Raw genomic sequence first — 72,089 nt, forward strand, 5'->3', positions numbered from 1 at the left:
TCAACAACACTAATAATCACAGTATTACTAGGCGGGTTTTTGTGGAAATGTTCCTAAAAACGTAATGCAGTGACAAGCTTGGCCCACCCGCACGTCCAATTCCCGTATGAGCGAAAATAATCTCTACTATAAAAACTTTCTCTACCGTTGTTAGCACCATGTTAGCAAAAACCTCAAATAAGAAAGGAGTAATGAACACGAAGCCGTGGCAACTATCGAAAATTGAATCAGCTGATCGAGAAGGCAACTACAGCTTATTCAGTTTCAGTACTGTTTATTATGGCTAATACTAAATAAATAAAAGTGTAACAAATTTCTTTTCCTCTAAATTTTGGAATTAATACTTCAGTGTAGGTCTAAACTTATGAATGGGTTTGATAGGAAAAAACCTAGTAATTGAGACAGTAAGGAGTTCTTGTATTTTTAATAAATGAAACGTTTTAAAAATTCTGGAAGTGAATGGAAAGACCAATCTTTTTAGATCGGGAGCAACCGACGAACACCTGCAACCCTCATAAATTATGAAGGATATCTCTACTGTTGACAACAATAAGACCATAAAACCCTCCAGATGGCCTTCCGTTGTCCAGCGGCACGTCGCTTCGGCCGTCTTGGACCTTGGCTGGATTTGGCCTTGCAATATTCACACAGTTGTGTTGAATTGTGTGGATACCGATATATTACATACCTTCTTATTGGGAAGAGTATAGAGCAAGTTCTATGTTACTTATTATATTTTACTAGGGTCGATAAGACACGAAAGTAGATTTTCCATGACATAAAACATTGATGTCGGGTGCAAGTGTCTACCTGTTCCCCGGTTTAATACATAGTACTTTATTAAAAAACTATTGAGGTACAAAATAATTTATTAGTATTACAAAAAGGTACAAAAATAGTACAAAAATATGATATAACTTTAAAATAAAAATATTAATGTCGGGTGCAAGTGTCTACCTGTTCCCCGGTTTATACATAATACTTTATTAAAAAACTATTGAGGTACAAAATAATTTATTGGTATTACAAAAAGGTACAAAAATAGTACAACAATATGATGTAACTTTAACATAAAAATATTAATGTCGGGTGCAAGTGTCCACCTGTTCCCCGGTTTATACATAGTACTTTATTAATAAACTATTGTGGTACAAAATTATTTATTGGTATTACAAAAAGGTACAAAAATGGTACAAAAATATGATATAACTTTAACATAAAAATATTAATGTCGGGGAACAGGTGGACACACCTCTCATCCAGGTCGCTTTCTTTATCTGTACCCTCGTTATTAGTTCTTCAATCTTACAATCTAGTTAGGTGTGACTATTTGTATACCTAATGCCCATGCTTTCCAATGTCTGTTCGTTATATCATCCTATTTTCTTGCTTCAGTCTAGGAACATTTTTATATACCCAATCAGTATAGAATGTATCTTCAGAGCAAAACAGATCCACCTCCCACTTAATGGTTTTCTGCCATAAAGTTTGCACTTTGTTTCTGGTGCATTGCTTGGTGATTTCATTTGCAATGTTCACGAGATTACTCGCTCGTTTGTTTCCTCAAATTGTAGTCACAGAATGAATGGTTTGTTGAATTACATTAATGCCAGGTCCTTCATTTTTTGTCTCTTTAGCTACTGTAAAAATGCTGTCCCACAATACCAAATGAAACTAATTTCAAGTTGCCAAAATAAAGTAAATGGTTTGAATTCACTACTGGTGTTATTTAAATCAGGCTTTACTACTGTCATTACTATATGTAGAACAATGCACAAAGATTTATTTTGTTCATTCAATTAATAATTACGGAATAAGTACTTTACATTGAATAGTATTTAAGGATAAAATATGTCTATGTATTATTATAATGTTTTAAACCATGCTAAAATTTCTTCTAAATCTGTCCACAAGAATTTTGAGTGATTGAGTACCAAACACCCGATCACGTAAACATACAAATATATAAACATAATTGTTCACAAACCTTTCGAATTGATAATAATAACATGATCTCCTCAAATATTTACCTGTAGCATGTTGAATTAATATAGGTATTTATTAATCAGTTTTGAATATGTTGAATTATTGTTGATAATTGGTATTGATGTACATTACGGTTTATCTGTACAGTTTACAAATGGATCTGGTTCAAATGTAGTGTATTGTGTTATTGCTGACTAATTGCAAACGTAGCACGTTGTTAGTTTAATTCTATTAATGAGTCATTTTGGTTCGTATTGATGTGAACTTCCTGTACATTGGCGTTGTCGTTAATAAATAAATGTAGAGGAAAACTTTTTGTTTATTACAGTCCATTTTCCCTCTATATGTAGTTTTGAGCCATATTTTCTAACACATGATGTATACTAAACATATATTATTTAGAATAATTAATATATTGATATTTTTTATTTTTTATTTATAAATATTGTCAGTTTTTGCCTTTTAAGTTTCTTTTCCCCCTGCTTTTTCCGTAATTGTTTCTCGTCTTTTATATTAGTAATCCATCACCTTTTTATTATCTACTAGTATTTTCTATTATTATTGTATGCATGTAGACTATACTGTTATTAAGTTCCATTATCAACTTTACCATTTGTTAGCTAGTATTGATACGAATACCTATTATTATTGTTATCTGTGTTTAGTTACAATTTGTATTACCAATCAATACATAGTATAAATAAAAGTCGCTTTTTTGTTGGTCTGTTTATGCATTGATATTTTTTAAACTACTCAACGGATTTTGGTACGGTTTTCACTGTTGTTATGAACTAGGGCAGGTTCGATACATCAATATTTTAATCATTGAAAACAGAGAAAGGTTTGCATTATGCAAAAATTGATATTTTGAGCGCTTTCTTTGTTAATACTGACTAAGCATTACGACTTATAACAAAATAATTTACTACGGAATTGGACATTTCAAAAAGGCCTACAGAAAGTTCACGGTGGCATATATCTGTCTCCAAAGAATAACCCAGAATAACCCAAAGAATAACCATGAACGGTTGGTCGGGGCGGATCCGTCCTAGGGGTCTGTGGGTGTGGTGCTGGCATTGTGTGTGAGGAGTGTGAGTAAGGCAAACCGCATATATATTATTTATTTCAAAAATATTCTTATTATATATTTATAAATTATTGTTATTAGGTATTAATTATAGTTTTTGGTTATTATTAAAGATGGAAGTTGTAGTATTATTTTGTGTCATGATTGTATACTTATATTTTTATTTATTTTTATTTAGAAGTATCATATTTATAATTTTTTTAGTGTTTAGATTAATGTTTGATTTAATGTATTTAGTAAGGTATATTAGTGTCAATATTAATTTGGTTAATATTTGTCATGTTGTTTATTGTTCTGCTTATTTATCAGACAGGTTAAGTGTAAGAAAGGGCCATGAGGCCCTAACTTTGCCTGTTTAAATAAACAAATTTTCATTTCAAATTTTCATTTCATTTTCAGAATGACCATATCTCTCTTTTAAAGTATACATTTCTATTAACATTCTTTCTTGATCGACGTAAAAATCAATATTACTAATAGCACCAGAAAAATAGCAGACCGCAAATAAACGCTTTAAAATTTAAGTTGAATTCCAAAACCCACATATGTGTTTATTTTCTTGGATAGTGCACCAACGTAAACTCAAATGTGGAACCGTAAATAAATTAGAGCGGAATTGTATTTAATCCTCTCTTTTGGACCGCAGAAACGTTTCGATCGTTTTTTTTATTTATCGGGATAAAAAAGCAAACTATTACTATAACTCTTGAAAAAGTTTAGACATACAGTAAATTCAAAGAGTCAAAGTTTTTGGTGGTACACATTTAATTTTGGGCCCAAGGCAAACTCAAATATGGCACTTGAAAAACTTTAGATAGAACATTAATCTAAACAGACATTAGTTGACATGTTTTGGTAAAATTAGGCTTTCGATACTTGTGTTGTGTATTCGTACAACAAAACCTAAAATAGAACCAGTCAAAATTTTATTTACGTTTTGAATCTCTCAACGATGGGTGCTGAAATAATATGTACCTGATATGTCTAATTATGTTTAAAACAATTGTAGGGCTCCATTATATTACATCACGAATGCTTTTACTAAGAAAGCTACGGCCTTCGATTTTCAAACTTGCGTGTGAAGCCGCGTGTATGTAGTATGCTGATGACGACTGTGTATTCGTCTTGATGTTATATGAATGTTGTAAGCAGGGCCGTGCGCAGAATTTTATTTAGGGGGGGGGTTCTATACTTATTTTTATGAAATAAAAAAGAAGAAACTTAAATAAGTAATAGATTAAAAATTAATACGTATGGAAAATGAGTTTATTATAAAATTGTAAAACTACATACTTTTAATTCATTTGTAACTCATTCTCTAAACAAAGTAAAAACTTTTTCAAATAAAAACGTATGTGATCTACTCTTTCAATAAGTTGATGCGTCGAGGTACAGAAAAAATTCATCTAATACTGAGTTCACATCTACTTCAATGTCTCGATGAAGGCGGAAAGCGCGCGCAATCAAACGATTGGAAATATTTGCGCGCGCATGCGCGTAAACTGACGGCGCAATAGAGCACAATTAAACTGATATATGGAAACAATATGATATATCCCAATCTTCAAGGGGGGGGGTTTGAACCCCCAAAAACCCCCCCCCATGCGCACGGGCCTGGTTGTAAGTGTTTTAAAAAAATGGGCGTTGGAAATAAATAAATAAAAGAAACCACGAGAACGCTCTGACTTCTATCCGAGTTTTTGGGTTTGCTGTGTTTGTCATCCCCAAACTGAAAAAACCTGCTTGTGCACTTCGCTCAGTTCGCTGTGCTGGTCAGTGGAACCTGGAAACTGGACAAATGATTGACCTTGAGCAGTCTGCCTAGTCCTGTTCCTCCGTTCCTCGTAGTATGGCGGTAACAGTGATCGGAACTGGTGCCACGAAGATGGCAAAGATTGCGCTCCTGATTAGGCGGAAACGCGACGGATTTCCCCGTAATTAATCCCCGCCGCGGCGGTAAGTATACCTAGCTACGAGTAGTTGAAGAACGGCTCGCGGGAAGGCCAGTCGGTCCTTGGGAGGTGTTACTCACACGAGTCAGGAGTTTTGTGTTTTAAGTCAACTTATTTCATAGCTATGATTGTATTTTTCTGCGTTATTTTTGTTGCCGGTGCTTTAGGCCACGGTCATCAGTTTATAGGTTAGTATTACTTTGTATAGAAATTTAATTTTAAAACGCTAACTAATAAGATAGAAAGTAAGCTAAACATGTTGTATATACAATTCCAAACACCACAAAGGATTTTATAATCAAAAAATTTAAAGAAGATAGTTTCGTAATGAACAAATTTAAATATTAATCCAGAAGAGATTCTTTAATTATGTCGAAAAATAACTTCTTTATACGTATGCCTAATAAAATTAATTATGGAATTTATATCATTGATGCTGTGCTGTATAGTTTATTTCATTTTGAGTAAGAAAATATTCAATATAAAAATAATACATTTATGTTAAATTGTATTAGCAAAACGCGTATTACCAAACTCTTATATATGCACCCGATTTTCATAATTTATGCGCATAACTGCTTTTTTGTTTTATAGGTTCATTATGATGGTTTCATATATGTGTATAAAGTTTGTTTTTCTGAAAACTAAATAAAGTGTTATACAATCTCACATTTACATTTTTTCAGAACTACTTATTTTGATGAGAAGAGTCCCCCCCAAAATAAAATTGTGTAAAAACATTTGCATTTTATTAAAAAAATCGCTTTAATGCAATTTTGCATGTCCTACTTTAAATGTAAATCTTACATTTACATTTTTTCACAACAACTTAATTTGATAATGGTCCCCCCACAAAATAAAATTTGAATTTCATTAAAAAAGCGTTTTAATACAACTTTTATGCCCTAATTTAAATGCAAATAACTTTCAACAAAAAAGTATGCACATGTATATATATTTCTCTTAATTTACATTTTTAGTAAAACCTTGCGTGAAGCTCTAAAACAGCCAGACACTATAGGATGAAATGGCCCGAAACCGTCAGTTGTAGGGTTAAGACCAGGGGCGGATTTAGCATACGGTACTTACCATACGTACGGTTCAGGTCCCTTCTCTGAAAATTGTTTTACGAATTATGGATTTTTAAATTTACTCGTCTATGAACCAAAACAGATATAGGCCTAGGTACGTAGAAATATATTTGGAAATAAGCCATTATCCCTGTAACCTCACTTGAATCCATCACGGTTTAATGTATACATTTTGGTCATTCATTTTATTAATACTAAAACGAGTATGTTTCATTTGTATCAATTGACTTTGACACAGCGTTTCTACTAAAACAAGTGCCTCATTAAATAGTAATGCGTGTCGAAAAAAAAACAACAACATTGTTTTCATTGCTTTGTCTATGAATAAAACTATAACAATATACTACATTAAGTAAATAATACAATAGTACAATACATCAATACCTAAACTCGTCGGTGTAAGGAGGACTCCTAATCTCGCCAATTGAATTTTTTTTCTTTGTGTTCAATAAAGACATTTCCCATTTCATGTTCATTTCATCTCATCAATATGTGTTTAACCATAGGGGCAGGCATGAATGAAATTACAAGTTAGTGGTATGGTTGAAGTTAAGTACAATGAAGAAATCACATGATATAATCACATAATATATATTATAAACAAGTCAAAACTGGAACAACTGTTCACAGCGCAATCCATCGGTCAGGCCTAGTACTATCATTTACACACATAGCTCATCACTAGCGAACTCTGTTGTTTGGTTCTCATTACTAACCATAGGGACGTCTGGGATTAGGTTGTGATCGAATATGGGACTGAAAATAAGTTCTTAGGTTTTTATTAAGTACACATCAGTGCAAACAGAACCACCTGCGTGAATAATACGTTATATAAAGTGTAAACTTGAATTTTATATAGTTATACTCTTCATTGTGGCGTATTTACAAGGAATCAAATCATACTTAACAATAGTGTTAATTACAACATTTAAAAGTGCAAGTATAAACTTACAGATAAAATAATTATTTATGTGTGTAATATTTTATTTTAAGTAATAAAAAATAATGACACAACTTGCAACTACACATTAAAACACATTAAGAAAACTTGAAGAATATCGTTCAAAGATAAAAGAAATATAACACTTTGCACTGTACACTACACCGAAACCAGCCGCCCCAATTACAGGGTCAAAAACCCTATTACATGGGCAGCTATTTACTAAATTTACAAAAATGTTATCAAAAAATGTACATGCCAACTCATCCAGTTACATAGAAATATGAGGGTCGAATATTATGCTCAGCTTTCTAAAACTATAAAAACGAAATATGCGATAATACTAATGGAGAAATAAAGAGAACATAAAAACTTACAATACACATTTTTACGTGCATCTTTTTCTATTACTATAATAAAACTGTATGTACTTAATATTGAATGTATGTAATCAAAATAATTTAATTTTCCAAATTATATTGTGAAGATATACAAGATGACTGTAGTACTGGCTATAAACAATTATTCAATTGCTGATTAAATAAAAGGGGGGGGGGGGGACAGGGGTCCGGTGACCCCTAACTGACAATCATCAAAATTTGCATTATTAAGTTAGTATCATTAAGAGCAGCGACGCAATGCTTCCTAATCTCAGATAGGCTCCATGTCAGTCTCATCTGGCACTGACTTATATAGAGGATATATAGTGTGGAATTTAGGTTTTACTCAATTTAAAAAATAGAATATTATTTGGGTGCTATTGCAACATTGAGTGCTTTGCTAGTTTGACAAAACTGTTTTTGTAATGCTATGAAGCAAAGACAATTAAAATCTGTTCGTTCCACTGAGGTTAGTTACATACTATGAGCAGAAAACAGAATCAGCGCTACGTCCAACCGCTGATAGTACTAGGTCTGGCCATCGGATAGTGCTGTGAACAGTCGTTCCGGTGGAACTTCCGTTTGTAATATTTTTTCTGTCCCGTGAATGTACAAGGCACATGTATACAATTAATATGCTCCGACTATACCGGGTGGGACATGTGTGGCGGTAACAGCTTTATAACAGTAAACCTGTTTCTGACATATACAAATCACTGGGGCAAGGAAACCTTCAACTCTGACATATTTGTAAGTGCTGTTATACTGCGCATTTTAAGGTTAAGATTTGTTAGTTTGTATCATAATGCGTGGAATGAATGAACATGGACCTTGAGTTTTGGATTTGAGTTCAATTTATGGCACTTTCATTTAGGCTTTGCCAACATAAAGGAGGTTTTATTTCTAGCACTAGACATATAAGAAATTTTACGCTCTATCTACTTATACAGATTCACAATTTTAAAATTTTACGTGTAGATTATTTAAGTCATTAAATTAGGTCAAGTGAATTAAAGAAATCTACGAAGAGAACATGTATATTTAACCTAAAAATTATCTTAACGTATTTAAATAATTAAACCTATTTTATATATATATATATTTATATATAATTTTTGTATATAATTAATATATATATATATATTATGTATATAATTTTATATATACACAGTAAACATAACGAATAAAAACGTATCCAATTAAACGAACAATTGATTGTAATTCAAATAATATAATATATCAGCTAAATTGTAATTTTTGTAATAAACAAGATATTGGCCAAACCTCTAACCCTCTTCGTATCAGAATGACAGGTCACCGTTACAGTATTGGTTCATGGAGATGACAAGCCCCTCGCTGTACATTCCAGAGAACATAATCAGGACAAAATTGAAAAATGTTACAAATTAAAAGGCATCAATAATGTTCCATTGCATGCCAACGAAAATGTAAATAGGTTTAATTTGAGAAGGAGCGAAACTCCTCATCAACTTGTTTTAAGGTCAAAAATTTCCTTTCGGTTTGAACATTCGTTAATTTCTTAAAAATTTTTTTTTTACTCTTTTGGTATTTGTGATGAAACATCAGCTGTGAGGTATTTTTCGCCTGTTTATTATTCTATTTCAGTTCATTTTCTTGTTTGTATTTAGTTAGTTTCATTATTTAATTTTGTAAATATTTATACACTGTTATCTGAAGAAGTATGCTGACATACGAAAATTTATAAAAAGAGTTTACCAATATTTGGTTTTTTATTTCTACATGAAGAGAATACATATTGATATATATATATATATATATATATATATATATATATATATATGTGTATGTATGTATACAAATACATACAATTAACCTAAATATGATAGATTAATAATGTTTACAAAGTAAATAATGAAGTTATAGAATTATAATTTGAGACAGCGGTATTTGTAGCGTTGGTGTCTAATTTAGTAACTAACGAAACAAAAGTAATCTCTGAACAAAACATAACTCCAAAAAAAGGTCGGTTCATTATTTTTAGGATTAGGTTACGCGTAAAAATGTTTCAATAAAAACAATATTTACAGTTATTTCTCCATTTTAAGTTATTTTTATGCGATCTTAAATGAGAAACCTAACCTTTCGCATCTGACTGAAGATACTGTTTTGGCACTTCCTTAAGTTTACTCGAATGTTACTTGTCATGAAATGTGAAATAAACACTATAAGTTAGAGGCACGTTATAAAAAAATTATCAACCCGTATTTTAATTAAAAGCCGATAATTTTTTAAACGATCAGATTTAGCATTTTGCGTTCATGATTGCATTATAGAGTCTTCATTACGTCACTGGAAAAAGTCCCCTATAATTTTAAAACTAATGGCGGCCATTTAACATTTTTTGATTATGGATTTTCAAAACCAGCTTATAGCACATTATTTCGGTGTTTTGTTAGTCGAATAAAGAATTACCTAATTAGTGATTTAAAATATCAAATTGTATAACACATACATTTCTTTACCTGTACTTGTGAAAAACTACGAGATAATCATTATAATAATTTATTGTTGTTGGAATCTTAGAATATAACCCATTTTTCTTCTATTTAGAATTCACTTTTTATATTTATTTTTCTTATATGCCTGTTATTGAGGAAATCTGATGAATATTATTTTTATTTTATTTTCAAAGGTAAGACCCAATAAGACAAATAGGCCACAAATATAAAAATACATTGCTTAAGGTAGATCGATTACGACTTAACGGTTTCAAACTGAAACTAGGCAACGGACATCACTGGGCACAAGACTTCCGTGTCAGGAAGTTGCTGGACAAAGTTCGACTGCATATTTAGATGATGTACTATTTATGGAGTCATCAGGGGTCCTGTTTTTGTTTGTACAATAACAGTGTCACCTGAACGAGTAATGTGGATTACCACGCTAAAATTCAGCAAGCAAAATCAGGAGAAATACTTCTTGTACATCTCCGTCACGCATCATGTTGTACTTGCTTTTTCATCTGTTTTCCGAGTATTACAGGAAATTAAAAAAAGTCGAGGACGCTTGTTTTGTCACTGTTGGATCTAAATCTTTCAACATCGAAGTTAATCCAAGGTTTACTACTTGAGTATGACAAAGCTACATTAATAACACCAGAGTATTCAACGGCACATGATAGCATCAATTATTTGAAAATAAAGATATTTAATACAAAATAAAATACAATATTACATATTATTATATTTAAAGATATATAATAGTACAAATTATTTATTTTTAACCAAATTCAGGCTTTTAATGATGTTAAATCTTAGGATTTCAACGGCTGGTGTAATGACCTAACACCTAAGTTTTTCGATTTACACAGAAACGAATCATTGTTAATAAAATTAAAATGTTGGAAATCTCATTTCGGCCTCGATGAAAAAAGCCATCTTCTTCATTAACCAAATATGAGCCAAACCACGAAGGACCAGTAACGTCATTTCGCATTTTAACGAAGTTCGCGGAGCTTCTTCGTGATTGGTTGATATCTTGGCCTATAACAAACTTTCGCAGTAAATGAAGGGGGCTTCGTCGTGATTGGTTGATATCTTGGAAGCAATAACCGATCAACCTGACCAATCAGATATATAAGATTTTTTAATGCCATTGCGTATAGACCTAAATTGGAAGTAAACCTAAACAGAGAAGGCCTATAACAAACTTTCGCAGTAAATGAAGGGGGCTTCGTCGTGATTGGTTGATATGGTGAACCAATAACTCATCAATTTGACAAATCAGAGATTCACTATGTTCTTTATGCTCAATTATGTTCTTTATTACATGTTCCAATGTTTTCCATAATACAATGTTAACTCCTTTGTTTGAAACTAGAAGGTAGGTTTGTACGATGTTGTAGTTTAATAGAAGTTTCTCTCAAGGAATTCTTTAGTAATATAAATTTTTCACGCTATGAAATTAATTAATACATTTAGTACTTTGAAGAAACCCATGATTAGTTCCAATGAAATTCACTGTGTACTAATTTTAGAATAAAAATAAATCTGAAAATGTTGTTTTTCAACAAGATTTTGTTGACTAGGTTTCACTTAGTAAATACAGATCTTTTCTGTAGGACCCAGCTCAGCAGTTAAAGGTGCTTGGGGACAATCTTCCCCACGCGGTGGTTCTTGGTCCGCTCCTTTGAGTTCCACCATTCCAGGGGCGTACTCTGCAGCTACCAAGGGTGCCTGGGGAGCAAACTCTGGAAATACTGGGACCTTATCCGCCACCCTGGAATACAGCTTACAATAAACCTCCACCTCGCCAAGGATCTTGGGGTTCTGCCTCTTTAAATGCTCCAAAGGGAACCTTACCTTACCAGTCCTCTAAGGGCCCTCCTCCTCGCTTTACTCCTGCCTCCCGCAACCCTGGTATAGTTTCCGCTCCTTACCCGCCTCCTGCCAGCTTCCAGACGGACTTGAACAGATTTGGAGGGAACCAAGCGGATCTTCGGTCTCAGAAGCGGAATAAAGGTTTGGTTATAATATATTTATTTATTCTTCCAACGGAATTACACCATTAGTGCACTAATAATATTTACTTATATAATTAAATAACAAACAGTGGTAAAAATAAATAATCAACAAAAAGGAAAAAAAGACAAAGACAATAATAGATAGTTTAATAAAAAAACGAGCAACAGTAATAAATTTGTGATGTGCGATAAGAAATAAACAACAACAAAGTGATAACAAATTAAAAAAATAACCATATGCAAAAATAACAATATTTAACCAGCAACATGCAAGAAAATGTAAATAATCAGATACACGTGTAAACATAAACAATAATCAACAACAATACACTTTTCTTCTGAATGATGCGTTATCACTTCCAGTTCTGAGAAGTCAAATGTTTTAAATCTAGTACAAGTATTTACACTAGTCTATAAATATCTATTATGTCAACTTGACAACATAAAACTGAAAAGAACAACATACCATAAAACACATTTATCTTTGCTAGTTTTGTACGGAAAATTCTGAACACAGAAGTAATTATAGAAAGTATTTTATAGTAAAACCTTTCACAAAAAAGGTGTAGTACCATGTTAATTTACAGTTATTTTTTATAAATGGTCACCAATACCAAATACATTTTACAATAAGGTGGACATAGATAGATTAGACGCAACCTCATCTCATTACCTTAAATAAGTAACATAAAAATAACTTTTCCTTTTGTTATAATGCCGCCTGCAGCTATTTTTACTGGGCCTCTAGGCTTTCTGTAGCGAACATTCCGTCTTCTTTGAAACTTTTATCGGCGTTTTGTTTTGATAATGGTTTTGACAGATACATTAGTTTTTATTGTTATGCTTGACTTAAACGAATTTATTCTTGTTTGTCATTTTGTAAACTTTTATGCACGTATAATCTTTTATTTCAGAGATTAAAAAACCCAAAGGAGAGTGGATATATAAGGTCGTATAATATTTTTTTATTTTTTAAAACCTAGCTTTTGTAAAATCACCTAACATTTATATACAGATCTCAACTGCTCAAACAGTTGCAGGATGAAGTCCATGTTTAATATTGCTAGTATTATCGTAATCCCATCCTTCCAGTTTAGAACATTAAAAAATAGCATTTAAGCACGAATTTCCATTTGAGTATAGATATTTCTACCGTAATTCTCCTATTATTCCAGTCTAAAAAAAGCTTTTAAGGATTAATTCTGTAATTTAATATGGCTAATCATTCCGTAATCTTACCATCCTTCCTGTGTCTAATACGAGTATTAAAGAAAAGAAACAGTTCAGCAGTAAGATTCCAAAATGTATTTTTTTATGTGAAACCTAACTTTGGTTTACAAATTCCAACAGTTATTAACTAAGTCAATGTTTAGTATTGCTAGTCTTATCGTTAAACTTATCCTTCCAATTTCTTAAACTAAAAAAAATCTTTTTAAGGATGAATCTTCAGTTTAATATGGCTAGTCCTGCTGTAATCCTATCATCCTTTTAGGTTCTACTATTTTATACAACTATCGAGAATGAACCTCTAGTTGAACAATGACCAGCCTTAACGTATTTAACTGATTTTTTCTAGTTTCTAGAGCAGTTGAAAGTTTCTTGAAGACTGCCTGTAACGGATGTTTCTGTGTTGCAGTTCAGTCGAATAAGTGCCGCGCGGGGGAAAGCAAAGTGTACAAAGTGGGAGAGAAGTGGACTCCGGAAGGAAGCTGTGGACGCCATTCCTGCGTCGACGGTGGGAAGATATATCTGTTCTGGGGTAGGTTATAACATGGTTGAAACTGTTATACCTTGAGCAACGTGTTAAAATACAAACAAATACTCGAAACAGTTTAAATTAGAAACATATCAGATCACAATCCAAGCCAACTAAAATCATATCCGTACAGTATTAATTAAAACTTGATGGCATGGTTCTATAATAGGTAGATTCATTTTCTTGGTGATCGGATTTTGGCATATTTTTGTTCATGGTTTTTATTATACAACATAGATACTGCAGGTATATAAATTACCTTTGTCATTACAGTAGTTTTGAAAACTAGATAGCAGTATATCTATTAATTTCGATTTCAATACCATACTAATATGGCCAATACAAAAAAAAAAAAAAATGTGATCGGGTTCTACAAAAAATCTGTTTGTTACTGGCACTTTTCTATTAACTAGACATACGCCTGAGTACACCAAAAACCCAAAGTTTTCCTTTTGGGAAACCCCATGGAGGAGAGGCACAGAAATGGCTATCACCAAACACAAATGTCAAGATAATGGGGTAAAAGGGTTGACTGATACGCCTAGTTTTGTTGCGGAGAATGATTAATGAAGAGGCTCTCTCAACGTTAAAGGTTTTTACAAGTCTAAACATGAAGGAGTGCCATACTCCGCCTGCTTTTGACTGGAAGAGGTTGAACAGAGCTAGCCTTCCCTACTTCCAAACCGGATGTGACATGAAATATCGACAGGAGACGGTCCTTTCTTCCAAATTTACTTGTCCTAATATCCTGTTACTTTGAAAGCATCACAAAGATCTTAAAGACTAATGTGAAATTTCCTCAGCTTCATATTCTAAGTGAACAGAATCAGATCTAAAAACACTCTTGGCAGGATACTGACTAACCCATCTGACACCTATAAAGTTATATCTTAATCGTGCATGCTATTTACTACCAAGTTTACGTATTTCAGATATTAGGATTAGATTTCTGAAGTTGAGTACATAATATTTTATAGTTTCACGGATGTTATTCAAGATATAAATAAAATGCAATACACGTAGGCCACAACAATATTGGATAGATTCAGCTAAACTGTTCTTTATATAACTTAGTCCCTACTTCGGGATTTATTTGTTAGAGGTGCCCTAACCTGAAGCAACCCATATCTTCAGGGGACCGAAAAGAATCCAAGTTTAAACATCGAGATCAATATTTTTACAGATAAAATAACCTGGAAGGCTCCCCCAAACTGTATCCTAAGTGAGGAGATGCTCTAACTTGTTGCAGATGCTCTAACCTGGACGGCTACAGCAAGGACTCTCGTGCTGTCCTTAGTTCCTGTGTTCTCCACGAGCCATTTCTTTCAGGGGACCGAAAATAACCTTAGTTACAACTTTGAGATATATATTGTTACAGATGCCCTAATCTAGAAGGCACCACAGACTGTTTCCTGAGTGCAGAGGACCCTCACCAGCCCTGGCCGTCGTGTTGTCCTCAGCTGCAGTATTTTCGAGAGTAACTTTCTTCAAGGAAACCGAAAATAATCTTAGTTACAACTTTAATATCTATATTGTTACAGATGCCCTAACCTAAAAGGCACCACAGACTGTTTCCTGAGTGCAGAGGACCCTCGCCAGCCCTGGCCGTCGTGTTGTCCTCAGCTGCAGTATTTTCGATAGTAAATTTCTTCAAGGAAACCGAAAATAATCTTAGTTACAACTTTAATATCTATATTGTTACAGATGCCCTAATCTGGAAGGTACCACAGGACTGTTTCCTGAGTGCAGAGGACCCTCGCCAGCCCTGGCCGTCGTGTTGTCCTCAGCTGCAGTATTTTCGATAGTAAATTTTCTTCAAGGAAACCGAAAATAATCTTAGTTACAACTTTAATATCTATATTGTTACAGATGCCCTAATCTGGAAGGTACCCACAGACTGTTTCCTGAGTGCAGAGGACCCTCGCCAGCCCTGGCCGTCGTGTTGTCCTCAGCTGCAGTATTTTCGATAGTAAATTTCTTCAAGGAAACCGAAAATAATCTTAGTTACAACTTTAATATCTATATTGTTACAGATGCCCTAATCTGGAAGGTACCACAGACTGTTTCCTGAGTGCAGAGGACCCTCATCAACCCTGGCCGTCGTGTTGTCCTCAGCTGCAGTATTTTCCATAGTAAATTTATTTCTTCAAGGAAACCGAAAATAATCTTAGTTACAACTTTAATATCTATATTGTTACAGATGCTTAATCTGGGAAGGTACCACAGACTGTTTCCTGAGTGCAGAGGACCCTCATCAACCCTGGCCGTCGTGTTGTCCTCAGCTGCAGTATTTTCGATAGTAAATTTCTTCAAGGAAACCGAAAATAATCTTAGTTACAACTTTAATATCTATATTGTTACAGATGCCCTAATCTGGAAGGTACCACAGACTGTTTCCTGAGTGCAGAGGATCCTCGCCAGCCCTGGCCGTCGTGTTGTCCTCAGCTGCAGTGTTTTCGATGATACATTTCTTCTAGGAAATCGGAAATATAAGTTACATTTTAAAGAATTTGATGTTTCTTTATCATACCAGAAAAAGACTGATTAAAATATTAAGAAATGATTATCAATTTAGAAATGTGAACATTGACTGAGGTTCTCTTATAAAATAGTTTTCCCCTCCATTTACCAAGAAATAAAACTTATGAAGTAGTTGTTATTTATATACATTACATAGTTAATTTGATAAATACGAAGTAAATTTACTAATATACATTTCACTATTATGACCAAATGTTCTCTATTGTTCAAGATTTTTTATAGTTTAGTGCCGTATCACATAAACAGATAATGTTATTGGCTGAGGGTTAGCGAAGTCTGTCACTTGAGAGGGTGGAATACTTTAATTCTGTCTGCCTGTCTGTCCACACGTTTCTAAAAAAATAACTGACCTATAAGTTTGAAATGTTCATGAAGCTTCATTTCTACATAGGCAGCACTGAGTTAGGTGGTAGTGCATATCACTCCATGCGATTTGACAGAGCGTTAGTGAAAATCTTTACATTGGTATTTTGATTAACCAGTTGGCAAGTAGAACACAGTAGAATAATCCATTTTTTTTAAGAAACTGAGTAAAATTAATAAGAGACTTTAACACGTTGTATATTAAAAATATATATCCTAACTACTCCAACATATGTAACATAATATTTTGGTAACTAGTTGTAGATATTTATTATTTAAACATGCTATGAAACTCAGTAAAAATAAAAAATATGATTTTATTATGTGCAAGATATTTTTAAGAAAGATTTTATCTGTAAACGTTTTTGCTTCAAACTCTGTTTTTACATAGGCAAGAATAACTTATATGATGGTTCAGGTTCAAAAATAGGATTTAGGCTGTCATTAAAGTATATATAATTTGAAAGGCTGGTAATTTCTTTTCTGTTAGGCGGGTGAAGTGGAACATTCTTTTCTATATGACTGTCTGACTGAATATTTTTCAGTAGGACATACCCAAAAGCAAATCAGCTATCGACTTGAGAACCTTTGCATTTAACTTCCAAAGTCTGTTACGCGACACGTTGCGTGTTGTTCCTCTGATTCGTTTTTAAATCTAGTGACATATATAAAATTAAACGATGTCATGTTTATTAGAGCCTATTAGAACAAGATAATTATACATAAAGATATATAAAATGTTGATAGTAAATAAATATACTAAATAAAAGGTTAAAAAACAAGAAAAATTAAAACTATTTACTATTATATTTATTGTGTAGAAGAAATACGAACCAAATCACAAAGTAGGATAAAATACGAATAAAAAAAACAACTTCAAAAAGTAAATAGTGGGTTCCAAAAGATAATTCAAGAGTATGATACATATATTATAATGTATTGATTAAATCAAAATGTGTAAAAACTAAAATATCCTCACATAATTTCATAAACACGATTACCTACAAAAACAATCTTTAATTAATTAGTACTATATTCATTCATATTCAGAGGAATTATTAAATTAGTAATAAATTTAGCTCATCCTTAGGACACATTAGAATCATCAATATGTGATGTAAACCTATTAGTATTATGAATTAAGGAAATAAAATAACGAATAAAATGTATTCCATTATATATTTTCAGGCATTTTATTTTCAAATCGTAATCTACAATCCAAGGTGAGTTTACTCAGTTGCAGGACTAATGAGATATAAATGAACCTATCGGCATTGAGACAAACAGAAAAAACGCATCGTTAAGTCTTACATTAGTATCCCTTTTATGAGTACCGACCAGGCCAAGTGTGGGAATTTCCAAAAAGGCAGACAGAATTTATGTAACACACCATGTGGTTTCTGATGCAAGTGATACGTTGAAATCAAATTGAGTCGTCTATTTTCAAAACCAGATAACTTTTTCGAATTTAAGACTGTGATATTTACTGAACTGTAGCATTAAGTGTATGATACAGACTAAAACGGTTATAACCTGGTATATTTCCTTTATTTGTATGTTGTACAAAGAAGGGATTGTTTTCAAACCCAGATAGGTATAATATCAGTTTCAAAAGCAGATAGATCGTGGTACAGTCTATCCCCGCAAATATGTGTACTGAGGCTCTTACGGCCGAGAGATTTTTTTCGATATGTTGGGCTACACTGTCTTGTAACCGGATTCCTCCCATCTGCAATGAGACCGGTTAGAGGTCAGTACGTTGAGAAGTGTTCATCATACTTTTCGTGAAAAATGCCAATCCAATCTCCCCCCGAGTGCGAAATACGCGCGTTACCCTTTATCTTTTTATCTTACTTTCTGGAAATGTCTCGTATTTATTGTTGCTGCTACTGCGTCGTTGGTTGGACATTAGCACCATAAGTGCTCGTATTTCACAAGCAACCATAATTCCATTATCAGGAAAGAACTACAATATTGAGAAGTCTCTAAAAGCACTGTATGTTCACAAAAAACACGTTAATTTGTAAAAAAAAAACTTAAATTTTGTAACAGTTTGTAAGTACAAGTTACTTAATTTGAATCAATTGTATAATCTTTTTGAATTCCTATTACAATAGATAGCTTATTTTACTTAGCAAATATATTTTTTACCGTGTTAGTTTTAAGTTTCCAGTAAAATCTAACTAGCTCCATTACTCGTACTATTTTGTCTAACATTGAATTATGCAAAAAAAATCATTTTCAAACATAAAAAAACACAATAAATTTGAAAGTAAGATGCTCTCGGCTTTGATGAAAACACACAATGAATCACAGGGTTCTTTTATAAAAAAAAAAAAAAATAATAAAAGATTCTGTTGAAAAACCAGATAGACCGAAAAAAAATTATTGCATTAAACGTGTTTTACATAAACAATTGACTCTTGTGCTAATCCTGTTTATATTCTTTATGTTCTTGTAGAAAAAAACACATTTTTATTCTGCAACAAATAATGAATTTTATTTTGTAACTTTCCCAAAAGTTATAAGTTATGATGAGACATAATGCTTTAAAAGTAAAACTATGTTTAGCCAAAATTGTAGTAGTAAACTGTGCTGGTGTTTCCGTTAAAAGAGATTTGAGTAATGAAAGGCGGGCTGGGGACGGAGTGGAAGAAATGTGAGAGCGGTGGGGGAAATGTGATTGAGCTGAGGGATGAGAAGAAGTGGAAATGAAGAAGACATTTAGCGAAACGTCTTAATAAACAAAATGAATTAAAAATTATTATTAAATATATCCAATTCATTTTTATACATGTTTAACAACCTAATACCTCTAAAAAATGAAAAGTTATAAAACTGCAATGTATGAAAACGTGTGGTGTAAAAAACCCAAGGAGGGTCTCAGATTACTTCTTGGAACGTGCAGAAAAACCTTTCCATCAAAAAAGAGCTACAAAATAAGTTTTGTAAAATTTCATAAATGTATAAAATAATAGATCCGTCTCGTCTTGTTAACAAAGTTTCAGAAGAAAAAAAATACTTCTTAAGACAGCTGTTGACAGGTTTCGCTGACATGGAAACATTAAATCTTTTTTAAGATATAAAATACCTTTAAAAACTTGTTTTGAATTAGCTCCAGAGAAGCAATGCTATTACAAAAATTATTGCACAATATTCCAGCCTACTTCTTACGAATGCATTATATATATTTTAATGATAGAAATAATTGAATGGAAAAACTTTTTGTGTTTCTAATAAATTACAAAGCCCAACATCCCATGGCATCCATTTATGATAAAATTAAGGTGATTGTCAAACGTAAAAGTCGAGTCAAAGATCTTTAACATGAGTTACTAATTGTAGCTAGGTGCAGAGAGCTAGAGAGTTACATTAATAGAGTATTCTGGTAGAGTTAAAAATGTTTTTCCTAGAATAAGTAATCGAAAAACATTTCTTTACATTTTAAAAACAAGTTGTTGTTTAAGCACCAAAGGCTAAGTAGATTTAGCGTTGATTGCAGTTCAGAAACGTAGTTATTGTCTCGAATTTTTCCATACAGTTTCAAATCATCAGCATACAAAACACTGTAAAATAACCTGTACACGAGTTCATAAACTTCTAGACACATAGAGGGCGGGTTGACAATAACTGGAAACGCTCATAATATGTTATTCGCTAATTGCTTTTACTCCGGGCTCTGTGTCCAGCTCCGTCTATGGCGGCGGCGGACAGACCGGCTTGGGGCAGCAGTCGGGGTAGCTCTTGGTCAGATCTCCTCGAGTCACGTAGCAGCCCTCTCGGAGCTTGTATTTTGGGACACCTGTACACGAAGTGATAGAACTGTAGTTGGAGACACGAGAGAAAGAGGGGGAGAAGAAAAAAACATAGTTTGGAAGTGATGGAAAGATGAGAAACGAGAAGAGAGGAAAAGAGAGGGAAATAGTCAGGGAATGATGAAAAAAGAAGGAGGAGAAGAGGAAATGAAGAAATATAAAAGTTCTGGGTAACGGCATTACAAAGATTTAGAGTTCGAGTAGCTGTTTTAAATTTAAATTAATTGGACTAATGTTTTAAAGTGCATTAGTTTTAATAGTTATTCAGCTGGATAGTTTACCTGAGTATTGATTCGTTTATGAAGCTAGGGTTTATTTTGGGGTTTACATTTTTTAAGAAAACTGAGAATCCGATCTACTTACTATAACTCTTTTACTACCCTCTTTTTATAACATAGTATTATTTTAATGTTAAAATAATACATTCTGACTACAATCAAATAATTTTTACCTAGTCATATACGAGTTTAAATTATTACAGAAAATACCAAATTATGAAACAGATCTTTTGAAGAACGTTTTTATTGGCCAAGAATCATTTAATAATTACCAAATATTTAGAATTACATAATGCAACTTTACAGCTATGTATTTATCAGTGTAAAAAATATTTCATTGATATATTTCAATTGTTTTGACTACAATGAAGGAACGGGTTCAATCAGGGAGTAAAAAATTTCAATTGTAAGCCTAGTGTTAAAGTCCTTTATTTAGAGGAATATGAACAACAGTGCAAAATTGACATCAATGATTTATCCAGAAGCAACACTTACTGAGATTGTAATTTTATAAATGCTGATTAATGATCTGCTATGCAAAACCATGATTTGACATGGAGCCTCACTTACTTAAGTTTATTATTGGATGGTATGCTGATTAATGATCTGTTATGCAAAAAGATGATTTAACTAGGGACCAAAACTTTTAAAATTTGTAATTTGATGGTGTGCTGATTAATGATTTGTCACAAAAAAAGTTTAAAAAAATCCATATTAGTTAAGTGATCTTGACAGTATGAAAAGTGAATGTTCAAACACATGCAATTACAATCAATTTAACTCAAATTGAGCTAAAACTCTCTGTCGCTTGAAATTATTTAGCTGAAAATTACAATAAAGATTTAGTGATAAAACTTGTATGTTCAATTACTTACCTTAACCTAAAAATGTACCTGATGATGAATTCTTAGAATTTGAAATGTACATAGTACGAAATAAAAAAATATATATCAAAAGTGTTTAAAAAGGTTTATTATTGTATATAACTTCATCAAACCCTTTTTGAGGCTACATCTCTAAATTGTATGTTTAGGTTTATCTATTATCTATATACCGCTTACCCTGACATGGACAGTTCACCAGTTCGTGAGCAGCTCCTTCCCTCACATTCTCCATTGACCACCACCGTCCACTGCGCCTCTGGAGGGTATTCTTGGCCGTCTTCCACACATGGAGGAGGAACTAAACACAAAGGTAGTGGGTTCATAATGATTACTGAACTCGTCAGAGAATTCTTAAAATAGTGTCGGTGCAAAGCAAAGTAAAGATGTCTTATTTTACCAGATAAAGTTATGGCTGAGAAGCCCTTTTTAACTCTGAACCTGGGGACAAACAGCCATAAGGTGACTGCCGAGCCACCGCCAATGGCCGGGCAGGCGGGCTGTGCCATCCTGTGCAAAGACAGGATCGCTCAGCGGTCACCCATCCAAGCAGCGGCCTCGCTCGACGTTGCTTGATGTGGTTATCTTACGATAACTGTTGTACCCCCTATACTGCGCTATTGGTCGCTGTATGTTCGACTGTGATATAACTATGGATAGAATGGTTATAGAGATTGGAAACTCAGTGCATAGATTCCACTTGGGGCAAGGAAGAAGGCTATAGATTTTGGGGTTAAAAAAGCATTTAGTCTGTGTGGCAACTCGTAATAGACACAGCATAGAGACTTGAAACTTGGTACAGCTATAGGTTTCTCATGAGAACTTTAATGATTTTGGGATTTAAAACGTCACGGACAATCCGTCCATCTGCTCGATAACTGTGTCGTTAAGCTCTGTTAGACCTTTCGATACTCCGTCGTATAGGTTTTATCTAGTTAAATACTATTGTCAGAGAACCTTGACGCCTGTAAGATCACAGACCCTCGCCGACTCACCCCCACACTCCCGTACGCCCATTTAGAATCCTAATGATCGACTGATAGTGTTTCCGGTTGTACATGGCTAGTGTGTTCCCTTTTTTTACAATTCAACTGAATTTTATATAAGAAAACCAGCAGTTAATCACGCCTTCACACGCAATTTTCCGTAGGCAGTGTACGTGTATGAGCACTTCTAGTTCGAGGGAATTCTATTTACCATACCAGTGTTGTGTTTGCCTTGTGTTGACGATCAAGAAAATATATAAACAGTGTACATTTATGGCCATTGTAAATTTACTCCGGTCTCAGTATCCATAGTTGAGTATTCCTTGTTTTTCCAATCAAGAAGAATATTTCACACACACAGACAAATATGTTCTCAGACTTCTGCCTACTTCTGTCAAAAGACAACTAATTTGGACTTATACCAGTCTGTATATAGCTATTATAGTCAAAGTTAGGTAGTAAACTTCTTTGATATCTGCATTACGGTACTGACTAAGCACTGCGTTCTTGGTATTTGCTGAAATCTAAGTTTAAAGCACAATAAAACTTAATCTTTTTTCCTGAATAATTTCTTAATGTTTGTTCAAAAGTGGTAGCAGAAAAGGTTGAAATAAGAAGTTTTGTTTCTATCAAGTTTACTTTATGCTTTCATGGCTATAAATGTAAACAGATTAAAATAGTGGTTAAATTAATGAAAAATGTGATTGTGATTAATTGAAAATATTTAGGAGAACAGTTGATTACATATAATAGGCTTTTTAAATTGTATACTATTATATAAAAACTAGTGGTGTCTGTCTGTGTGCTCGTATAGGTTTTATTCAATCAAATAAAAAAGTACTAGACCGATTGTACTGAAATGGTTATTATTAGGGTCCCTGGTTAACATATAGGTCTATTTTTATTGTATAATGCATGACACTCCGTTGAATTTGGCCGGCCTTAATTAGTATTTTTACATTGGTGTTATAACCACGGGGGCAACGAGAAAATAAGAGTAGTATTATTAATAAATTTGTAAATAAGCTGAGTAGACCTCATTTATGAATTTTAACATATTTAACACACATGGCTGATTCATGCAATAAAAAGGAAAAAATTTATGTGGAAAGTAAATTTATAAATTTGGTAACAATATTTAATTTTAGTACATTCTTGAGTTGCAGCGCCCTTCCTACCTCATCGAAACATTTATTTTTTAAGCACAGCTCTGAAACATAACTCAATGAAATGTGAGTGAATCTAAATGTGAATGAATCTTGAGACATACTATCTGTATACTTTAAATTTTACAAGAAACGAAGTTTATAGATAGACGAAGAGTTTCTAATATCAACCCATTTAAATTTGGCTGTGCGTCATTTAAAGCCTATCATTCATTAAGCTGACACAATTTTGATTTTGACTGCCGGGGAATGTAAACATTTCTTTTCTCTATGATGGCATGGTTGTTTAACTAAAGTTTCAGTTGTGTCTCTGTTAGATTGTAACTGTTTCTGTGTTCTTTGTAAGTTTTTAGTTGTGTTTGAACTCCGTCTACTAGATTATTGTAGTTTGATTATGTTTCTACCCTACATGTCCTAAGAACATCCTTCAAAAATTGATCCTATATAATTCAGACAGGATTTCTGGTTAGGCGAGAAAAATTGTGAACAGATAAGTCTGCCCAGGACCAATACTCTACATTGAAAAGTGTTAAAGTTGACTGTCCGAATTATTTTAAGTTATACAAAATTAAGTTTAGATATCCTTTTTGACTCATTCGAAATAAATGTAGATTGTATGTGCGATTGTCATCAAACAATGTCATGTTGAAGATAGATTAGTGTAGAAAGTTGAATTACACATAGTCGTTGTTATGACAGTTCTTTAATGTCTGGTATGTTAATGTACCATCTTATCATAATATCGTCCTAAAATATGATAAAATATTTAAGTGTACAAGAAAGCTACAGAAATAATCTAAAAATGTAAAGCATTTCAACTATGTAAGCTCAACATTCTATCATGTAATTGATGATCGTACTCTTCAAACTATAAAAGTAACCAAGAAATGTATTTTATATTAATATTATGGAGCGCCGTACTAAAACTTTTAATTGAACGAAGATTGTTAGGAATTTCTTAACAGCATAATACTGTCATGCCAACTTTGGTTGGGATTAGTTAAGTTTAGAGTAGTCACTTGAATTACATGATTTCATACTAATAGGAATATATATATATATATATATATATATATATATATATATATATTGCGTGTAATTATATATATATATATATATATATATAATTACACGCAAGAAGTGTTTAAAAATGGAATGAAGAAGTTAAAATCTCTTTTAAATTGTATTTCAAGGTAAATACATGCTTGTTGTTTATTAGAGAAATCCCAAGAAAATATTATATATTTTTTTCTTTCCGAAGTCAAGGATAATGAAATTGCTATTTTCAAAGTAAATGTATGTTCCTATAAAACTAGTTAAAAGTATAAACAGCGCAAAATACGCATTAATATTTAACTTTAACCTGGCATTCTTGTAGCCCCCTAAGAAGAAATTGTACTAAATATTACTACAAATAATTTTATATAAATATTGTATATTATAACACGCTAATTAAGATATGAATAATCATTATTTGGAGTTGTTTTATTGTACCTTTATTTCCATACTTTTACGTGGAACAGCTAACCAAAATTTCACAAATTATAAAAATATGATTTAAATATATGAGTCCTATTTCTCTTCGATTTGATTATCTATTTAGAGCAGTCTTCCGCAAATAATTATTTATTGTACTAAAGTTAAGAGTTCCTATGGAACTACCAGTAATGAATCGAAAAACAAGTGAAACATATTCATCACTTTGAAATGGGAAATTTTTGAACAAGTCTGACAGAAATTAAAGAAAGAAAGCAGTTAAAATATGGAATTGTTTATATTGAAATAAGATGATGAAACAAGAGTTAAGATTGCACTTAAGATTTCTTAGGCATCGCGTAGACAGTTAGGAACTATTTATCCATTTATATTGAGCATTATCTAGATAAATTCACAGCATTTACCAGTATAAAACAGTCTGTAAGTAGGCAAAAAGGGGTCTGTAAACTACAAACGTTTATACAGTATATACATTAATTTTAGGTTATAAAACTATCAATCATGATTTACACAGTTAATTATCTGAGTTAGTTAAACGATCTATTAAGACATTTTCTTACCGCAAACCATTTCTAAGGTCTCATTCTAACGGAAATTAAAACTAAACATTTTTTATATTCTTGCAAACAATTCAATTTTGCAAAGGAATGTAAAAGTATAGACTTACCTGACACAGTAGGATGTAAGTAGTAAATTACTACAAGAACACAAAAAAATGTAATTTTCATGACGCACACAATTTAAACTTTGTGTTTTAAAACAAAGCTTTCAGCAAAAGAAAGAAGAGAAAGTGGAGAGTAAAACCTGGTGACAAGCTGGCGATGCAGAGCGAAATGAAGACTACCGACCGGAAAGCCCAGCACAACACAGATGTGCGAACAAGGTCAAGGTCTCAAGGTCACCAGGGAGGAAAACTGTAACGGTGACTCGAAATAGCGAAACATTGTGACAAAATGTATCAACACAAGTCATTTCAGCTCTAAAAGTCAACAACAATGATGGAACTAACAAACAATGCAATATCCACATGAACGAGTTTCTAACATAACAGTACGAGGCATAAATTATTTTTATCAGTGGCGTATTCATGAGAAAATTGTGTGGGGGGGGGAGAGGATAATTTGTCAGAAAAATAATGAAATCCATGAGCAAGGGTTTTCTATCCATTAAATCGCAATATATATTTCAAAAATTTAGATACTCAAGAAACCAAAATTAAAACTTGTATTTTATAAATTTGCATTAGTTACTGTTACCTAAGCCTGAGTTAAAATCGGTTCAGAAACAGTGGAGTGACATGGCTGGGGGGCGTACATTGCATCATAATAAGTGCAAGCCAAATTATTTGCAGTCTTAATGTAGTCTTGTAATAATTGTAATTAGCTGAGTTTTAGCCAATTATTCGTGGGACTCGAAAACCTTCTGTCTGCCCGCACGATATCACGAAAACGAACTGACCTAGAGACTTACATGATTGAATGAAGCTACGTTTATCTATGATAAACACAGAGTTCGATTATGGTGCTTGTTATTCCATGGGATTTGGCTGAGCGTTAGTGAATATCTATACATTGATCTTATGGGTAACCTTGTCGGCAACAAGAATAGCAGAATACATAAATTTCTAAACAAATTCAATATAATAATTCGAGATTTTGTCATGTTACATTAAGAATATTTATGTAGCCTAATTATTTCAATTCATCCACCACCATTTTATGGTGATTTGGTGTGTAGACTTCAATTATTTAAATACTGATATAAAACCCAGTTTAGTTAAGAAAAGTTGTGAATGTATGATGTGACAAGATATATCGAGAAAGCTATCATCTCCATTCATACTTGAAAGTTTTTCATGAAACTTCATTTCTACATATACAATAATAAGTTCTGTTTTACTGCATCCTCAACTTAGGAATTTGGATGAGCGTCGGTGAAGTCTATCGTTCAGTAGGCTGATAAAAATTTCACTTTTGTTTGTCGGGGTATGAAAAATGTTTTTGCCGTACTATTGTCTGTCGTTCTATCTGTCAATGTCTAATACACTTTAAATATGGCATTAAGCAACAAGTGCTCCCTTGTTATTAAATTAGGAGCTTCTCTCTTGTTATTATAAGAATATTTACGAATATAATAAAAATATTTGCAAATAAACCTATAGATATATTTAAAACTTGGCATCATTTATAGCCTGCTTGTATAAGCTTGTATACCTTGCATGTGTTAATGATAGGAATTTTCGTTCCAGCTCGGATCTGATTGTGAGATATTTATATGAATGATTATTTCTTATATCAGATAAGAGTAGATACATAGCAAAATAGTGTATTGAAACTGTAAAATATACTATATATACTCATATGTAGTACCTTTTTAGTAAAGCCCTAAATTAAAGAGGACATACTGATCCGAATACAGTACAGAAGAGCAATGTTGAAACCTTCAGCTAACTGCCCTGATTTAACAGATGAGAAATAAGTGTAGGCATATTCTGGCACGCGAATTTGAAAGGATCATAGGATTTCCGACATTTACGATCCAACAAAGTACACTATTACATAAACGTAGTTTGTACTTTTTGTCAAATTTGTGTTTTCATACTGCACAAATAAGAGAAATATACGCTTATACGAGTATCGTCAAAACTGCCGTAGCACTATGCAGTAATTAACCGCTTGACGACCTTGACCAAGCATTGCTTTGAGGAGAGGGGGAGGGGTTTGCGATCCAATCTTTATCGACTAAAGATTGTTCTACACTACTCCAGTACATACATCAACCAAAATTTCACACGGCGTTTATTGTCAGGGTGTGGTCGGTATAATATCAAAGTACCAACTAAAATTACAAAGCGTCTTTATACTGAATAAATAAGACAAATATATACTCCTAAAAATTGGATCTTTTTAGTACTGGTATTTGAAGTTTACTAACATGATGATGTAATCCCTACAAGGTTGCTCGGTGGGTAGTATCTCACGATAAATTGGAAATGTAAAAAATAAATATTAACGGGTTTTGTTTAATACTGTGTCTGGGGATAAATATTTTGATTAACTTATGGTTCCGTTAAAATTATTCAAATATCCATAATTTAAATGATTAAGAAAGGACGTGATTGATCTTAGCACCTTAAATTATGATTTGATCAGCTTCAACTCCCAAACTCAAATCTTGCATACGCCACTGATCTTAATTAACTTATCAGTATTCATGTTTCAATATTAATATATTTAAGGAATGAAAATAACTGTCTGAACTATGCATTAACAGTGGAATTGACAAAGTAAGTCATCATGCCGTAGAATCCGTTATAACGTACCATAAAATACCAGGTATCATTGATTTCGATCGTAATCAACTTCAAAACACCTTTAGGATGATTGCGAGTATCGGTTATCCGAATTCATTATTGAATTGTAGAAACACGAGGAAACAAAAAATGCAATATAATTTGCTTACAATTTCTTATTAACAATGGATGATTTGAAAAAAATGACAAGATTTTGAAAAATTTCAGTAGTAATATGTTAAAAACAGTAAGTTTCGAAGATTAACATTTATTTTATTCTTGATTTGTCAAAAAGCGTTATACATAATATTAATTTGTTACACTCTCGGTATTTTTTCGCCGTTCCCTTAGTATTATACCCCACCACAGGAAAATTTTTTTTAGTTTTTGGGATAAAATAAAATAATATACAAATTATAAAAATACTACAGATACATAATACATTAAAAGAACTCGCAGCCGTTATTAAATCTATAAATTCATTGATTGCGGATATTATGATCATGTACATATAAAGTAGCAAAAATTAATGTGAAACATTTCTCTAAATATGTATTCACACATAGGCATCAATTAGAGTATGGAGAATAGTGACTGCACTAAATAAATTACAGTCACAAATCTTAAAGTACAAGAAGGGGATTAATGAAAATTATCAAGAACAGTTCATTAACCTAAAAATTTAATCCTGCAAAGAAAAATATACGAGACTAGAGCATGGTATACCTGTATACATTTAGCGATGAAGAAATTAAAAATCTGAGTGAGAAAATAGCTAATATACTGTAGGAGAAAATATGTCTTTGGTAATATACCGACCACACCCTATTGGTTAAAAAGAAAGTATTTTATATACAAACAAACGGCAATTCTCTACAATTACTCTATCAAATTCAATTCCTGAGCTTGCATTACGTGATATGAGCTTGAATTTGTGTACTACCTTGAGAGATGTTTTACTTTCTCCGCCACAAGAGCGGGTTGTCGCCGAAGACGCTTATTGGTATTGTAAACACGAAAGTACACTATTATAACCGTGGCCTATCATCAAGATTGTTGTAGTATTGTGCAGTAGTTGACCGTTCGACCTTGAACAATCGTTAGGTGGAGGGGGGGGGGGGCTATTTACCATAAAAACAATTCCTGATATTTATGGGCTAAAGATTGCTCCACACTAATTGCTCTTCGCTTGTTGTTTACGTGCGCTGAATTTACAGCAGGAACACGTAAAAGTATTGGTCTTATATTGAAATACCACTCATTGGTTGAAATTTGATAGCAAGATGTAGAACACTAGGTATATGTAGCTGTCCAAAGTTTACAAGGAACGACTCGTGTTTTTATAGAAATGAAAATGTTTATACTCCGGTGAACGGCTTGTGGGATGGAAGCAGTTATCGATTATTAGACCATCGGGAAAATCCCTTTTTCATTTCGTCCCGATATACCGTCATAGACTTCCCTAGAACTGTCCTTGAACACCTTCATTTGAACGAGTAATACTCCGATACTGTGAATTACAAGTGGTCACTTGATGGAATTCCCATTGACGCACCTATTCTTGCTTGTTATATTTGGCTCAAAACCTACAACACTAGAAATTGTTCTCACTTTGAATAGACAATGTTAAGTTTATCTCCAGTTCACCTTCTTCTTAGCGCAGAGTCTGGAACCTGACGCTGTCACAGACGTAACTCCTTGAATCTGGAGTCATGTTCGTCTGAAGAGTTTAAAAACAAGTCGGGGTTTTTACATCGCTTTTACATCATTTCGACATCATAGAAATCTAGACTAAAATATGGAGTAATCTAGATGGAAAGGTATTCTCATTGTCAATGAACTGGAGATAAACTTAATACTGACATTGAATCTACCCTTTTGACTATAGTGTATGTGTAGCAAACTCGGTTGCTACATCGTACTTAGAGATCGTGTCTAAAAATCGTAGTGCACTCAGTTGTGTAGCTGATGAGAAAATGAAACCTTCTCACCTAGATTATACTATATTTTTTAGTCTAGGTGACTCTGTGTCGCAACGACATAGGAAATCTTTCATAAAACTATTAAGCGCTATAATCATTACTGATAGCTTCGATTCCTTCTAACCGTTTCACCTATATGAGTGGTTGTACAAAAAGAAAATGAAACGAGTCTCAGTTTACGTATCTGTCTAAATACTGAAGTAGTATGACGAATGGCCGAAGATAACAAATCACTTCCGGACGAAGGAGGAGCTCACTTCCGGATAATCTGAGACATGTCTTGTACAATTCGACTTTATATATATATCTATGTTTCTTATCCCTTGCGACTAGAGAACTGATATTTTACATCTTCGGTGTTTCTTGTTTGATTAAAATAATTTCTTCACCCTGAAATGATCGATGAACTCTATGTCCTTTTCCGAAAACATACATACACAGGGTTGCGATACGTTTTGCTCATTACACAACTACAAACAGTTTCAAATATGGTATAAAATAAAGACATTTCAAATTTCAATTTTAAAATCTGGAGTTTCCCTTCACAATACTTCCTTCAAAAAAATTTGTACGGGCCTCCGCCGAAAAGGAATTATTCAAAAAGAATGGATATGATATATATGAGTCAGAGTTCAAGCGGAGCGTACATAATGTGGCTTGGTTCTCTTACCAATGTTCCCACGTGATTAGTAACAGCTACGCGTCCCTGTATCCGTTGTTAGATAAGTGATTCATTACATGAATCTGAAATAAAACTTTTGTCTGCTCTGGAATTTTTTAAATGGTGGTTTAGCACTTAACGAATTGATCCTCTATGTTCAAAAAACAAATTGCATTAATTTTAGTTTGACATTTTGTTGACTTTGGTAATCAAATAATATAAGCAAGCAGAACACTTGCAGAAGCTGCTCTAAAAAAAAAAAAAAAAAAAAAAAAAAAAAAAAAAAAAAAAAAAAAAAAAATGGAAATAGAGAACTTAATATCTGGGTATAATTGTAGACAACGGTATTAATTGGAAGTGTTAAATTCTTAAGGTCAGGAAGCTCTTGACAGGAAATAGACTATTATATCATTTACGGGATCCTCTCCAGACCATGCGATGTCTTTATTTTGCGTTAGTAAATATTAGGCTTGAATATGCAGTTGCTCTTGGAGAGAAACCTATAAATCTATTATAAAGCATATGAAAATTATTCAAAAGTGGTATATTGAATTGGTGTTAAAGACAAGTTTATTACCCATGTTTCGTTACTTTATAGATATTACCTGTAAGATGTATTCATAAAGTGTTTAAAGGCATTTTATTTGAAGTGTGGAGAACTTATTTTTATGTACGTATGTGAACCGAGAGGGACATATGTAGTTTTAGAGTTCCTAAATCTAACTTGTAACAAAAAGAAATGTTATATTCACCTACATTATTCAAAACAGACTTATGTCAAACTTTAAAAATAAAAGAATTAGGATTATTGAAACATTTTTGTCAAATTTGAACAGAGATGGTGGAGATAACTTTACTGTAATTTTACATTAGGATGAATTACTTTTAATGTTTATTTGCATAGATTATATTTAATAATTTATTATTAATAGAAAGTAATACGTAATATTTTTAGTTTATGTTACAATACTTTTATAAACATAAGTTTTCAAAATATTGAACAAAAATTCTCTTATACTCGTGTATATGCAAATATTGATGTATGTACGGTAAGTCTATACAAATTTAATGTATAAACGATGTTGTCGTGGCTTAGACTTAAGTTCTACTTTTTATGTTTAACAAAGTGAGACAAATGTTTCATTTGGCCATTAAGTCTGCCATTAAAAGGGTTCTTTTTTAAATTATTGTATGTGTTATGTGATGAAACCACTAAACAGGCTTCGCCTGTGGAACCCTGTTAACACAATTTTCCTCTTAGATTTGTAAAACCATATTGAATAAAATTAATTCTCGTGTAATGCACTTTTTTTGTGTTTGTCCCGAAGCACATTACATCAGAAGAAATAAACCATTCATTCATTTAAATCGATGACTTTAGATTTATTAATATTTTAATTATACCAAAATGTGGAGTTTTCCCATCACTATATCTTCTTCAACACACCAATAGATAAAATAAACATAGATTTAGTTAATAATGTACAGATTAATAACGGTTTGCATTGTCACAGTATTGAATCTCTAAGCATATAGCAAATGCCGTATGTGATACAGATGTGGACTGCATATAAAATATTCTCGGTAATAGGAAACAGGTTATTATACACTAACTTTGTAACATTTGTATTAAAATCAAAACTCGGAAAACTTCCATAAAATTACATATTTTTATAGTTTTACTTTTAAGGGCAGCGTCCAGGATTTAGTTGGCCATATTTAAACTTTCAGCTGACACGAAACATGTTTAAAAATCTTCATTACAAAAAAAAGAAACATAAGAGCATAATAAATCCAAACTTGGAGATCGCTACATAGATAGACAATCTGTTCAAGCTTAACTAACTTTAACAATACTCCGATTTTGTGCTTACCCGAGGGTGCTTATCTACTTGTGTTACTTATACTCAAGAAAACTTGAAGTTTAAGTGTTGCTGAGTGAGCCAATTCAGTTAGTTGAATAGTTTAATTAGTTTAACGGACCGTAAATGTTTTATTTTTAGTAACTTCCAAAATTATCTCACTTATTCAACTCTATTATGTAGGATGGTTGTAAACCACTTTGAACTTTTCAACATTTTTATTACTACCCGATAACAGATATCAAAATAAAAAAGATAGCGATTGAAAAGCAAAATTAAATTAATTGTGTTAACGAGGAATTACTGCATGACGTTTATTATAAGTGGAGATAATTTAAACAATTATACTATTTTAATAATGACTTCTGCTAATAATTGTTATATTTTAAAACTAAATACTCGTGTAGTTTAGATCAGTACAATTGATGAAGCGTTGCTCTGAAAGAAATTAACAGTGGCTAATCAGAGTTATGCCAGATAAATACAAAACATAAGCATGCAGGATAAACTGGCTTTAATTTTTAAGAATGGCACTATTACGGACATTTTACATAACAAAAACACGAGGTTTCGTCATCAGATGTCCGTTCACTTCTTCAGGTGAAAAATAAATGTGTTTCGTGTGTGCGGAAAGGTAAGTACAAAAAATATAGCGACACACACACACACACACACACACACACACACACACACACACAGTTGGCTGGGTGGACTTGGTGCTGTGCAGACGTCTGCTGTTCATACTTAACCTCAATCATGAGTGATAATTGTGTTATTTGTCAAGATCCTGTTTCTGGAAATGAGGGTGAATATGCATTGTGTACGCTAAGTGATTGTAAATTAAACTTTGATTGTGCTGGAATTTCTGAGCAAACTTGGACAAGAATGGGTCAGAAGAGAAGATTTGAATGGAAATGTAAGAATTGTCCTACTGCAAAGTCCACATCAGGTAACCTAACAGATTTATGAATCTGTAGGAAATCAGAAAAATCTGATTTCCTTCCCTCTGCTAGCGCCAACGGCTTGGAAAGAACTAAAGAATTTTTTTACCAAACATAAATATCAATTTTACAAATTTTTAGTTAAACTGTAATAATTATTGTTAGTAAAAACATTTGTGCAAACCTTATCTGTATCGGATTTCTAATTCGGAATTAATATAATTCCAGACGATGCTGCTATTCATACATCATTGTGGGCCGTAGTGTTTATCAAGGCTTAACCCATTAGCTTGCAATAAGACTCTAGAAGAGTCTAGAAGATTGATAGCGGAATCTCTCTAACAAATCGTTTCAGCGACGAAAATATCGAGAGAAGACCAAGATTTACTGTCGGGCGCTTTACACTTGGCGGCAATTTGCATTAATTTCTTCATTAGCATTAAACGTCACCGCGGCATTAGCCTCTGACAAGTTAATTCTGAAATCAGTCTTGTTTAATTTCTGTCATTGAAAGATGACAAACCATTAATTCGCAAATCTCTTGAATAGGTTTGATTGGTGTTTATACTCAAGAACAGTTACACTCGTCTATGAATGGTTTGTTCCTATATAAAGATTAAATTATAGATTATAAGCTTTGGATAAACAATAGATCAATGTTTTCAATTAATGAGTTTTACCAGAAGGGAAAATAATATCAATGAAGATGCTATGAGTACGTGTTTTTAACAACCTCGATAATTAGTTAAGGTTATCAGTTCTTCGATTATATAATTCTAACTGTAAAGGAATGAATTATTTGATTGTAATTGTCCTACGATGAAAAAATCTTTATTTCTCAAAAACACCCTAATACACAGGGTGAGTCTGATAAAGTTCCTAAGTATATAATAGACGATTAAAGCTATATTAAACAAATGTACGCATGCCAGTGTCGTTCTCTCAGCATAATTTGCTCAGTATTATTATATCACATATTATTCGGTCATTATTATTCTCACATATTATTCGGTCAGTATTATTCTCTCAGTATCGTGCTCAAGAATCTGGAGTCCGTGTCCTCCGTATAAAGAGGTCCAAAAAATTCGGCGACGAAGAAGCTCAAGTGGCAATTAATTGTGCACCTGATAAGACAATGCGAACACATCTTCTTGTAGATTGCAATTGGTTTAGCAGCCTAGATGTCACTGATGCCGGAAGGTTGCAAAGAGCTCCTTTTGAACTTCTTTGTCGTCATCTATTTTAGGTGATGTTAGGGATAAGAAGCCCTCTCTAATAATTAACCTGGGGACCATCGGCTTGCGAACCACCAACAACTGCCTGGGAGGCGAGCTGCTTGCAGGGAAAGGGTCGATAAGCGGTCACCCGTCCAAGCAATGCCTCGCTCGACTTTGCTTGTCCAGTTATCTTGCGATAACCGCTGTACCCGCGCCATTGGTCAGTGACAGTGTGAAGGTAAATAGAGTTAATCTTAACATCCGCACTGAATAAATCTTTCCCACCATATCTTTGCTATGTGTTGAAACATGATGTCATGGTCGTATATACTCTATCTCAGGGACAGGCTAATATGAATCCTGTCACTGGTTTTATTTGTTGTTGTTGTTTATCTACCCAGAAATCAAGATCATCGTGTAATTTACGCTCCTTGTGTGTTCCAAACTAGGCAAAGAGTGAGTGAACTCATGTCCTGGATGTCCATAATCTCAGAGTTTTGAAGTGAAATATTTTAGTTCAATAAATGTTCAGACCTAAAAGTTGGATGCATGTTTCAAAAAATGTGAATTGAGATTGTCTAATAATCCATATGTGTGGTACAGCATACATTCTAACAGTATTTGGTTTTTTTATATCTCCTGGACAGCATATCTGGAGTAACTTTTACAGGCCGAGATGGTATAAACATCTTGAATTAACTAAACTAAAAGTACTAGAACTATCAATAACAAATACAAGGATAATAAAAAGTCTGGAGACTTCCTGTTAATACTGTAACGGCTCACATTAGAAAAACCAAAAACCGTAATGTCATGTTATGAAGTAAGTTTTATGCATAACTACTCCTTCGTTTAAAAACGCAAAGTTTTGGGATTTTAGGGTCAACTCAAACATTTAAAATGACAAGCCCCATCAGGTGACCCTAATTTTAAAGTTCCTGATAAAAGAAATCTAACAAAGCAAAATAGAGGTCTCTATCTTAACCCAGTACAAAATGGGGGCAAATTGAATGTTCTAAAAGTTAAAATTAACTACTTACTTCGGCATAAGTAACCTTTTGCGGAAACTAAACATTGTAAATTAAAATCTCACTCAGAGACTTAACATTTTTTAAATATTCACAAGAGATTACAAGCTAGAGAATGTAGGAATTTCTTTGTAACCCTTAAGATGGAGATGTTCAAATTGTATTTCATAACATAAACAATGTTTAGTTAAGTTTTTCTCGTATGAACCGTCACACTATTGACAGGGGGTATCCATACCTTTTATTAACCCTGTATGTAGTTTATGGTCTTTAACGCTATATGCATTAGAATATTATACAGCTCGGTGACATCATGGCTTAGTGCTTTTGAATATTTTGAGATACTTGATGCTCTTCATATGAGATGAACACAGTAATATTCGATCTGTTTGGAATGGGGCAGATCCGTTGACTCTAAACACAGTGGTGTCGACAATGCTTAATTATAAACTTCACTAAGAGCTAGTGGCTTTGGTTGATATGAATGCAATTGGAGGGAATGGTATGTGTACATTAATAATATATTTTTCACCATAAGATCGTTATTATTAATCTTCATACGAAGGTCCAAAACAGTGTTACGTGAAGAAATTCAAACAGTTTATGGCATTGCTGCTGTGGAAAAAGTGAACAATGTTCATTGAAGGAAGATTTTGTTTTTTCAGAGTAGTATATATTGAGGTACAAGAAACACACAATCGTCGAATAATTTTAAATTTAAAATAAAAAAAAAATAAAATATATCATCGGTAGGTGTGGTCTTGTGCATTAAATTAAAAAGTATTGGAAAACGGAGTATTTCCTTTAGTGCAATAAATTCCAACGTCTAAATTAATGTCTCATCAAGCATGCAAAGTCACATGGAAACACAATTTCCATTGGCGCGTATTTGAAGATAAGATATTCGATATGTATCGTGGTAGTAGTCGCTGTAGGACAGAGAATGCTGTTGTGGTGCAAGGTTACGGACACATGCAACTCATAACGGTGTTTACCTTGTCTCGGTAAGGAGTAAAACAGAAAGTTACTGCAAGGTTAATAATACTGACGAAATAATACTGAATATGAGTGTATATTAGGAAGTTCACAGGTTCAAGCTCCCCTCGCGAAAGTTTGAAAGACAAACATGAAAAACTGCACTCAGTAGTTTGTTTTAAGCTAGTACACATGTGTGAGGTCTTAAAGCTCAGCAATAACCCGGGTGAACAATTCTACCAAATCACTTTTTTGGAGGGTAATTTATACCTACTAAACCACCCAGAGTGTTAGCCCCCATGAGTTACTTTCAATATAAGTCATTGACTGATAGTAGGATGATATTAAAAATGATGCAGAGAGAAAAACGCGATACTGAGGCAATTTTGTGGGAAAATGATACTGAACGAATAATACTGAAAGTTTATAATTGCAAAAAGCTATACAGACACAGTGGTAAAGAGAGAATGATGAATGACTGAAATAACAAAATTGTATTATGGTAATGACAGAATGATACTAAGAAAATTATATATGGAGAATGACGTAACGGAATGATATTTAGACTAACATAAGCGCTTTTAACTGACTTGAGTTTTTTACAGCTACATAAAAACGAACCAAATACTAATTAATTTTTTTATTTCTTTATTTATGAGTGAAAGACTAAAGAAGAATTAAATTTGATGTGCAGTAATACAATTGGAAGTAACAAATGTTCTTTTGGAGAAAAACATTTTTTAAACAATATTTATAAAACGAATATTCTCGAAAATCTGGCCCAACTTCGAATACAACGAAATTGATGAATCATATACGTGTTACCAGGACGAGGTCATTAAATTATGAATGGTTCCGTGACAAAACTGCTCAAAACTTGTTACTGCTGTCTTTGTGTTTCGATCGCAACACGAACACCCAAGTGAGGAAACAAGTTATTTCCCAGTGAACGTTTTATGTGTTAGTAGTTTAAGTAAACTTCTTTTTGCCCCACCAATGGCACAGAAATAAATATTGGAAGTGATGTCAAAAAAATATTTCTTATCGGAACAAAACATTTTAAACTACTTCCATAATTAAATTTTCAAAAGTTTATGACTCGTCACTTGATTTTCGCAAACAAATGTTTAACGAAATGTCGCAAACTGTAACACTGAACATTCTCTTTACGAATTTAACTTTAATTTCCAAATCTATCGAAGAATGCAGATGCAAAATGCTTCAGGGGCCGTTCAAGTATTACGTAAGCACTATGGGGGGGCGGGGGGGTCTTTGCTTTGCTTATTTTGGATGACATGGGGGGTAGGGGAGTCTAGATGATGATTACGTCATCGGTAGTTATTATCTTTTTTACACGAATGGCAACCCACACATTGTCTTTGCTTGAAAACGAAACGCATTTTCGGGGATTCCCGCAAGTAATACATACGTTTAGTGAACAGTGCGCGATAATTCCCCTACTCGCGTTAGAACCGAGTAAGGGAATTACCGCGCGCTGTTCACTTGTCTAAATTTCCTCTATCAGTGTATTGTTTCGTTTGGATGCTATAGCGAGTAGGCGTATTGTAAGCATAGTAAAGCAAGTTAACATTTGTGTTACCATTCATTCCATTAGCCAAAGTTTAATGTTTAAATAAGATGTCGTTTCAAATAGACAAATCCAAGTTATACCAAAAATTGTTTGAAAGTTTTAAAAAATCTCATACAAGTACGAAAGTACAAAATGTACAAAAGTTAGTTAACGAAGTGTGGCGAAATTACAAATTACAAGCAAAATCCGACAAGGAACTAGATATTATTGTATCTAAGAGAATCGAAGAAGAATTGCAAGCGGCGACTAAGAACAAATCCAATCTACTAAATTTTTTTTCTAAGGTGAGTGACGAAATCATTTTAGGTACCTATGAATACCTACTAGAAATATTAGAAATCGCCAAAAAGTTTCTCTTTGCTAGTTAGAAAAATATTATGGGCTATCTTAAAGTATAGAGGTAATATTCATTATATAGATTTATTTCTTATAATTGATTCCGTCAACTGGTACAAAATACAGGATGTTAGTTTTATACGTACATATATATATATATATATATATATATATATATATATATATATATATATATACCTACAGAAAACTATACTCTATTCAAATAGGTATTTAACAGAATGTAAACAATCTTTCTATGTCTTTTTATTGAAATATGTGGTTTAAAATTGTAAACTGTGTAAAATCTGTTGTAATTCATTTAAAAACTCAACAAATATTAAAATTGCTTTTCTGTAAGTACATAAAGGTGCGTACAGACATCGCGAGGCGTGCGCCGCGAATGGTTCGCACGTATACATGTGCCGTAGCATGCCTCAGGTTGATGTATGCGAGACGAACCATTCGCGGCGCAAGCCTCGCGATGTCTGTACGCACCTTTACAAATATCTGATTTTATAATTGCATATTTCAATAAAAAGACATATCAAGATTGTTTACATTCTTTTAAATACCTACTTGAATAGAGTATAACACCCTGTATTTTGTGACCGGAACGAATTGCTCGTTTAAAGATATTAGATTTAAAACCATAGGGTTTTGTATTTACCATATATATTGCCATACGTTGTATTTATGTAGCTTAATAAGAGAATCTTTAGCAGAACCCATAGAAAGTTTTTATTTTTAGGCAACCTGTAAACCTGCAGAAAAAACACAAATTACACAGCCAGCTTCAAATATTAAAAAACAGGAAGAAGATAAAATAAAAACCGGTAATGAATCACAACAGCAATGCGAAATTAATAAAAATACAGATAAACAGAGACCAAAAACTTCTCAGGAGCTATGAAAAATAAGATTGCTCTACTCGAAAAAAATCTGAATGCTTTGTATTCTGGCAGAGATACTATGCCAAGCCGTGCTGAAGTTGATAAACAGATCATTAAATTGCGCGAGGAAATAAAAAACAGCAAAACAGTCTTTAAACAGGAAGTTTCAAAACGCAGTTGCCCAGAAGAAACACAGGGATGGTATGAAAAGAAAGTTAGAAGATATTTGTCATGAAAATCCAGAAATGAAAAAAAGACTATCTCTGAGGGATTCAGTAGGACGTCCTAATCTTGAAAGCAATCAACCTTTACTATTGAAAACAATCGCGGATATAGCTTTATTTGGGAGTGCAGCAGATGATAGAAGACGAACGGAATCAATTCGCAGCGTAAAAAACTCTTGATGAACTTACACAAGAATTACGTAAAATGGGATTTGACATTAGTCGCAGTGGGACATATCTTCGTTTGATTCCCAGAAAATCTAATTCTGCAGAGGGACGAAGACATGTATCGACAGTCCCTGTTAAGCTCATTCGGGCTCAAACTGATCACCACAAGAGCCACTTAGATAGCAAGTTCGCCGAAACATCAATCCATTATTTAGAGAACATAGCATCCATACTAGGACCAGATCAAGTATTTTTCATATCTCAAGATGATAAAGCTCGAGTCCCTATTGGCGTAACTGTGGCAAATAAGCAAGCACCTCTTCTAATGCACATGGAATATAGAATCAAATTGCCTGATCACGATTGGGTAATCGCTGAGCGTCATAAATTAATACCATCTGTTTATGCTGGTATCAAAATCACTTCCAATATGCTAGGACAACCGCAAGCCGTTGGATATTCTGGACCAACATACATCGCTATTCGAAGTGGAAAGCATAGTTCATCTACTGCTAATACTCATGCTCAGGATTTCGAGACGCTTCTCGAACTTGAAGAGTTTCGACCATTAGCTAAAACTGACCATGGACTAGTAAAACCAGTGGTAATCATGACGGTTGATGGAGGGCCAGATGAAAATCCGCGTTATCAAAAAGTCATAGGGTTTGCTATATAACACTTTAAGCGACATGATCTCGATGCATTGTTTTTAGCTACCAATGCTCCCGGAAGAAGTGCATATAACAGAGTAGAGCGCAGAATGCCTCCTCTTAGTCGGGAACTGGCTGGTTTAATATTGCCTCATGACCATTTTGGGTCTCATTTGGATGAACGTGATGTTACAATTGATGAACATTTAGAAAGATCTAATTTCGAATTTGCAGGAAATTTATTAGCTGAAGTATGGAGTTCAATGGAAATTGATGGCTATAATGTTAATGCAAAATATTTTGGGGCAGGTGAACAAGATCTTCCTGATTTTCCAGACATTAAATGGTATTCAGAACATGTGCGTGCCAATACTTGCTCCAAATTGTAAAATGTAGAAATACAGAATGCTGTCGTCCAAGAAGTGGCCTATTTAGATTACTAGACAACAGGTTTCTTCCACCACCTGTAAAAGTAAAACAAACAGTTGATGACTTGGTTTTAGATGAAGGAGGGCAATTTCTTAATCTTCCAGTCAATTTAGCTCTACGCTTAAGTGCTTCACTCAAAGATTTCCTGCAAATGCCATACGATTATTTTTGTCCGACGGTACAATTGAGGCTATCAAGTCGAACATGCAAAACGTGTGGTCTTTATCATGCTTCCGTCAAGTCACTAAATCGTCACATCGAAAAGATCCACAAGAAAGTAAACACGCACACTGATAGGAAAGTTAGACCTGTAAGAGTCGCTGCTCGTCGTGCTAATGAACTGATGTGCATTATTCAAAATTTAGAGCACCATGATGTTGAATGGCTCGATGAGAATGACGTAGGCATTACAAAATCGGATGAAAGCGAGCAGACTCACAACACTGAGCAGCAATCGAAGCAATCCAATGTCATCGAAAACTTAGAATCATGGATTCGGGTTTCATGGACTGAAGACTGTTAATTTGAATTTAATATATGTACCAAAAATTTAAAATAAAGTTTGTTATGTTAGTAAGATATAATATTTTTGTCCTTTACTCTATGTTGAATACCGTTTCAGTAAAATATGATCTCTATCCTAAATCTATTTTCTTATTTTTCAAATTATAATTATAACGTTATAAAATTAAAAAAACAATACATTAATTGACAAATGTTTACGTAAGCATGGGGAGGAGGGGTAAGAGCTTTGCTTACTTTTGCTGACAAGGGGGATGGGGGGGGTAAATAATTGCAATAAATCTGCTTACGTAATACTTGAACGGCCCCTCAGACACTATCGTACAACTGTAAATTATCTCCGGGAGTCGGAATTGGAACTGCGAATTCTTCGTTCCACAAATTCAGTTTCACATTTAGGAATGTTACCAATTGTATTCATGGAGCATAAACCTTTGTTGTATTTTTGTAATGCCTCAAAAAGAACGATACAACCCTAATGATTGTAAAAGTTTTCGTAAATAATAGATTGGATGGATACATACATTTAGATTTTAAATTTTGTAGTAAAATTACATATGTAATATATTAAATTTATTTTAATATATAGTATTTTACTTCGAAAGCTTATATTCACTACCTGTGTACACTATCTAGTTTTATCATTATTTTGAAGGATGGAAAGTTTATGATTATGAGATGTTTTATAAATATATAGTTACAATTGATTAAACTTGAATAGTTGCTGGGGTTCATTGACACTTTACGTATCCAAAGTTGTAGTTTCTCAACGTACATCTTGATGGCATCCCGATGTGTTACTATATTTAAGTCTGCACCTTGCAATCTCAAGTTTAGGTTAAAAGTTAACGTGTCAAAAAAGTCTGATAAATAGGCCAAAATCACTTGGTTCCAGGGTTTTTTGAACTCTGCACTAAGCTCGTTTTGTTTCTGCTGTGTCAAAAACGTTATCACTTCATCACGGAGTTCAAATAGTCTTCCCAACATATTGCCTTTTGATAGCCATCGTACTTCTGTATGAAATAGGAGCGTTTTGTGATCACTTCCTAAATCTTCACACAGAATTTTAAACAGTCGAGTATTTAATGCACTGTTCTTAACGTAGTTGACTACTTTAATACAAAGCTTTAAAACAGCATTGAGTTCGTTAGGAAGAGTTTTTGCTGCCAAGGCTTGGCGGTGAATAAAACAATGAATCCCAACCACATCAGCATTCTTCTCTTTGACCAACTGCACAAAGCCTGAACGAGAACCCAGCATTGAAGGAGCACCATCTGTGCATACACCAATAAGTTTTTGCTAAGAAAGTTCGTGTTTCTTAAAAAAGTCTGATACTGCTTCCATTACATCTACAGCTTTAGTAGTGGTCAACAGCTCAGTAGAAAACATCAGTTCATCCTTCATTCTTTCATTTTCAATGTAACGAACATATACAAGCAAATGAGAGCATTGTGCTATGTCTGTACTCTCGTCAAGCTGGATAGCAAAAAACGGTGATTTTTTTATTGCATCAGCCACCTGGTTTTTAATGTCCTTGGCCATATCATCAATGCGGCGTTTTACGGTGTTGTCTGAAAGTGGTATTTGTGATAGCTTTTGCCTACTATCAGTTCCAAGGACAACATCGGCTGCTTTTAAAATGCACGGTTTAACAAGCGTTTCACCAATAGTGTGACTTTTCTTTTCCTTAGCAATAATAAGAGATAATTCATATGAAGCTTCAAGCACTTTTAGAGATGACTGAGCAGCAGATCCAGTGCCATCTAACTTCATGCGCTTTAAATTCTTAGATTTTGCAGCGAAAAAACTCTTTAGGTTTGTCCTTTAAAGAGGCATGTTTGGTTGACAAATGTCTCAGAAGACGATTAGGCCTCATAGCGTCATTGCTTAATACCTCATAGCAAATAAAGCACTGAGGGTGATCAACATTATCTTTAAGCAAGGAAACAAACCCATATTGAATATAATCGTCAATATACTTGCGTTTCTTTGCCGTGTTCATCTTCTCTGATTCAGCTTCACACAGAACTCACACAACACAAAAACAATTACTCCAATTCAAACGTCGCAGCAATTACAGAACACCCACAATACAGCAAACACGCTGACGATAATTCACGGAAAGCACTGTTTTCACAACGGACTGGCGAACGGACTAGTTACAACGCAAGCACTGAACAAAGTGCAAGGTTATTGACATTGGATTGAAGATGCGGTGGGGTAGTGGTAGGCGGGCGTGGTAGGGGTGGAGGGACACTCGCACTCACGCCAAGGCCAAATGGAGGTAACGGGTGGTGGGCGTCATGGATGGCGGGAGGGGAGTATTATTATGAGGAAAATATTTTTGTAATTTTTTTTATTTATTTCATTTGGGTGTCACGCCCCCCCTGGACTTTCTCCACGCCCCCCCCCAGGGGGGCGCGCCCCCCAGTTTGGGAACCGCTGTCCTAGACCATGTTGTGTTGTGTAGTTTAAACAGCTAAAAATTTAAATTTGTTACCCTAATAAAATATATAGATAGTAATTATATTGTGATTACCAAAGCTTTTAGATTAAACAAACCACTTTTATGGGCTGAGCGTTAGCAAGGGGCTTGAAAATGCCAGTTATTCCTGGGAGTTATATTCGACGATATCTCTAAAAAAATTTGATTGTCCAATATACTTGAAATTTTGCATGGTTTCATCTCTTACATGCAACATAGAGTTTGACACTCCTCCATTGTATTCTATAAAACTGCTTAATGGGAAACCGCAAAGGCAATGATAAAATGTTTAAATAAACGTAGTACAATAGTATGAAATTTTAACTTGTGATATCATAGCACATGTAGCAATAAACCTCGCAACTTTGCAAACAACTTTAGTGAAGCCTTTTGCAGCATGGTATGGCGTACTTTCCCCTCTTAATTATTAAACTTCAGTTCACTTTATTGCATTGTTACAGTATGAAAATTTTAAAGTGCAATTTAGCCTGAAAACATTCATTCTTAGTTATGAATGTAAACGAGTGGATGAAAACCAATTATTATATTGGATGTATCATCCAATCCCATTAAGGGTGATTCTATAACAAAATAAACATAAAAATTTATACTGGCAGGGATATTCTTAGCAGTAAATGTCTTCCGTCCCAGTAATCGATTCTAGAATAGATCAGCGATTTACAAGAAACGAGGAAAGACAACGAGAAAGGCACCAAACCGACTTATCCTCGGAACAGGATCAATTACATTTCTTATTTCTAACGGACATAGAATGGGATTTTACTCTGTCAAGATTCAATAATCTGTTAGATACTAAAAGGGTATTAATATTATAGAACATAAATATTACGCCCGATATCTGATATTTATAGCTATACTACTACAAGATGTGAAAGACGAAGCTAAAGTAATGTAAATTGTGCTTTCGTAACAAAATCTTCACTATTGTTGTACAAAACGGAAGGTATAAAATTACGATGAATACATATCAAGTGCTTCTTCTGTATTCATGAAGTATTGTGTGCTGCGACGCGAGTATAAAGCGGTGGTTTAAACTTGCTGACAATCCGCGTTACGAGTGTCTCTCTGAGAGTTGAAGCTATCTGACAGATTACTGTAGTTTCTAGTTTGCTCAGCTATCCTGATGTATTAATGAATTTCAAATTTATAGTACATTTACATATATTAGCATACATTTATTGTGCCAGGGCTAGACCCTACGAAATGAAGTATTTCAAAACACTGTATAATACAAAACAGTATAAACGAGATTGCATGAGGTCTAGCGTGCATTAACCTAGCGAGTTCTAACTTACATGTACCCTTATAAGGTCAGATGTGCAAGTTTATCCTTGTGAGTCTGGCGTTCATATTACCGTTGTGAGGTCTAGCGTGCATTTACCTAGCGAGTTCTAACTTACATGTTACCCTTATAAGGTCAGATGTGCAAGTTATCCTTGTGAGTCTGGCGTTCATATCACCGTTGTTAGGTCTAGCGTGCATTTACCTAGCGAGTTCTAACTTACATGTTACCCTTATAAGGTCTGATGTGCAAGTTATCCTTGTGAGTCTGGCGTTCATATTACCGTTGTGAGGTCTAGCGTGCATTTACCTAGCGAGTTCTAACTTACATGTTACCCTTATAAGGTCAGATGTGCAAGTTATCCTTGTGAGTCTGGCGTTCATATCACCGTTGTTAGGTCTAGCGTGCATTAACCTAGCGAGTTCCAACTTACATGTTACCCTTATAAGGTCAGATGTGCAAGTTATCCTTGTGAGTCTGGCGTTCATATTACCGTTGTGAGGTCTAGCGCGCATTAACCTAGCGAGTTCTAACCTACATGTTACCCTTATAAGGTCTGATGTGCAAGTTATCCTTGTGAGTCTGGCGTTCATATTACCGTTGTGAGGTCTAGCGTGCATATTGCCCTAGTTAGGGTTTTAATGGAAAATAGCCTACTAAGAAGCCACTAAAATGTTATAATTGACATTCTTGGGATGATAATATATCTTTACAAAAGTCTGTCTGTAATATTTATGTTGTAGTAGTAATATTTATAAAAATGTTTATATTATTTCCTTTATTGAGATTGGGATAAGTTAATATTTTAATTTAAAAAAATGGGTTTAAAATCTAAGTTGTGTTGCACAAACTAATGTAATGTAAACTTGCCGTACCTAACAGTTGATTACGTCTCAATAGCCGGCAATAGAACAAAGATAAGCCATCTAATAAAGTTCCAGCCCTTTCTCTCGTTTAAAATTTCATTTTTAAAATTGTCTTTATAATTAGGTTAAAATTAAGGGTTTGCAAGGGGATGACAAAAGAAAGTTTTTAAGCAAACACGATGCAACTGTCTTCTTTCTCTCTACATATTGAAATACAATTTTGGTGGAGCCGAGTTTTAATTTAGTTTTAATTAAGCATGTATGTTATCAAAGTGTTAAAAATATATCGATATAGGAGTTCAACTAAGTCGGTTTAGTAATTTTATTTGAATAGTATATGTACACATCTGCATAGGGCTTTTAAAATAAAAACATAAGATTATAATTAATTGGTTAATTTGTTTTATTATTTTAATTCGTTAACATTAAATTTATATTATTTAACTAATTAATTGTCATGTATAATAGGATAATAGGATTTCGGAAAGTCACCATTTACCATCTACCCCCTTCTTTAGGTGAAAGAGCCCTAAGGTTTCACAATACTAAAACAAGTAGCAATGGATTTCAACTCAAAGTTAAAATAATTAAGTGATACTTGACGAACTGCGTGAAGTCCAGACTGAAGAGAATACACCCAAGCGATGTCAATGCACAGGAGCGATGAGTGTTACACCAGAACTAACGAAATGAAGCATCATCCATTCAGTTCTTCAGGTATCACATATTTTTAACTTTGAGTGTCAATTCATTGCCACTTTAAAGCTTTTTGTGTTTTTATGTTTTTTGTGGTTTTTCACCTGAAGCAGAGGCTATATTTCAATCGTCGAAACTTAGTGTTATATTTTTTTTGTAACGTGTATTGAAATTTCGGAAATCTTATTATCTTTTGAAATTAAAGATAGGTATCTCTACTTTTTAAATTTACGATCATTACGCCTCACTCATTTGCTGATAGGGTCCACCAAGATTAAACCGACTGAACAAGGTGCAAAATAGGTTATGTCACAATAACGATTCTATTATTCTCTTTGAACGTTGGAATTGACGTTGTGGATTACTTTATTTGATCAAAATAAAGAATAATGGAATTGAAGAAATGGAATGAGCTATGCCGGTCTGACCTTAGGATCGATAAATTTGAATATTCTCGTGGTTCACCCAATCGCAGTATTTCAACTTGTGACAGGAAGCAGAGAAGGAATATTGGGAAACTGGCTTTGTGACAATCAGGGTGTAGACCATCCTCGATACATTTCACACCCTTTCTTCACCAAGATTTGTAGAAAACGTGTAAATGGATACGGAATATCTTAGAGGTTATAATTAATTAAACGCAAAATAAACATTAAAATGAGAAAAAAAAGTTAAGATTTGTACTGTCACAAATTCTATTTTATTTTGGTTAATTATGAATAATGAAATATAAATTAGAAAACATATCTTAATGTACAAACAGGAAATAAATTCAAAACTACGGGCACGAGTTTTTTTAAGATCATAATTATGTATTAGGTTAGTTATTTACCCTGAAGAAGAGCTCATATTGCAGATCTCGAAACGTAGTGTTACTGATTTTTTTGTTTCATTAAACGGTGGCAAATTTCCGGAAAAATCCTGTTTCCTTCACAATCCTTCCATCGTCAAAAATAAACTTCAAACAAAGAACATTAGAGATATAGATTTATATTGAGCTAATTGTAGCTTCGAAAGGAATGATGAGCAAACAGGACGGAAACAATAAAAACAACTACGCAAAATCAATTACCAACCAATCATTGCAAAAATATTGTCTATCGATTGATTTCCAAGTGTAAGAACATTAAAAAAGCTAAAGAGGTGTTGTTGTGAACGGACTAGTCACGCTAACCGTTTATTGTTAATATTTCAAATAACGGCAGTGACAGAAATATCTGACATTGTCAGTGAATCCAGTATTATAATCTTTTCCTAGCTGGACAACCAATACAAAACAGTTACTTCTGTCATGAGTTTAAGTTAACTAGTAATGTTTTGTACTGAAGTACACAAGATATCTCAACCGTGATGATGTATACGAACCAAGAGTACACCACACCACGAGTCACGAAACAGGGTTCACTGAAGTTTCATTCAAAATTTCAATCCTGTAGCCCATTTTATTAGGCTACTCGTTTCACTATATCACATGTTAAAATGTCATATGTCTATTCTAGGTTTATTTAAACATTTATTTATTTTGCAATTTTTTCGTTGTTCAAGTGGTTAGTCATGTACAAATGTTTGCTATGGTGTAGAAAAACAGACGGAAATAAAATTTGTTCAGCCTATTTAAATTGCTAGCTCTCAGAAAATTATGTTCTCATCCTTTAATATCACCACGAATAGGACTGTAGGTATACGAGTACAGCCATGAAAATTTAAACGTATAATGTATGGCATACCACGGGGCACACGTGTTCATGTATTCTGCACTGTTAAATTGACATAACCTACATCTTTATCAACACCTACTGAATATGGTTTACCTCATATTTTTGTAATGTAAAGACAATTAGTATTAGTATCGTGTTATTCTACAATTAAATTTCCTAGAGCTTATATTTAATTGTATTTAGTGTTGGAACCGAGAACCAATTTGTGCTGTATAAGTATACAATCTGTTTTTTCTTTAAATTGATCTAGGAGCTTTTACTAAGAAAACGATAGAAAACCGCAATGTTTTCGAAATGGGAGGTTATCAAAAGGGTTAAAAATACGAAACTATACTTTTTCAGATTATATTGTTCCTAGGTTGGTACAATTAAAATCGACCGTTAATTTTGGTTCAAACTTTAAACCAGCGTATTTTTTTTTTTTTAATAGTGAACCCTTTGAAGTCAGATTTGCGACATTGCACTCTACCAATGAAGACGTTCAATGAGATGTACTACTCGACCTATGTTCAGATTTTATATTTTTTTCTGACCCCTTGCGGGCCATCTCCCTGACATGGAAATAATGGTAGTTACTTAAAAAAGTAGATTTAGTAAAGATGTACTAGGTTTTATTGCTTTACCTGTAATCGTTCAGGAATTATCAAGCCCGTGCGGGACGTTTTTAGACGCTGTATAACACTTTAGTTAACAATGTAGCCTACTGATACATAATATTAGACAATTTTACTGGCTATAGTGGCTAGTGCTTAATATAAGAATTTAATTTATTCTGAACCAGTTGATCAAGAAAATATTTTATCTGTTAATAAGCGCATTGGAATCAGTTTCCCCCTACATAATCAGCTGTTGTAACTGGTCTTGGTGGGAGATTGCAACATTTAATTATTATAACATCTAGACAGCTGACCGCATACACTGACCGCCTTACTAGTGATCTTGAACTTTGCCCTTATTTGTAATATATATATATATATCACAACAGCTTTCGTATTTTATTGTCTATTAAAGGGTTTGGATGGGGAAAACATAGTTTATGTAAGTGAACATGAATGGGCTTCATAATTCCCGAAAGATTACAGGTAAAGCAATACAACTTCGTATACATCATTACTGCTCCTATAAATCTACTTTTTAAAGTAAAAAGCATTAGATTTTGATTGCTCCTAATTTTGTCTTTTATATATATATATATAATTTCAATAAACATTGAATCACAAAAAGTACTTGCTCCGCCGGGAGTCGAACCCGGATCTCTCACTTGCCGGGTGAATTTGCTACCATTACACCACAGAGCCTTTACTTTTTACGATTCAATTATTTTGTATTTGGCCGTATCTGTCACATATGCGTTTAAATTTATTGGAATTAAATTAGGCTATTGCCATTTCTACAAATTTAATGAAAAATATAAGTCATTTTGACAGGTATTTGGTCTTCCGATCATATGTTAGTTTAGTTATTTAAACGCATATGTGACAAATACGGCCAAATACAAACTAATTTAATCGTAAAAGTAAGGGCTCTGTGGTGTAATGGTAGCACATTCACCCGGAAAGTGAGAGATCCGGGTTCGACTCCCGGCGGAGCAAGTACTTTTTGTGATTCAATGTTTATTGAAATTAAATTAGGCTATTGCCACTTATACAAATTTAATGAAAAATATAAGTCATTTGACAAGTATTTGGTCTTCCGATCATATGTTAGTTTAGTTATTTAAACGCATGTGTGACAGATACGGCCAAATACAAAATAATTGAATCGTAAAAAGTAAGGGCTCTGTGGTGTAATGGTAGCACATTCACCCGGCAAGTGAGAGATCCGGGTTCGACTCCCGGCGGAGCAAGTACTTTTAGTGATTCAATGTTTATTGAAATTATATATATATATATATATATATATATATATATATATATATATATCACAACAGTTTTCGTATTTTATTGTCTATGTTTGTATGGGGAAAACATAGTTTATGTAAGTGAACATGAACATTTATAATTGACAACAACGCAGGGTATTTAGTAAATACTTCGGCTTATTAGCTAGCAAGAGCAACCATGCTTTCTAATTTAATAAACGAATCAACCCACGAAGTGGAAATAGCCCTGCCTCCTAACACATCTTTTCAAGATTGACCGTTAAAACGTATTGTACGGTGAAATATCAAAATTAAAGTATGAGTTTGCGTATGAATATCAAGTGATGTGGGAAAAAGGATACAATATTAATACAATTAACAAAAATCCTCACTCATAAACTTTCTAAGAACAATTGGATTAATATAATATTTTTGTAATATATATTCTAAACCGATTCCCAACAAAAAATTCATGATAGTATTTCGTTACGCTTTATCCAAGAAAACTGGTCTTAAAGTTATGACATAATTGTATTTTATAGTAAGTTACGTATTCAGTTTTGTAATAAATACTATAGGGACATTGCTAAGATAAAAAATATGTGTTTTTTGTACCCACAAATTAAGAAGAGTTTTCTATCCATTAAGGGTATAATTATTGTATATCGATAAGTTATCAATGCATTATTATTGTTTACTCGTAGCCCATCTGATAAAATTGATAAAAACTGTTATCATATGTTCAAAACTAAAAGAGTGTCTTGGAAGTTTTCCTAAACGTATACGTACTTAACTTCTTATGGAAGTTCAATGAAGCAAACTATTTTATCCGGTGCTGCATAATTGCTTCAGATAATGTATTAATTTTAAGTTATACTCTACTTAAGTACGTTCATATATTTTATTATTATCTTTCACTTTTAAATTGCCCAACTGAAATAAAAATTGAAAAAAAACTATTAGTGTGAATTATAAATGTATTACAATGGCTTCACAGAACAATACTTAATATGTAGTCAAACTTTTTCCGTCCATTACAACTGAGAACAATGTCAGTCAAAGATGTAACAAAAACTGTCAAAAGCACCCTTTACAACAATCTAAGGGTTTATAAGGTTTTGTGACGGGAGTGTCAACAATATCAGATTAAACGGAAGTGGACATTCTTCCTCGTATTTTCGCAGGACTGCCATCCTGACGGGACAAAATACTGGTGCTGGAAAATGTTAACAAATGTTTTGTCATTTCATTTGTCAAATTGCCCAGACATGACAGTTGGAACTTACATACTTCAAATTGTTACGATGTCTTTTTATCTACATACACTCGACACTCTAGATACATGTCTGTTTTATCTCAGTTAAACTATCCGTAAACAATCCGAACCATGCTTGGATGGTTAGGTAAAACGTCAAAATATTACGCCACTTACCATACTAACATGTAATTTAGCTGAACATGATATCTTATTGGATAAAAGTATTGCATTGAAAACAAAGATAATTTAAGGTTAACATCATATTCCCAGAAATGAAAATGTTTTATCTGGAAAATGGTTAGAAATGGTAACTGGGTTATCTTTTGTTCAATAATTGAACCAACAGGTGTTCAAGCTAAAAACAGTATGTTATTTAGTTTTCAGGTGAGAACTAAACAACAAACACGTTTTCAAAAGCACTAATATTGATTTTCCTCTTTGTTTTTCATGACACAATAATATTAACAGACCAAAGTTTAATATTAATATAATGGGTTCTATAGAAATATTATATAACATGTTCTCATGAGTACTTTTGTTTTATCATAGATTTTGTGAAATTAAAAATCAAAGTTGCATAATAATGTCAGTGTTAAAAGGTATTAAAGGTATAAATATGTTTAATATTACTATTAACATATAAAAACTAAAGTCATGATAGTATAATTATTGCTTTAACTGTATTGTTTAACTGATTAAGAGATGGTAATATTGCAACGCAGCTACGTATACCCAGGAATATGTGTGACACTTTATTCTGCTTTAAGAGCCAAGTGGACATTCACTAAAAATATTTTATGAGAGTTCAAACGTATTCTGTATTTATTGGTGCTTTCGAAAATCTACAAAGATAACATATATAACCATTTTATACAGCTTAAAAGGGTTTTGGGATCGTTTCCTCTTTCAACATCTAATAGTTATAAAATTTAAACATTTCAATTTTGAAATTTCATAGCATGATTTATGTATGATACAAACTTCAAACAATCCAACGACTAAACAACTGAAAAGAGTAATAAAAGATAGCCCAATAACAAAACTGTTGTCACACTGTTTGCAAGATTAATAAAAAGTCAAAACACGAACGTTTACAGTTTTGTTCTTAAATTTAAACTAATGTTTAATCAAACAATAAAACAAAATTACACTAATGCAGTTTAAGTGTTTTACATTAAGTTTAACGGATCTTGCAAAACAATGGGGCAAAACGTTTTCATGTTATTCGACATCGCTTAAATAACAAAATCACGAATTGTAGATCCAGTTTCGGGACTTAAAGGAATAGTTCAATTACCGTCAAAAACATGTTCATAGTTTTTGTTTTATTTTTAGTTTCAGGCCTATATAGTGTAGAATAAAAAACACTATTAGTCTACTATAATTTTTAGATGATTATATGCTTTCTAATTTTACTTCATTTACTATACGGTAATGCTTTGTCCGAATAATATAAAATCTGTGTCATTAGTGTTGGTCTGTATCACAAATATAAAATTTTTAGTACTTGTTAATGCTAAGATTTATTTACGTAAACAGTGGTGGAAATACCTACTATACCTCAACCTTGAAGTTAACTATATTGCACTAATGTTAAAAATCTCATTTTATATGCCCCCTAGAAATGTTTGGATATTTCCTTTACATGATATTTAAAGTCTAATATCTTTGAGATTTTGGATATATAGATTTCTTCATTGTCAATAGTAATTACGATAAAGTTAATAATTATAAGGTTTAAAACCCATATAAAAATTATGGTTGCCTGTAAAGTCGGTTTTACGGGCGAAGATTTTACGTGACAACGTCTTTTTCTCGGTAGAATATTTATTGATATGAATATTATTAAATTGCACAATAGGAACAAGGAATTGAATGAAAATAAGAATTGCACAAATTTTAACTATAGAAATATATTTTGTTTACTAAAACATTGTACATAATTTGAAATTAATTAAAATTTGTTATTGTAAATGGTAAAGTTGAATAAAACATTTACTAAAATTGGAATTTGAAATTCTTGCTAAACACAGTTAAATTCTAACTCCGCGCGTGGTGATTGGTCGGTTTAGTTCGTTTGTTTGGTCGCACTGTTATGACAGGTTAGAGGTTATAATTTGTTATTTTAAATGTTTGACTAGCAATACGCGCTGTTTCTTCTCAATCGACTGAATTACGATTGATTGCAGAGTGATTTAAACTAATAATTTACTTAACACTATCAACATTTGTCAATAGTATGACATAACCTATAAACTCAGTTTCTCAACTTTTGTGTCAATCTAACAATTAATCAATCAATCATAGTTTACGATAATGAAATATCAGTGTACAATTATTTACCTTTATTGTTGTAGTTGTTGTAAATGACGAGTCTAAGCACTCCACATTTTCACGAATAAACATAGTTATCTGCTTTATCCCGTGCGGCGGACCCACAGTTATCTGCTTTATCCCGTGCGGATCCCGTGCGGCGGACCCACTGGACGGGCATCGTAACGTTACCGGGCGTTACACTTTTTCATGAGTGACACCGAGCCGCAACCTAATTTAAGACGTTGTCACGTCAAAAACATTCTTCTTGTGTGTTGTTATGATATTGCATCCTTTAAACATTTTCAAAATTAAAGTTCACACAAATTTATACAGTTGACAAACGAACCCTAAATATCTTTCATAATTTATCAAGATCCAACTAATTGTAACGGGTATAGGCCTAGCCTGTAACCTAAATCAACTTTTACAATTAATAATAAATTCGAGAATAATATAATACAATAAACAATATTTTTCTATTAATAATAAATCTGAATGAATAGGAATCCAAACCGACAATTTAATTGCTTAGTTAATGTTATCATTCTCATATTTGAGAATAATCAAATTTCAATTCATTATGAAGGTTAGTTGTGCATGGTGACATAGCCCGTCACTGACAGTTTTGTAACCTCAAACATAAATCTCAAATGGTTAAAGCGGCCATATTTAATAAAACTCGATAGTTTCCTCATCAACATCAAAGAACAAAGGTAAACACGGCAAAACGCGTGCCACGATTGGCTAACGTAAGGATTACTCTCATTGGAGGGTAGCGACCCCGCGGGAACGCAAACTCGTTCTCTGCGCACCGAATTCGAGTGGGTTGTTAGCCAGAGGTAAAAGCGGATCATTTTTCGACCAGAAAAACGGAAAATTTCCGTTTTGAAGGGTATCACTTTTCCCTCTCTGCGCTACTGACTCGGAGTTTGGGAAAGAGAGAGTCTTCTTCCTCGACCTCTTGATGATGTAGTACGTTGTGAAACAGTTTTCAAAATTTTTCAATTATTAATCAGTCTTTTTTCAATGTGATCCAAATTTAAATTTTTCAATTATCTGTGAGGACCATCATGGGATTTGGTGAATATGTTTAAGAGTATTTAAACCTTTTCGATCAACATTTTAACTAATCAGACTCTAAATTTTAACTGCTAGGGAGTAGGGGTATTTTCTAATTAATTATTTCAAGCTAATTGGATTTTGTGTTGTAGGATGTTATTTTAAGCATAGCCATAATTTCATTTCATCAAAATCATGTTTCATTAGTATTAGTTTTTATTCAATAAATCTAAAATTTGTTTCTATCAAAATTTTATTTTCATTTTACCACACATAGCTGCCCTACGCCGCACCCATTGTAAAACGACCCTGTAAAGACAAAGAGTCTAAAGCTAATATATTTTTTCACAAAACCTATCTTGTTACTATTTATTATAATGTAACGTATCCGTTACATAATTACTCTCAAATAGGGTTAGACTAATGGTAAAAATCGCTTTAGTGGTAACAGTCTCGAACCAAAAGGCAATTTATTGTGTGGGACTTCGCTTAAATTTGATGCAATTTGCATTAAGTATTCCATTAGCATCCAAAGGTCAACAGATTCTCGGCCTTGAAAAGTCGATTTAAAAACAGTGTATAATTTTATTGATTGTTGAGATTTATGGGTTTTACGAGTACCTAAGAAGAACTTTAGTGCACAAAATATACCTAAATATTTCTTATGATCAGACATGACTTTGAGTTAAATGTGGAAACTGTTATTGCTAGAGGTAAAGAATTATTTTCTTGTCACAAATATTCTAACACTGAACTTAAAAACTTAAGTGTCATAACTTTGAAAACACTTTAAACCCATCATTGCTAAAACGAATGGTCTTAGATCCAATTTTTCTGTTGTGAATAGAAGATATGACAATTTGATAATATTTAAATTGCGGAAAACAAATTACTTAATATTTTCTCGTAGCAATGCCGGTATGTATACTGAAAAAATATCCTCTTACAATTTATAACAATACATACTAGGATCATGACCAATTTTGTTATATACTATTAAGATTTAGGAAAGTAGATACATTAAAATATCTAGGTTTTTAAAAACAACGTTGGATGTTGGAGGCACGTTAATAAAAAGCTTTTGTTTACCTGTTTAATCAGAAGGAATGAAAGTATTAAATTCTTCGGGGAATAAATATGAAAAAAAAACCATGATATTATTACTAAATAGTGTAATAAAAAATGAAATATATTAGTCAATAATACATAGACAAATACATCTTTAATGATTATTTTCAATTATTTATAATTGTTATTTCTTTATTTTTCCTATAAAGAGAAAGTTATGAGCAACCAAAATATACTGATTTAAATAAGCATATGTAAAGAGAACCACCAATGTTGGTTACAATTTGCGAAGAATGCATACTATCTGAGCTCCTGATAATCATGAACTTGCTCCGGCCTCCTTTCATGTATGACATATGACTTAATTCAATTTTAAAAATATCATCGTATCGTGTTACATCACACATGCTTTCTCTAAGATAGCAACGAACTTCGACTTTGGAGTTCCTCTACATTGATATAAAATAGTTTAAGTCTGAAATCGCGGGAGCAGTTCAAACAAATACTCAGAATGTTCCATAGAAATTGCGGGGGAAGCCGCAGGTACTAGTCAATTAATAAATTCCTTTAAAGTTAGAATTTATACAATCGAATAACTTATAATCGTAATTAATTATCGAGGTTGGTAATAAACGTACTCTTAGCATCTTAATTTAGATTATTTCACCTTCCGATAAAGTGAAACCCAGTTACTGAAAACATTGGTCTATCATTTATGCTTATCATTAAAATGATTATAAACTATAATTTCATTTTTATGTATGTGAACAAAATATTCATACCCGAGTTTAAACGTTTCTGAAGTATAAACATCACTTAGACCCGCTTAAGAGATTTCGGAATTAATAGTGTGTCATCTTTCTTTGACAGAAATGAAACAAGACTGATTTCAAAAACCATTTGTCAGAGACTAATACAGCTTTGACGTTTAATGCTAATGAAGAAGTTAATGCGAATTTACGCCAAGTTTTTATAACGTACCCAACAATTGTTGCTCGATAATTTCATCACCTAAACAGTTTTGTCACGCCCGAGTTACCCACCTCAATTTTTTTTTTTTAGAAATCCTTAGTAAGTAGGAGTATACATAAGTTTCACACCTGTACCTAATGACGTCAGCAGGGATCATCCTAGGGAAGCAACAATACCAGCACATAGTAGACTTAATGTAGAAGTTTAGAGCAACGGGTAAACTAGATTCTGGAAATGGCTCTTACGATAAGCGAGGCGCAAAACCTCTGATTGAGTATCAGCAGGAAACAAGACAACGGCCTGGAAAGGACCTATAAGTTGAAATGTTATAAAAATTATTAGTATTTATACAAATTTTTAGTTTCCAGTTTATATGAATTTTGGCTGTATTAATGTTACTATTTTTAGGAGATTGTTAAATTGAATTTTTAGGTTGTTAGTAGAACTCAATTTGTAAAATTTGTGTTTAATACTCAGTACCCAGAATAGGAGTGTGTTCCGTGCAATGTTTTGCTAATTTTGTTTCTCTAAGAGGCACGAAAGAGTAATAATTAAATTAAGTCTAAAACAGCTTTTTTTTTAACGTTTTGGTAATCCTGTAGAGACGGTTACCCATAATTTTAAAATTGTCTGCTAAAGATATTAGTGTGGAGTCCTTGAGGTGTAACACGACGTGTTTTCAATTTAAACGGCACAAGTGTAAATTGCAAGAAAGAACTAATGCATTTTCTGTAGCCATCCTAAATATAACTTTTACAATTTTTAGTTAAACTGTAATAATTGTTGTTATTAAAAGAATTTGTGCAAACTTTATCTGTATCGGATTTTAATTCGAGATTAAATATTATTCCAGACGATGCTGCTATTCATACATAATTGTGGGCCGCAGTGTTTATCAAGACCTAACCCATTAGCCTCCAACAAGACTCTGGAGTGTAGAAGATTGATAGCGGAATCTCTCTAACAAATCGTTTCAGCGACGAAAATCTCGAGACAAAAACCAAGATTTATTGTTGGGGCGCTTTACTTAAACTTGGCGGCAATTCTCATTAACTTCTTCATTAGCATTAAACGTCACCGCGGCATTAGCCTCTGACAAGTTAAATCTGAAATCAGTCTTGTTTCATTTCTGCCATAGACTATTAATTTTAAAATCTCTTGAATAGTTTTGAGTGATGATTATACTCAAGAAACGTTTAAACTCGGGTATGACAGGTGTTCATATATAAAGATTCAATTATAGCTTATAAGCTTTTGATAAATGATAGCTCAATGTTTTCAATGAATGAATTTTACCAGAAGGGGAAATAAAATCAATGTAGATGCTATAAGTACGTATGTTACCAACTTCGATAATTAGTTAAGGTTATTAGTTATTCGATTGTATAATTCTAACTGTAAAGGAATGAATTATTTGTTTGTGGTTGTCCTACGATGAAAAAAATCTTTATTTCTAAAAAAAACTCTAATGCACAGGGTGAGCCTGATAAAGTTCCTAAGTATACAATAAACGATTAAAGCTATATAAAACAAATGAACGCCTCTCAGTGTCGTCTTCTCAGCATCATTCGGTCAGTGTTGTTCTATCACATATTATTAGGTCAGTATTAATTCTCTCAGTATCGTGCTCAAGAATCTAGAGTAAGCGTCCGTCTGAAGAGATCCAAAACATTCAGCGACGAAGAAGCTCAAGTGACACTTGGTTGTGCACCTGATGAGATAATGAGAACACTCTTCATCTAGATTGCAATTGGCTTTGCAGCCTAGATGTCACTGATGCCGGAACGACCCAAAGAGTTCGTTTTGAACTTCTTCGTTGCCAACAATTTTGTATTTATTCAGACGGACGTGGATTCCAGATCTTATTATTTAAGTCTGTGTGAGATTTCAGACCATTCACTAAGCGGAAGTTAAACTTAACATTAGCATTGAATCAATCCTTCTCACCATAGGTATGTTATATGTTAAAACAATAAATTTTTGTAGTATATAATCTATCTCATAGACCGGCTAATATGAACCCTGTTATTGACTGTATTTTTTGTTGTTTATCTACACAGAAATCAAAATCACTGTGTAATTTACGCTCCATCTGTATTCCAAAACAGGCAAAGAGTGAGTGAACTGATGTCTTAGCTGTCCATAAACTCAGGGTTTTGAAGTTAAATACTTTAGTTCAACAAAGTTTCAGGCTAGAGTGTAGTGCTTGTTTTAAATGTGACATTGTCTAGTAATTCATATGCGTGGTACAGCATACATTCTACCAGTATTTGCTTTTTTGTATCTCCTGGCCATCATATCTAGTGTAAACAGGCTGATATGGTAAAATCACCTTGAATTACCTAAAGTGACTGAAAATACTAGAAATATAAATAACTAATACAGGATTACAAAAATTCGTTACAATATTAAACGGGGTCTGCATACCTTTTATCAACCCTGTATGTAGTTTTTGGTCTTTAACGCTATATGCATTAAAATTCATTAGTCATGGAATAGTGTTTTTGAATATTTGGAAATCATGATGTCCTTCGTATGAGATGAACACAGTCATATTCGGTCTGTTGGGATGGGGCAGATCCGTTGACTTTAAACACAGTGGTGTCGAAAATGCTCTATCTTAAATATCACTAAGAGCCGGTGGCTTTGATTGGTATGAATTCAATTGAAGAAACGGCATTTGTATACTAGTAATATATTTTAACCATAAGATCGATTAATCTTCATTGGAAGGTCCAAAACATCGTTACGTGATAAGCTTCAACCGGTTTATGGCATTTCTGCTGTGGAAAAAGTGAAGAAGGTATAGGTTCATTGAAGAAAGATTTTGCATTTTCAGAGTAGTACATATTGTGGTACAAGAAACACACTACTGTCCAATAATTTTAAATTTAAATTCTTTGAAAATCAAATATATCACCATCAGGTGTGGTCTTGTGCATTACATTAAAAAATATTGGACAATTTTGTATTCCTTTTAGTAAAATAAATACACAAAAGTCTTAATGAATGTCTTATTAAGAATTCGAAGTCACATGTTCTGGTTGAGAGAACAGGTGAAAAGACAATTTCCATTGGTGCGTATGATTGGTATCAGGAACTGCCGGAGGTACTTGAAGATAAGATATTTGATATGTATCGTCATAGCAGTCGGTGTAAGACAGAGAATGGTGTTGCGGTGCAAGGTTACGACATATGCCTCATAAAGGTGATTACCTTGTCACAGTGCGAGTAAAACAGAATGATACTGTAAGGTTAGTACTGAAGGAACGATACTGAATATGGGCATATGGAGAGCTCAGGGCTCAAGCTCTTTCTCGAAATTGTGAAGATAAACATTGAAATTGCACCCTGTAGTTTCTTTTAAGCTAGAGCATATTTATGAGTTCTTAAAGTTCAACAAATTCCAGGGGGAAGATTCCCGAGTCCCTATTTTTGAGGGGAATTTATACCTACTAAACCACTCAGTGTGTCAGTCCCCGTAAATTAATTTTCAATATACGTCACTGAATAATAGTAAGATGATACTAAGAAAATGATGCAGAGAGAAAAATGCTGAAAGTACGATACTGAGGCGATTGTAGTGGGAAAATGATACTAAACGAATAATACTGAAAGTTTTTTTATTGAAACAGGTTACACAAACATAATTATACAGAGAGAATGATAAATGACTGAAATAAGAACATTAAGATTATAATTATGACAGAATGGTACTAAGATAATTATATTGGGAGAATGACATAACGAAATGATATGTAGACTACTAACATAAGCGCTTTTAACTGAATTGAGTTTTTTTACAGCTACATAAAAACGAACCAAATACTAATTATTTTTTTATTTCTTTATTTATGAGTGAAAGACTAAAGATGTGCAGTAAGACAATTGGAAGTAACAAATGTTTTTTTGGAGAAGGAATGTTTCATACAATCTTTATACAACGAAATCGACGAATGATAAACGTGTTACACGGAGGAGATCATTAAATTATGAATGGTTCCGTGACAAAACTGCTCAAAACCTGTTACTGCTGTCTTTGTTTTCCGATCGCAACACAAACACCTTACACATTTTTGCGTAAATATTTAACTGGTGGTGCCTTTAAAGGACCACAGTATCACATGTTGTCAGTAGTCCTGTGATGTCTCACTGTGATCAGTGCCAGTACTGCGAATGGTGGTGCACTCGGGGAACCACTTATGGTATTTTGGAGTGGCTGTGATTGTTGCAGAGTTGTTATTCAATGTTATGGCTAAGTAGTGTAATGGTTTGCTATTGTATGTTGCATGGTTTATTTTCTTGTTAATGCTTACCGATAATTTACGTTAGTTTTTATGGTTTTTATTATATTTCTTGTATTATTTTGGTTTATTGTTATTGTTATGGCATTGTTTTGTTATTGCATAGTTATTGTTATTGCATCACATTGTTATTGTTATAGCATTGTTATTGTTTTCGTATTGATATTACTTCTTGAATTGATATAGATTTTTAATAAGCTGGATTTAGTTGGACGTGGATGTGTTTTGTGCACGGCTGCTATGCATGATTAATACTGTTGATTATTATAGAACGTTCCACTATCTCTTTGTTAATGCTTAAGATATATTTATGTTATAGGTTCTTAGTTTTTTATTGTACATATATATGTGTATTTACATATATTTATATTCTCTTATTATGATTATTGTTATTTATATTACTTATAGTACTGTAATTGGTTGTATACGTATACTCTATTTTTTACTTGGATATCTCTCATGCACGATGGACTCTTGTTTGATTAATGTTGTTGCATTCTGCCACCCGTGTAATATATAGCTATTGTGTAATTTCTTTTCTTCAAACATTAAATGCTTATTGTTATGTAGTTGCATGTAATGGGTTTCCGTTAAATAAATAAATAAACACCCAGAGAAGAAACAAGTTATTTCTCAGTAAACGTTTGAGGTGTTTGGTAGTTTTAGTAAATTTCTTTTTCTTTTTGCTCTACCAATGGCACAAAAATAAATATTGATAGTGATGTCAAAAAAATATTTTTAGCGGAACGAAACATTTTAAACTACTTAATAATTCTAATTAAATTTTCAAAAGTTTATGACCCGTCACTTGATTTTTGCAATCAATGTTTAACAAAATGTCGCAAACTGTAACACTAAATATTCTCTATACGAAATTAACTTTTTTCCAAATTTATCGAAGAATGCAATTAGCAATTATCTCCGGGAGTTGGAATTGGAATCGTGAATTCTTCGTTCCACTAATTCAGTTTTATGTTGTAGGAATGTTACAAACGTTTTCATGTAGCATAAACGTTTGTTGTATTATTGTAACGACTAAAAAACCATTAAACCATAATGGTTTGTGAAAGCTTACATAAATAATAGATTAGGTAGATACATAAATTTACATTTTTAATTTATAGTAAAACTACATTTATAATATATTGAATTTATTTTAATATAATGTATTTTACTTCAAAGTTTGTATTCACTACCTGTGTACACTATCTAGTTTTATCATTATTTTGGAGGATAGAAAGTTTATCATTATGAGATGTTGTTTTATAAATATATAGTTACAATTTGATTAAACTTTTTAAGTAATTCAATAAATTTTTAGTCTCCAATAATCAGTAAATATATTTTTAGAAACAATAATCACAAAATTTGATATTGTTAAACAAAACAAAACACTTGTGCACTAAATACCAAATTTTAACATGTTTATAAAACGTTTTTGTAATCTAAGTGAAATTACTGACTTGCCAAAAATTTTTCGTCTGTCTGCATGATACTTCAAATTGATAAAGTGTCATTTACTATATAATCTAATTCATTTCTTTACGTCTTTCAATCTCAGCGATGAAGGATTTTTCCACGAAAATTATGTATAAAACTTAGATGACATCCTAGGTCATGTTGTGTTGTGTAGTTTAAACAGCTAAACATTTAAATTTGACACCCTAATAAAATATGTAGATAGTACTTATGTTGTGATTACCAAAGCTTTTAAACAAATTTTATGGGCTGAGCGTTAGCAAAGGGGCTTGAAAATGTCAGTTCTTCCTGGGAGTTATATTCGACGATACCTCTAAAAAACGATTTATTGACCAATATACTTGAAACTTTGCATACTTAAATAAACGTAGCACAATCATATGACATGGTGACTTGTGATATGGTAGCACATGTAGCAATAGACCTTGCAACTTTGCAAACAACTTTAGTGAAGCCTATTACGCAAAAAAATGGTATGGCGTATTTTTCCCTCTTAATTACTAAACTTCAATTCACGTTATTGATTGTTACAGTATTAAAATTGAAAGTGCAGTTTACCCTGAAGACATTAATTCTTAGTTATGAATTAAACGAGTGGATGAAAACCAGTTGTTATATCGGATATAACATCAGCTTTCAGTCATAAACTTTTAAGGGTGATTCTATAACAAAATAAACATAAAACTTTATATTGGTAGGGATATTCTTAGCAGTAAATGTCTTCCGTCCCAGTAATCGATTCTAGAATATATCACAGATTTGCAAGAAACGAGGAAAGACAACGAGAAAGGCACCTATTCCGACTTATCCTCGGAACAGGATCAGTTACGTTTTTTCTTTCTAACGGACATAGAATGGGATTTTACTCTGTCAAGATTCAATAATCTGTTAGATACTAAAAGGGTATCAATATTATGGGACATAAATATTACGCCCGATATCTGATATTTATAGCTATACTACTACAAGATGTGAAAGACCAAGCTAAAGTAATGTAAATTGTGCTTTCGTAACAAAATCTTCACTATTGTTGTACAAAACGGAAGGTATAAAATTACGATGAATACATATCAAGTGCTTCTTCTGTATTCATGAAGTATTGTGTGCTGCGACGCGAATATAAAGCGGTGGTTTAAACTTGCTGACAATCAGCGTTACGAGTGTCTCTGAGAGTTGAAGCTATCTGACAGTTTACTGTAGTATCTAGTTTGCTCAGCTATCCTGATGTACTAATGAATTTCAAATTAATAGTACATTTACATATATTAGCATACATTTATTGTGCCAGGGCTAGACCCTACGAAATGGAGTATTTCAAAACACTGTATAATACAAAACAGTATAAACGAGATTGCATGAGGTCTAGCGTGCATTAACCTAGAGAGTTCTAACTTACATGTACCCTTATAAGGTCAGATGTGCAAGTTATCCTTGTGAGTCTGGCGTTCATATTACCGTTGTGAGATCTAGCGTGCATTAACCTAGGGAGTTCTAACCTACATGTTACCCTTATAAGGTCTGATGTGCAAGTTATCCTTGTGAGTTTGGCGTTCATATTACCGTTGTGAGGTCTAGCGTGCATATTGCCCTAGTTAGGGTTTTAATGGAAAATAGCCTACTAAGAAGCCACTAAAATGTTATAATTGACATTCTAGTGATAATATATCTTTACAAAAGTCTGTCTGTAATATTTATGTTGTAGTAGTAATATTTATAAAAATGTTTATATTATTTCCTTTATTGAGATTGGGATAAGTTAATATTTTAATTTAAAAAAATGGGTTTAAAAGTTGTGTTGCACAAACTAATGTAATGTAAACTTGCCGTACCTAACAGTTGATTACGTCTAAATAGCCGGCAATGGAACAAAGATAAGCCATCTAATAAAGTTCCAGCCCTTTCTCTCGTTTAAAATTTCATTTTTAAAATCGTCTTTATAATTAGGTAAAATTAAGGGTTTGCAAAAGGGGATGACAAAAGAAAGTTTTTAAGCAAACACAATGCAACTGTCCTCTTTCTATCTACATTTTGAAATACCATTTTGGTGGAGTTTTAATTAAGCATGTATGTTATCAAAGTGTTAAAAATATATAGATATAGGATTTCAACTAAGTCGGTTGAGTAATTTTATTTGAATAGTATATGTAACACATCTCCATAGGGCTTTTAAAATAAAAACACAAGATTATAACTAATTTGTTAATTTGTTTTATTATTTTAATTTGTTAAGATTAAAATTATATTATTTAATTAGTTAATCGTCATGTAAATGTCTTATGCCTTGTTTGATGAAATATGCAACCTTTCCGCAGTTCAGTTTTGTTTAGAGCATTCATAGAAATTGCGGCTTAGTTGTTAGCCCTTGAAATAGTTCAGCCTTGTAAGACAACCAAAGATACTTTTCTTTGTTTTTTTTTGTTATTGACGATGTTAATAGGATTTCGGAAAGTCACCATTTACCATCTACCCCCTTCTTCAGGTTGAAGAGCCCTAAGGTTACACAATAGTAAACAAGTAGCAATGGATTTCAACTCAAAGTTAAAATAATTAACTGAACTGCGTGAAGTCCAGACTGAAGAGAATAAACCCAAGCGATGTCACTGCACAGGAGCGATGAGTGTTACACCAGAACTAACGAAATGAAGCAAAGTCTCCAGTCTGGACTCCATTCGGTTCTTCAGGTATCACATATTTTTATGTTTTTTGTGGTTTTTCACCTGAAGCAGAGGCTATATTTCAATCGTCGAAACTTAGTGTTATTTTTTTTGTAACATGTATTAAAATTTCCGAAATTTTATTATCTTTTGAAATTAAAGATAGGTATCTCTACTTTTTAAATTTACGATCATTACGCTTCACTCATTTGCTGACAGGGTCCACCAAGATTAAACCGACTGAACAAGGTGCAAATTAGGTTATGTCACAATAACGATTCTATTATTCTCTTTGAACGTTGGAATTGACGTTGTGGATTACTTTATTTGATCAAAATAAAGAATAATGGAATTGAAGAAATGGAATGAGCTATGCCGGTCTGACCTTAGGATCGATAAATTTGTATATTCTCGTGGTTCACCCAATCGCAGTATTTCAACTTGTGACAGGAAGCGGAGAAGGAATATTGGGAATCTGGCTTTGTGACAATCAGGGTGTAGACCATCCTCGATACATTTCACACCCTTTCTTCACCAAGATTTGTAGAAAACGTGTAAATGGATACGGAATATTTTAGAGGTTATAATTAATTAAACGCAAAATAAACATTAAAATGAGAAAAAAAGTTAAGATTTGTACTGTCACAAATTCTATTTTATTTTGGTTAATTAATAATAATTAAATATAAATTAGAAAACATATCTTAATGTACAAACAGGAAATAAATTCAAAACTACGGGCACGAGTTTTTTTAAGATCATAATTATGTATTAGGTTAGTTATTTACCCTGAAGAAGAGATCATATTGCAGATCTCGAAACGTAGTGTTACTGATTTTTTTGTTTCACTGACCGGTGGCAAATTTCCGGAAAAATCCTGTTTCCTTCACAATCCTTCCATCGTCAAAAATAAACTTCAAACAAAGAACATTAGAGATATTGATTTTAAACAATTAGCTTCGAAAGGAATGATGAGCAAACAGGACGGAAACAATAAAAACAACTACGCAAAATCAATTACCAACCAATTATTGCAAAAATATTGTCTATCGATTGATTTCCAAGTGTAAGAACATTCCATTATTATAATCTTTTCCTAGCTGGACAACCGATACAAAACAGTTACCGGTACTTCTGTCTGAGTTTAAGTTAACGAGTAATGTTTTGTACTGAAGTACACACGTTATCTCAACCGACATGATGTATACGAACCAAGAGTACACCACACCACGAGTCACGAAACAGGGTTCACTGAAGTTTCATTCAAAATTTCAATCCTACAGCCCATTGTATTAGGCTACTCGTTTCACTATATTACTAGTTAAAATGTCATATGTCTATTCAGGTTTATTTAAACATTTATTTATTTTGCAATTTTTTCGTTGTCCAAGTGGTTAGTCATATAAAAATGTTTGCTATGGTGTAGAAAAACAGACGGAAATAAAATTTGTTCAGCCTATTTAAATTGCTAGCTCTCAGAAAATTATGTTCTCATCCTTTAATATCACCACGAATAGGACTGTAGGTATACGAGTACAGCCATGAAAATTTAAACGTAAAATGTATGGCATACCACGTAGTACACGTGTTCATGTATTCTGCACTGTTAAATTGACATAACCTACATCTTTATCAACATCTACTGAATATGGTTTACCTCATATTTTTGTAATTTAAAGACAATTAATATTAGTATCGTGTTATTCTACAATTAAATTTTCTAGAGATTATATTTAATTGTATTTAGTGTAGGAACCGAGAGCCAATTTGTGCTGTATAAGTATACAATCTTTTTTTTCTTAATCGATCTAGGAGCTTTTACTAAGAAAAACGATAGAAAACCTCAATGTTTTCGAAATGGGAGGTTATCAAAAGGGTTAAAAATACGAAACTATACTTTTTCAGATTATATTTTTCCTAGGTTGGTACAATTAAAATCGACCGTTAATTTTGGTTCAAACTTTAAACCAGCGTATTTTTTTTTTAAATAGTGAACCCTTTGAAGTCAGATTTGCGACATTGCACTCTACCAATGAAGACGTTCAATGAGATGTACTACTCGACCTATGTTCAGATTTTATATTTTTTTTCTGACCCCTTGCGGGCCATCTCCCTGACATGGAAATAATGGTAGTTACTTAAAAAAGTAGATTTAGTAAAAAAGAACTAGGTTTTATTGCTTTACCTGTAATCGTTCGGGAATTATCAAGCCCGTGCGGGACGTTTTTAGACGCTGTATAACACTTTAGTTAACAATGTAGCCTACTGATACATAATATTTGACAATTTTACTGGCTATAGTGGCTCGTGATTAATATAAAAATTTAATTTATTCTGAACCAGTTGATCAAGAAAACATTTAATCTGTCAATAAGCGCATTGGAATCAGTACATTTCCCCCTACATAATCAGCTGTTGTAACTGGTCTTGGTGGGAGATTGCAACATTTAATTATTATACTATCTAGACAGCTGACCGCATACACTGACCGCCTTACCAGTGATCTTGAACTTTACCCTTACTTGTAATATATATATATATATATATATATATATATATATATATATATATATATATATATATATATATATATATATTACAAGTAAGTAATATGTTGTGATATATATATATATATATCACAACAGCTTTCATATGCTATTGTCTATTAAAGTGTTTGGATGGGGAAACATAGTTTATGTAAGTGAACATGAACATTTATAATTGACAACAACGCAGGGTATTTAGTAAATACTTCGGCTTATTAGTTAGCAAGAACGTCCATGCATGATTAATTTAATAAACGAATCAACCCACGAAGTGGAAATAGCCCTGCCTCCTAACACAACTTTTCAAGATTGACCGTTTTTAAAAACGTATTGTACGGTGAAATATCAAAATTAAAGTATGAGTTTGCGTATGATTTGTAATGAAATGTAGTGATGTGGGAAAAAGGATACAATATTAATACAATTAACAAATATCCTCACTCATAAACTTTCTAAGAACAATTGGATTAATATAATATTTTTTAATATATATTCTAAACCGATTCCCGTCAAAAAATTCATGATAGTATTTCGTTACGCTTTATCCAAGAAAACTGGTCTTTAAGTTATGATATAATTGTATTTTATAGTAAGTTACGTATTCAGTTTTGTAATAAATACTATAGGGACATTGCTAAGATAAAAAATATGTGTTTTTTGTATCCACAAATTAAGAAGAGTTTTCTATCCATTAAGGGTATAATTATTGTATATCGATAAGTTATCAATGCATTATTATTGTTTACTCGTAGCCTATCTGATAAAATTGATAAGCACTGTTATTATATGTTTAAAACTATAAGAGTGCCTTGGAAGTTTTCCTAAACGCATACGTACTTAACTTCTTATGGAAGTTCAATGAAGCAAACTATTTTATCCGGTGCTGCATAACGTGCTTCAGATAATGTTTTAATGTTGAGTTATACTCTTCTTAAGTACGGTCCTATATTTTTATTATAATTTTTCATTTATAAATTGCTAAAACTGAAATAAAAATTGAAAAAAAACTATTACTAAGAATTAAAAATGTACAATGGCTTCACAGAACAATACTTAATATGTAGTCAAACTTTTTCCGTCCATTACAACTGAGAACAATGTCAGTGAAAGATGTGACAAAAACTGTCAAAAGTACCCTTTACAACAATCTAAGGGTTTATAAGGTTTTGTGACGGGAGTGTCAACAATATCAGATTACACGGAAGTGGACATTCTTCCTCGTATTTTCGCAGGACTGCCATCATGACGGGACAAAATACTGGTGCTGGAAAATGTTAACAAATGTTTTGTCATTTCATTTGTCAAATTGCCCAGACATGACAGTTGGAACTTACATACTTCAAATTGTTACGATGTTTTATATGTACACACACTCTAAACTCTAGACACATGTCTGTTTTATCTCAGTTAAACTATCCGTAAACAATCCGAACCATACTTGGATGGTTCGGTAAAACATCAAAATATTACGTCACTTATCATACTAACATGTAATTTAGCTGAACGTGATATCTTATTGGATAAAAGTATTGCATTAAAACAAAGATAATTTGAGATTAACATCATATTCCCAGAAAATGAAAATGATTTATCTGGAAAATGGTTAGAAATGGTAAATGGGCTATCTTTTGTTCAATAATTGAACCAACAGGTTTTCAAGTTAAAAAAGTATGTTATTTAGTTTTCAGGTGAAAACTAAACAACAAACACGTTTTCAAAAGCACTAATATTGATTTTTCTCTGTATTTTTCATGACACAATAATATTAACCAAAGTTTTATATTATTATAATGGGTTCTACAGAAATCATTATATAAAATGTTTTTATGAGTACTTTTGTTTTGTCATGGATTTTGTGAAATTCAACATCAAAGTTACAGAATTATGTCAGCTTTAAAAGGTATTTTTTTAACATTACTATTAACATATACAAACTAAAGTCACGATAGCATAAGTATTGCTATAACTGTATTGTGTAACTGATTAAGAAATGGTAATATTGCAACGCAGCTACGGGTACCCAGGGATACGTGTGACACTTTATACTGCTTTAAGGGCCAAGTGGACAGTCACTCAAAATATTTTATGAGAGTTCAAACGTATTCTGTATTTATTGGTGCTTTCGAAAATCTACAAAGATAACATATATAACCATTTTATACAGCTTAAAAGGGTTTTGGGATCGTTCCTCTTTCAACATCTAATAGTTATAAAATTTAAACATTTCAATTTTGAAATTTCATAGCATGATTTATGTATGATACAAACTTTAAACAATCCAACGACTAAACAATTGAAAAGAGTAATAAAAGATAGCCCAATAACAAAACTGTTGTCACACTGTTTGCAAGATTAATAAAAAGTCAAAACATGAACGTTTACTGTTTTGTTCTTAACTTTTAACTAATTTAAATTAATGTTTAATCAAACAATAAAATAAAACTACACTAATGTAGTTTAAGTGTTTTAAATTAAGTTTAGCGGATATTGCAAAACAACGGGGTAAAACGTTTTCATTTTATTCGACACCGCTTAAATAATAAAACCACGAATTGTAGATCCAATTTCGGGACTTAAAAGAATAGTTCAATTACCGTCAAAAACATGTTCATAGTTTTTGTTTTATTTTTTGGTTTCAGACCTATCTAGTGTAGAACAAATAAAGCACTATTACTATATTTTTTAGCTAATGTGATGTTTTCTAATTTTACTTCATTTCACGATAGTACTTTGTTTAAATAATATCATATCTGTGTTATTATTGTTGGTCTTTAACTCAAATTAAAAATGTAAATATTGGTAGTAATACCAGCTATACCTCAACCTTGAAGTTAACTATATCGCACTAATGTTAAAAATCTCATTTTATATGCCCCTTGAAATGTTTGGATATTTGCTTTATATAGTATTTATAGTCTAATATCTTTTGATAGATTTTGGAGATATAGATTTCTTCATGATCAATAGTAATTACGACAAAGTCAATAATTACAAAGTTTAAAACCCTTATGAAAAACTTTCTTCTTGTGTGTCGTTATGATATTGCATTCTTTTAACATTTCCAAAATTAAAGTTCACAACAAATTTATACAGATGACCAACGAACCCTAGATATCTTTCATAATTTATCAAGATCCAATCAATTACTTTCAAATAGGGTTAGACTAAATGATAAAAAAAGCTTTAGTGGTCTCGAACCAAAAGGCAATTTATTGTGTGGGACTTCGCTTAAACTTGATGCAATTTGCATTAACTATTCCATTAGCATCCAAAGGTCAACAGATTCTCAGTCTTGAAAATTCGATTTAAAAACTGTATATAATTTTTTTGATTGTTGAGATTTATGGGTTTTACTAGTACTTAAAAGAACTTTAGTACACAAAATATTCAATCTTTTTTATGATCAGACATAACTTTGTACGTATGAATTAAATGTGGAAACTGTTATTGCTAGAGGTAAAGAATTATTTTCTCGTCACAAATATTCTAACACTGAACTAAAAACTTAAGTGT

At 32.7% G+C, this 72,089-nt stretch overlaps 2 protein-coding genes across 2 annotated transcripts; one reads left to right on the top strand and one right to left on the bottom strand.

Moving 5' to 3' along the window:
* Window positions 1-10,346: 10,346 nt before the first annotated feature.
* On the top strand, window positions 10,347-13,710 carry LOC124366705. Its single transcript, XM_046823303.1, has 3 exons — window positions 10,347-10,424; window positions 11,641-11,938; window positions 13,577-13,710. Exons 1-3 carry the CDS (start codon window positions 10,347-10,349, stop codon window positions 13,708-13,710), a joined length of 510 nt encoding a protein of 169 aa, XP_046679259.1.
* Window positions 13,711-19,832: 6,122 nt separating this feature from the next.
* LOC124366525 lies at window positions 19,833-26,162 on the bottom strand. Its single transcript, XM_046823114.1, has 3 exons — window positions 25,891-26,162; window positions 21,755-21,875; window positions 19,833-20,402 (listed from the first exon to the last, which is right to left on the bottom strand). Exons 1-3 carry the CDS (start codon window positions 25,949-25,951, stop codon window positions 20,258-20,260), a joined length of 327 nt encoding a protein of 108 aa, XP_046679070.1. The 5' UTR covers window positions 25,952-26,162; the 3' UTR covers window positions 19,833-20,257.
* Between the last annotated feature and the right edge of the window lie 45,927 nt (window positions 26,163-72,089).

The sequence above is a fragment of the Homalodisca vitripennis genome, chromosome 7 (genome assembly GCF_021130785.1).
Source record: "Homalodisca vitripennis isolate AUS2020 chromosome 7, UT_GWSS_2.1, whole genome shotgun sequence".
NCBI lineage: Eukaryota > Metazoa > Arthropoda > Insecta > Hemiptera > Cicadellidae > Homalodisca > Homalodisca vitripennis.

Coding starts and splice junctions, on each gene's coding strand:
- LOC124366705 (XM_046823303.1), top strand. CDS start 10,347: ATGTGGATTACCACGCTAAAATTCAGCAAGCAAAATCAGGAGAAATAC. Junction 10,425..11,640: donor TCTCCGTCACGCATCATGTT/GTACTTGCTTTT, acceptor CGTACTCTGCAG/CTACCAAGGGTGCCTGGGGA. Junction 11,939..13,576: donor GTCTCAGAAGCGGAATAAAG/GTTTGGTTATAA, acceptor TCTGTGTTGCAG/TTCAGTCGAATAAGTGCCGC.
- LOC124366525 (XM_046823114.1), bottom strand. CDS start 25,951: ATGAAAATTACATTTTTTTGTGTTCTTGTAGTAATTTACTACTTACAT. Junction 21,876..25,890: donor CTTACATCCTACTGTGTCAG/GTAAGTCTATAC, acceptor CTTTGTGTTTAG/TTCCTCCTCCATGTGTGGAA. Junction 20,403..21,754: donor GGTGAACTGTCCATGTCAGG/GTAAGCGGTATA, acceptor CTTCGTGTACAG/GTGTCCCAAAATACAAGCTC.